Source organism: Mytilus galloprovincialis, chromosome 13, assembly GCF_965363235.1.
Source record: "Mytilus galloprovincialis chromosome 13, xbMytGall1.hap1.1, whole genome shotgun sequence".
In the NCBI taxonomy this organism is placed as follows: Eukaryota; Metazoa; Mollusca; class Bivalvia; order Mytilida; family Mytilidae; genus Mytilus; species Mytilus galloprovincialis.
This window is the reverse complement of record NC_134850.1, coordinates 56,833,235-56,905,323: the sequence shown is the minus strand read 5'-3', so window position 1 is coordinate 56,905,323 and position 72,089 is coordinate 56,833,235. Positions and strand designations below refer to the sequence as shown.

The window sequence follows — 72,089 nt, the reverse complement described above, 5'->3', positions numbered from 1 at the left end:
ATTTAAATTCGCGGTTTATAATTGGGTAGTAAGGAGTGTTTTCATGGGTTGAATTATGCTTATCTCTTTTGTCGTAAAACATGTTCTCAACCAACCCGCATCGTCGATTTTAAGATAAGTGATACAGTAAACTGTATCTGTTGAGTCTTTTTTTTAAATTTCAATGGAAAATACGAGTCCAACATTGTCACAAATTTGGCACTATTTACTGAGATGACATCATCTATATAGTGGAAAGTGAAGTTTCATGATAATGGTAGCTTTTTTCAGTCGTCATCAGAACCTCTTGCATGAAGTCATCCTCGTATGAAAAATGAACTCGCCATTTAAGCTATTCAGGAAGTATAGTTGTAACAAGAATCGTTGCGTATTAACGGATTTTTATCTTCCAAATTATTCTTGTTTGATGAATTAATGCATTTAAACAATGAACAACGCAATTTAAGCAATCAAGAAGTCAAGTTATATAATGTGTTTAATGGCTTTTTAATTCTTTGAAATTTCATTTTTCATCAATTTATTTTTTTAGTTATTTTTGTCTAAATTTTCACTTTCTTTTTTACCAGACACAAGTTGTTTCCTTTTTCCTTTTTCTTTTTTCGATATTCAAATTTTGAAAAGTGAAAAAAAAATTTGAGGGAAAAAAAAAATTCAGTTTGGACTTGTAATATTTTTCAAAATTTGAATATCGAAAAAGGAAAAAGGAAAAAGGAAACAACTTGTGTCTGGTTTCTTTTTTTATGGTTCACCTCTAAATGAATAAAAGGTCTTTTCACCACATCAACATTCATAATGAAGCTACACATTAAACAAATAGAAAAGTCGAAAGATGTTTATTTCAGTCTGGTAGTTACTATGCAGATTGCAATCTCTTAGTTTCGCCCCCTTTATTTCAAGCAATAGTATGATTCGCGCACATATTTTTTTACTTTAAATTTTTCAGATTCTTTAGAATTTGTTTATTAAATGTTATATTGATCACGTACAATGTTTAAATAAGAGGAAATGCTTAAAAGCTGTTTTTTCCGCAGATTGCGGTATTTTGGGCAACTGTATGAGTTGTTATGATTTGCTCTATGATTAGAAGTAAGCATAATTTTGAGGAAATTTATGATGTCAAAAACTTCTTTGATAGTTATAATAGGGTTTTACTTAGTTTTAAAGGGAAATCACACTATTGTTTATACGCATCGTTCTCGGCGCCGCTATAGTGCCGTAACTGTATTATGACGTCGCCGTTTTTGGGGTGTCGTAAAGGTTGCTAATTTATAAAATAGCGAGCCGCTCGAAGGGACGTTCCACTGAGGCAGTAGAAATGATAATGAACATACCATATTTTTTACAACTGTTATAATTAGATTAAAAATACGTGTCCATAAAAGAGGGTCCGATGGTATTGGGGTTTACTGAATACAGAATAATGGGCAAATACTGCAGAATAAAAGGCAAAAAAAAAAGGATTAGAGAAAGATGAGTTGCTTAAATATAAAGAATAAAAAATATTGATAATACAAATTAATATTCAAGAATGAATGCCCCTCTATCCAGACCCTTATGACAAAAAGAACATATCAATTCAAAACACATAATCATCATGCATAATCAACACTAAGAACGTTGAAAATTCATAGCATATTCACATATTCAATATAATTTAGTACCCTCTCGGACCATTTTCTGGAAAACAATGTCGGTGACATATACTTTTCTTTGGCAGCGTATCGTCGCGATGCGGTATGTACGGTTCAGGGTATATTTTCGGGGGGATACTTATAGATCAAGTGTAACAGCATTTTAGTATACAGCTTCCGGAATCTGTAGTTTTCTGTCCAACAGAGGTTTGTAAATAAGAATAATGAGTTTCGACTTTCAGTTTTCTCATATCACATGCATGAAACGTCATAACTATAGTCTTCTATACTACATGTATAAATAATTCATCAAAAATCTCATTTCATATTTGTATTTACCCGGCTCAGCCTGTAGGGTAAATACAAAGCAGGGTCAAAATTAATATGTTCTAGTTCCGAATATGCATTAAACTTGCCACTGGACGTAAATTATGTGTGAAGTGCTATTTGAAATCGTTATTTATTTCACATGTGACGACTGAAATTATACAAGTGTCGTCTTTCTTTTCCAAATGTTCCCTTGACATCTAACGACTCTCAAATTTTTTTTAGGGGGGGGGGGGGTAGGGGGCATGAAAACGAGTAATCATATTTATTGAAATATTAAACGTTAATAGAATAACGCTAGTTGAAAATCGTCCAAAATTTTACATCGGTTGCTGGCTGTCAAACTCAAAGAAAATATAGCACCGTATTATAATGTACGTGTTGCCAGTCAACCTTTCTTTAATGCTTTGTTCAGACTAACATCATTTGGGCACAAAAAAACAAATAGTTTGTAGTATTTCTTCAAACTGTCGTTATCGAACTGGAGGACCAGCAAGTTAAAAATAAGGCCGCTGGACCTCAAATAATCTGGGAATTATCAAACACTATGCCTATAAAAAAAAGAAGATGTGGTATGATTGCCAATGAGAAAACACTCCACAAGAGACCAAAATAACGCAGCAATTAACAACTATAGGTCAACGTACGACCTTCAACAATGAGCCTGCAAAGCCCATACCGCATAGTCAGCTTTAAAAGGCCCTGAAATGACAATGTAAAACAATTCAAATGAAAACTGGAAAATCCCCCATTTTTAAATGAATAAAACCCCATATCTCGGAAACGTAAAATCGAAAATTTATAAAATTGTAAAGGGAGCTAAATTCAATAGATATGAACAATTCACCAAAGTTTCATGAGGACTGCTGAAAGCATTATTGAGTTATTGTCCGAAAACTGTAAAAAAAAATAAAAAACACTTTTTTTAAATGAATAAAACCCTATAACTCGGAAACATAAAATCTAAAATTCATAAAAAACGAAAGGGAGCTCACGTCAATAGATATTAACAATTCACCAAAATACCAATTGGTTAAAGCGTCTGGCATGTTGACGACGGACGGACAGACGGACAGACGGATAACGATATACCATTATACGTCATGTAAAAGAGCGCATAAAAATTTAGCACGTACTATACAATTGGCTTTAAAAGTCTCCATCAAGAGAAATATTTAACACACACACACACACACACATGTATTTATTTAGAGTTACATGTCTAACAGAGTACTGCTAAATAGTAACCAACACATTAATGGTCCAACTCGTGAAAGAAAATTCCACTCATATAGACAAATGTTTTGTAATGATGTTCATGTAATATTTGCCACTGAAAGTTTTGCAAAATTCAAGAAAACAATGGGAAAAAGACCCCAAAATAGTAATAATAGTTCAGATGTAGGTTCGTGTTCAGATCACCCAATGTGCTCTCTTGCCTGTCGACAGTGATACAGTGAGATTGCCGGATTCCGACCATGACTGATAAGGACAACCAGTTTTTAATACAAAGGTAGCTGATTGATTCTTTGATTCTTTTTTTTTTAAAAGGCCAATATGATATCGCAGAGAGTGCTTAAATTGGCACACAGATTCAATCAGTTATTTTTAAATTAACTATTATTAACCAGTATTGACAAAAAAGTACATATACCGTAATGAAAGATAAATGTGATAAAAGAATAAACATTTAAAGAAAAAGAGTTGCACCAACAGAAAATAGAAATTGCAACCTTACTCTTAATTTCATCGAATCTCAAAATTTAAACTCTTACCAGAATTTTTAATCTATCTTACAGTATAACTCGGGAGTTTCTAAGTGTAACTCGAGCTTTAACAAGAACTCTTACTTGAATAAATGTTCGAAATCAAAATAGAACTCGAAAAACTGTAAGTCGAACTTAATTTGGTTCGATTATGGAGCGTTGTGTAATTACGGAAATGTTAACCAATTTTAAATTTCGTCCGAAAATGGTGTCATTAAGGGCTCTTTTTAAAGTGCCGAGTTTGTGGCTTTTTGAACACGGTATTTCAGGTTTTATCTTCCCGGTGCAGACAAGTTAGTGAATTTATTCTTTTTGCAGTCTAAATGGAACGTGTTACTTTTCAGCCCGGATACCCTCAGTCTTACGAAATAGAAGATTCTTAATCTGCAAGCCGTAAATAATTTCTTTAATACGACATGAGGCAGACATACGTTTTCCCTATACGACAAATGCAATTAAAAAATTAAGATGACTTCAACTTTGACAATTTCTTTATAATAAACTGTTACTGTATGTAATGTTTATTATGGAGCGTTGTGTAATTACGGAAATGTTAACCAATTCTAAATTTCTTCCGAAAATGGTGTCATTAAGGGCTCTTTTTAAAGTGCCGAGTTTGTGGCTTTTTGAACACGGCATTTCAGGTTTTATCTTCCCGGTGCTGACAAGTTAGTGAATTTATTCTTTTTGTAGTCTAAATGGAGCGTGTTACTTTTCAGCCCGGATACCCTCAATCTTACGAAATAGAAGATTCTTAATTTCTTTAATACGGCATGAGGCAGACATTCGTTTTCCCTATATGACAAATGCAATTAAAAAATTAAGATGACTTCAACTTTGACAATTTCTTTATAATAAACTGTTACTCAATGTATGTAATGTTTAAAAATTTCGATAGTTTGATAAAAATATCAATGAATAATCGAAATACCTTGAATGTTTTTATTATAATTTGTAGTGAAAGGGTTTAATTCAACCCAATAGTTCCAAGCATTGCAAGAAATGCTCCTATGCTAGCAACGTCGTTCTATATAGTTAGACAAGTTATAGTTCCCGCCAAAATTCGATAATAAGATTATTTCCGTTTTAGCGGATTTAAAACATCGGTGACCCCCCTTTTTTATTTATGCATTTAAAATCTCCCCTGAAGCTGCAACTTATGTAGAAGTTTGAAAGGGAAAACATTAGTAGATTTTTTTTATTTCAAGAATTATCTATTATAAATAGAAATTAAAAATGGCGGGAAACGTTCAAAGGCCTTTTAAAAAAAATAAGGAAACTGAGAAAAATAAATATGTATAAGGTAAAAGTTACAATTGACTGTTCCATTTATACCAGTTAAACATCGTTTTTCAATAATTTTGTCTTAAAATAGCAACTTAAAGCGCTATTTGTATATTTCGGCATAACTAGATTCTTTACTTTTTGATGACGTCATATCTTGAAAAATATCCCAATTTTTTTTTCGCCTAAAATATTGAAAAAAGTATGTACTTTCTACATGCAAAATTTCAATAAATTATTATTAGTAGTATAAATAGTGTGATTTCCCTTTAAGTGATTAGTAGTTGTATCAGAAAAAAAAAATGGGTTTTCTCACATTTTGTTAACTTTTACGCGAATTGCAGAAAACATGTGCTGTCTATCAAAAATAGTCTTTAAATATTTAAAAATACATTTAATTAATGACTGTTAATTTCTCTGCTAAAATTTTAAATTGTTTGCATATGTTTATTTAGTATATATATCTTGATTTGACGGAATTTGCACCGTACCATTTTTTTGCGACCGAACAGAAATATATTTTATTTCGTTTGAAATTGGTGTTTTCCCGTTTGCTATTAGTGATAATTATTTATAGATGGGAACTAGTATAACTAGTTCAGCAACAGTATGTATTATTTATAGAGTTTGATGTCGGGTGTATAATGCACGAGGAAAGTTTTGACAGTTTCTACGGGTGGGATTTAATGGTACTATATAAAGTTTGGCATTTAAATGTAATAGTATCGAAGGTGCTCGCAGTTGCGTCGAATTGAAGTTGGTCACATTGGTAAATTGACAGTTGCTGCTATGTTTATTACATACGTACAGGCGTTGGAGGTATTAACCGAGGAAAAAGAAAAGATGCAAATGAGAAACAATGTTATATGTCATGGATTTATATGTCAGTGGTTTGAATCGAAGAAATATGTAGAAGAAAGTAAAATAAAATATTGTATCCCAAGAGAAAATTATATGTTACTGTGAGCAACTAATCCTATATCTGTGTTTGTTTTGTTTATAGCCTATTGAATTTAGAGAATAAATACTTTAAATTCGGACGAGCAGGGCGAGGGAGAATTAAACAGATAGTACAGATGTGTAGCTTTCAAATGATATATAATTTAGCTATGTGTTAGGTGGGTGTTTAAATATTTAACTTTATGGTTAAAGTCACTCGCCTATAAGGAATCAAGGTTGATAACTTTTTATGTCAGACCCGCTTCTCGTATACAAAAGACCTATAAGAGATTTAGAAAGTCTTGCTTGTTTTATTTATAGAATTAACACAAAAGAATCCAAATCTAATACATATGACAAATTTATAGAAAATGATCAACATAAGACCAAAACTATTGTTAACTGTAAACAAAAAGAACGATGTTGCAGGTACAAGTTAATGAAATAGATATGCAATATGTATCGTATTTTTGGACAATTAAAAGAATTCTTACCTCTTAGAAATAATATTAGATACATTTTCTTTTGCACGCAACACACAGTAATAGCCATCAATAATAAACGTTAAATGGCATAATGATCATCGTTAACCATGTGTAATTTGCGTATTATTGTTTTCCCTTTTTTTCATATACAGTGTACCTTATTTCCGCACGTTAAACTGTACATAGTAATTTATATTATATAAATATAAAACACAACATCATGCCAATCAAGGAAACTCAGCAATTGTACACATCAGGAAATCATATACTACATAGAATATTTAATGACAAAATGTACAATATTATATTTTGTTTTCAGACTAGGAATGTTATACAAAAGTGGAAGGCGACGATTAAGAGGGGCACACTTACATATATAAACATGAACACATTATTGCGCTTATTTGTTTTTAATTTAATTTCAAATTACCATTTCAACATTGTCAAATGATTATATGTTGATATGAAAGTCAAACCTCTTGTCTTTTCTTTCATCATAATTTTCGAAATATGGAATTTAATAAGAAAATTGTTTTTTTAAAGTGATTTGTACCAATTTTCTCTATCCTTCCATGTATTCAGTAAAATATAATTGTTTTGGTATCATTTATATTCAAAACCCTACATAAAATTTGGTAATGCAACATGACTCCTTATGTAACAGTTCCTACAATAATTCTCTTTTATACCTTATACATTTTTTTATACTTTGCATTTTGTTCAAATATTAAATCATTTTGAACAATGTCTTTCTTCATTCTATTGGTGAAAAAACTAGCTTTTGATGAATTTCACCAAACACAGTTCAATTTAATTATATATACAACCGACAATCGAACTTCCTCAGCTTGAATTTATATTTAAATAAGTGTTTCAATCCGGTAATAATACATCAATGACGGATACACAATAGTGCCTGAGGAGGTCACACATGGTGTCAAGTGCGTTGAACGTTCGTACAATTTTTAATTTGAGTACGTCGTTATTAGATAAATTTTCGTAAAATATTTGTTTGTCATTTGTTTTAGCGTATATATTTCTGTTTTTGAGAAAACTTAAATCGGTTAAATACACACATTTTTGGACTTCTGATAAAAGTTTTGATAACTCTAATGCCAAATGGTTGTATATAAAAATAGAAGATGTGGTATGATTGCCAATGAGACAACTGTCCACAAGAGACCAAAATGGCACAGAAATTAACAACTATAGGTCACCGTACGGCCTTATGTCTATTCGGTATGAACTGCTCAATCCGTATATACCCGTCTCTTTGTGATTCTCATTAAACGTGAACATGGCTTTCAATAGTATAGATTTTAAACATAATTAGATGCTCTAGAGTCGGGACAAGCGCAAACATATAAAATGTTGCTGATTAAACATGTTAGCGAAATCCCAAACCTCCCCTAACATGGGACAGAGGTGTAACAGTATAACATACATTAATTTATGGAAACTAGTTGCAAAAGAGTAGACGGGTACTTGTACATACCAATACCAAAAACGTTTACACCCAGTTATCTTTTCTTTGATACCGTGGTACTCTGAATTCTGTATACACCCTGGTATAGTTATACCTCGGATATAAAGGGAAGATCAAGGTATATGTGTTTGGCCCGTGAAGTTTGTGGTTTTGTTTAGTAACTCTCCGGACGATGTTTGTATGACCAACATACTAGTTAAATAAAATCAACTTATATCAACTTTAATATGCATTAATCAATACATGTATATTTTTCAAGAATTTAACAGTGTTAAAATCCAATGCTATGACTTGTTTTAGAATTTCTTTTTATGAAGGATTAGTTGCCACAAGCTGTGGTTTTGTCTCTATTGTCTGACCATTTAAAGAGTTTTTGTAGATTAATACCAAGATATTTAGCAAAAAAGACGATTTCGAGTTTGTGATCATAGGGAATATAATAGAAGTCATGTCTGAATTTTTTTTATCCCGGGGTGTGCGCATGGACCTTGCTGTGGATTGCTATAGTTTAATTCAATTGCAAAAATTGGTTGGAACTGTGTGTTTAGATTGTCTGCCTTTTACTTTGTGTCTGTTATCTGTCCTTTCTTCAGAGGAGCGACACTTTTCTTATCCGTGCGCAGTGTCACTCTGTTGGTTTGGTTTTACATATTAGAAACTTGTGTGGGGTTATTATTTCCAGTCATTTTGTAAGATTTACTATAAACGGTTTGGACGAATACTTTGCATTTATTTAGTCATGCTGATGGTTTGTTTTTTTGATAGATCTTACATGATTTTTCTTCAGTAGGCTTTGGTATATTTTAGTACTTTTCTTTGTTATTTTCTGAACCTCCTAATCCATATGTCAGATTCTTCGCAGACGAGTCGCGTTTGTAGCTATGATAGATGGATTATTGTCAAGTACAAAGTCTAAGATTCTTTCTTTTTGTGTTGTTATGCTCACTATTTGGCGTAGAATAGGATCATATAATACTAGAGTAGAGTTATATTCTTCTTAATACAACTTCTGTTAATTTGGCCAAGATTAAGGTCACCACCACCGATTTAACTGATGTATAAATAAGTTTACTTAATGAAAGTTCTATGTGTTTGCGTCACCTGATGTCTATAACTAGCAGCTTCATTTTTGTGCTCAAAAGATTTCACAACCCCTTTTTAGTGCTAAGATTTCTGTACCAACGAATTATGTTGTGCCTGCAGTTTAATACGAGCAAGCTTTGGTTGGTTTTACTAGGTAGTCTTTTACATCTTTATATGTTATAGAGACCAAACGAAGATGAGTTGTTGTCAAGCCAGGATTCGGTAAAAAGTATGATATCTAGCTGGTTTTGCAAAGTCTATAAATTGTAAGAGTTCACCATTTTTCTCGGATGGACTGGAAATGAATGTTTCGAACCTAAAAAATGGTGGTGATGTGGCTTTTAGGACACCTCGGCTCGCCAATACATCAATCTTTCAATGAGTCATATAAATTAGTTGTTTCATTAGTCGAGTGGTTAAACAGACTAGTAGAAAATGGCGGCATGCCACAGTGTATGGATTCCAAGCTGATATTACTGGACTTTGAAATGCTGTAGATTTTAAGTTACAAAAACAATATTACAGCTGTCACAACAAGGTGCTTTATATTTCAATATAACCGTTTTTTGACGTATTCCACATAGCCATTTTTGGATCATACGACTTTAATTTGTTTCTGTGTCAAAGGCATATGCGATTACCAATATGGATAATAATATGTTACGACGGGGCTGTTGATTTCAAAGCGTGCAATAACTGATCTGAATTTGGCTTAGTCAAGCTACTAATCTGGAGTGCAAATCAACTTATGATAGGTGAGTGGTTTAGTTGATCTTAAAATAATATGCTATAAGATTAAACAGAAGGTCTTGATAATGGAGTTATGTTGCATATTGTCTTTGTGCCAAGAATATATAATATTGAGAATAAGACAGGTAGTATGAATATATAGTATTTCAATATATTGATTGACCGTGTTTGGTAAACTGTAAATAAGGTTTGCATTGTTAATGATTAATGACGAAAAGATACCTGTGCTCGACTTCAGAAGTGTGGAGAAAAGATACATCACAGTGGGATAATACAGTTAAAAAATAAATAAGAAATTAACAAATCTATTATTTTGTTCTAAATATGATCAATTTAATATGTATTTTCTTCCCCTGAATTCTTTTCTTGATGAATATTGTTGTTTCACAAGTTGTTGCTCGTCAGATAAATGGTATGCAATATCGAACAGTGTATACACTTTGGAACTGACATCGCTTAACCGAATACTTTTCATTTTAAGATGTATCTCCCAACACACTGTGTGCACTCCACGCCAGTAACAGAAACCGACAAATTTATTTCACTAAATTACGCATTATCTCCTGAGAGTTATATCTCCTTATGCATTTGATATATGCGATATGTATTTGAAACTGGTAAACCAAAAGTGATAGAGACCTACGGTCTTGTCAAATCACTTCTTTTTAAAACCATATAAGATTCTGAAAAACATATGTTTACTTGATATATATAGTTTCTATATGTGGAAACAAATTGGTTGAAAGGATACGTTTTTTTGTACATTTAATTGGATATAAAATGACGTGTATGATATTATAACTCATTAGTTATTAATGATAAAGACCTCGGTTCTTTTGATTGAGATTGCTTCTTTATAACCTTGAAATTAAAGTCAAGATCAAAGCTTGAATTAATGTTCTAGATTTTGACCTTTTTACTTCTTATTGGTACACAAAGGCATAGGGTCTTTTACAATTGGTTGCAGACATATATAAACCGGAAGTAGTAATTTTTGCATAATTTCAAGTAATAGGTACTTGCTGCTCACAAGGAAGCTATCAAACCAAGAGTTCCAAATGGTGAAGTTGAGATCATCCCTAGACACCATCACGAGTTGGACGACCGTTATGGAATAAATGTTACCGTTTCGCAGATGATATCGGATATGTTCCGTATGTCGTCACTACAATCTACTTCCTTTTTCAACACAAATGTGGCCTACCGAATTAAAATATTTACCGGGTTTGAAATAACATGAGCAACACGACGGGAGCCACATGTGGAGCAGGATCTGCTTACTCTGCCGGATCATCTGAGACCAGTGTTTTGTGGTAGGGTTCGTGTTGCTTAGTCTTAAGTTTTCAATGTTGTGTCTTGTATACTATTATTTGTCTGTTTGTCTTTTTATTTTTTAGCCCTGGCGTTATCAGTTTATCTCGATCTATGAGTTTGATTGTCCCTCTGGCATTTTTCTTTTTTCTCTTTTAATATATTTTTTGTTGTTGGAATCAGTCTGAAGTCATGTTTAAATGAAACAAGATCTAAAGACATTTTTTAAAGTTGAAGTACCTCAAATGTATTTATCTACCTTATTTTCAGCAGACGTATATGAAAATCAAATATTTTTAAATTCAGTGTAATATATTCTTTTATAATGCACCATTAAATCATACTACGTCACATCCTGTTGCTGGCGAATAAGGTAGAAAAAAAATGTTGCTTGAACTTGACAGTTGTCAGAAATTATTCCTACATTGCATTGCTGTTCTGTGTCCTAAACATATATAAAACAGGACTAAACCATGTAATGATGATTTTTTCTGACTTTTTCTCCTTTTTTATATGCTTTGCTATAATAAGAAACATTATTTCTTTTTATTCCTTTAATAAATTTATATTAAATTTTATAAATGTTATTATTTTTGGAGCAGTAACACAGAAATATTCACTAAAAGGGACGCTTTTTCTGGAACGTTAGGACTTGGTGAAACCTCCATTGAGTCTGTAATCTTTTATATGGATAGTTCAGTCAGCTTAAATACTTCAATTCCTCATTTATAACCACATCTTTATCATAAATGAGAGAAATCTACACCAAAAATTGGATTCATTGGCCTAAAACGCGGCGGGTGAAATCAAGATTTGATCGTTTATTGGTCCACACTTTATTCTATTATGATACGGCTTATTTTGAATTTTAAGACGAGATTGTGCTCGAATCGCTGTAAATAATCATATCGTCTTACTTTATACTACATTTTTCTCAAACTATTGAACTAATAATGATAAAATTTGACAGTAATGCTTGAAATAATCAGTATATCATAAACACAAAATCACAATCAGTTTATTCAGTGAGAAAGGTGTAAGTGAATATTTTCCTATCATTATGTGTGCAATTCAGGTGAAAACCTCAGTCAATTTTTTTCTGAGCAAATCGATTTTGATTTTGTAAATTAATTTCCTTTCTAGCCAATTCTTTAGATTGAAAAAAGGATTGAATTTTGAAACTAATACTGTCTGATTATTCATTAGTTGGGACATGGTCAACAAAGGGGTTTAAAGTCTTGTCTATTAAACAAGGCATGTACAATTTGATTTTTGTAAATTGAACTGTCCCCAATTGTATAAAGTAATGTACATTGCTTGTTAAAAAAAGACTATCAGATGACATAGTTGAAATTGGTGTAATTCATAACAATGACGCATTCATATACTAAAGAGGTTTTTAAACCTATTGAAAATATTGAATTCCAAAGTTTAAGTGTACAGTGGTGACGCGTTTGTTTAACCTTAAGGTAAGTTCCTTTAATATATAAGCTTGATTTAACAGAAATATCAAAATATGTGATATGCTAATCAGATTGCTAATGCAGCACTGTGTCTAAACTACCCCAGCAAAAATGTTTGGACTCAATAGTATCTAATATCCGGTACGGTGACGGACCATTAACGGACAGTGAATATATATCTGTGGGTTTTGTTTGCTATATTTATGATTTTGAAGATTAGAAATACACGCATAACTATTTTTCGATTGTCAGATGGTATTTCTTTCTACAACCATTCTAGATTAACGGAGAAATTAGTAAAAAGGCAAGATCATGAATTGATGAACCTTGTGTCGAACTTAATAAACTTTATTAATTCTTCATCAAATTGACCACAGTTAACTTCGTACAGACACATACAAAATGTGACGAGTTTATCTATTTTTAACAACAAAATATATAATAATTTGTCATAATTTATCATTTCAAGTTTGATCATTTAAAAACGTATAAATCTATACGCCTTACAAAAACAAACAATTTAAACAATGATCTTATTATGTCCAGTTCAAAAATACGGAAGCTTGAAAAATCTGTCACGTGACATCCGTCATAGCCTATTGACGATTTCTAAGGCACGCTATACTCAATAGCTGCAAATTAAAAACAAAGTTTCAGAACAGACGAAGTGCGTGTCTTTAGATTAATTTTATTATTATCTGTGTATCTCTTTTCAAGTATAAGGACAAATATCATTCAAATTGACATGGTAGTTTTAACGTCAATAAGTATCAGGCTACAATTGCAACATAAAAAATTTTAAACTTTAAATAACGCAGACGATGCAATTACTTCGATTGCAACTGACAATGTCCATATAACTAATCTGTCCGTTTTTCCAATTAAAAATTTGTATCGTATGTCTCTCCAGTATTATTGATAATGATTGCACAGAACAAAATGAGTAGATATTTAAAAAAAAAAAACAAATAAATGTATCAATGTTTCCTATTTAATTCAAATTTTTCGTATTTATTTTTTATTACTCTTCAATGTAAAAATATGGATAATATTAATGTTTCTTTATTGTTAAGATGATTTCAACATATTCTGAAGCATGTTCGAAGTTCAAAAATAATTTACAGAGTAAACTCCATCTTCTTTCACATGTTTCAACTGCTTCGTATTAAATTGTTAGGTTCTTTACATTTCATTGGGTTGCAGACTTATGAAATTGAAGTAGGTTCAAACGCAAGTTAACTTTGTAAAAAGAAAGCAGTCATTACTGCATTATTTTCATGTAAAAGATACTAATAGTTATCAAACGTACCAGTATTATTGTCATTCGCGTCGGCGAATGACTATATAAAGATAGACAAGACTTTACTTTGAAAATATAATCTTTAAAACGTTTAAAGTGACGAATTTCTGTTTAGACGCTTGATTTTGTCTCCTGTCAGGGACGTTGAAGTGTTGGTGATAAAAACAAAAATGTTAATATGATGACAAATTGGCACAAGATAAGGAAGTGGAAACAAACTTTTGTATAAACAAGTATAATTGATAAATATAAATTATATTTTATGTGAAAAAGTATCTCATTAGTTACATTTTATTTCGAAGTTGCATGTGTTGACATTGATGTAAATATACACTTTATGTTGAGTTATGATCTATTAATAAAAGAAAAGACGGGGAAGTGTTGATGATAAAGAATACTTTATACAAAAACGGTAATATGATGACAATTTGGCATACGATATGGAAATGTAAAAAAACTTTTATATAAACAAGTTATAATTGATAAATATAAATTATATTTTATGTGAAATACTGAATCATTAGTTACGTTTTATTTCGAAGTAGCATGTGTTGACATTGATGTAAATATACACTTTACGTTGTCTCATGACCTACTAATGAAAGAAAATATGGGTATTCTGTTTCTGAGCTTCTAGAAACAAATTTGTTTTAAAATGTAAAAAATGCGTTGAATTTACGACATATTTTTATGAATAAGAATCTTTTTATCTAATCAACCTGTTTTCGCTATGAAAAGATTGTTTTTGCCAAGATTGTTCTTTCACTTTCGTGCAATTTATTTTGATTTTGAGATGGTCCCTATAAAGCTTTAATCATACCTGGGGTTTACATTTGCACAATCACGGTTGTTTTCTCCTTTTAATATTGCATTGTGGGATCGCGCACAGCTATCAATTTACCTGTTTACCGACATTAGCGTTTTAAATCGAGTGGTGTCCTTGACATCAGGTTACATGTCAAACCAACTGAAACGTATCAGTACCTCCCAATTACAAGTGCACATCCTAAACATACTTTTAGAAGTATTATTACAGGTGAAACAATTCGTCACATAAGAAACAATAGCAACGAAACTGATCTCAACAAACATCTTCTGACTTTGGAGAATAAACTTATAGATAGAGGCTATGATAAGTTGGAAACGGCAAAAAACATTAAAGATTTAAACGATGCAGTACTCTGTCAGATAATTTTAGACAAAGGGAAATTCCACTTACACTAGTAACTAAATATAACCCTACACTTATAAATCTTAACAGAGCTATTAAGAAGCATTGGCAAATTTTGCAAAGAGATGGCTATCATTGCGTATAAACGCAGTAAAAATTTAAAAGAGCACCTAGCAAAAACTAGACTTTTGAATAGGGAGACTTTTGAGAAGGGACCCTTGCTAAAATAAAACTTAGCTAAAAAATCCCGAAACATCGTTAATTAATTAGGTCTTTCCACTTTTCTGTGGAAAGACCTATTGTTTTTCTTCTGATTATTTTTTTTTTTCTTCCGCCTAATTTTGTTCTTGCGATAAACATTTGTTTCGCAATATGTCGCTTTGATATTTGGTATATGATATCGAACAGTTTATGCGCTTTTGAAATTTACCCTGTGTAAACAAATACTTTTCTTTGTAGGAGTTATCTCCCCAAACACTGTTTTCCTTGTTAGCGCATCTCCTTCGCAACCGTAAAAGATTATGACAAATTTATTTTACAAAATTGCTCGTTATATCCTTCGCATGATTTGTCCTATTTTGACCGAAGCGATATGACCGCTCCATATGAGAGTTATTTCCCCTTATGCATCTGATATAAGTGATATGAATTTCTATCTTATAAACCATAAGTGATAGAGACCTAGGATCTTTTGATTTGAGGTCCTTGGTCCCAAAAAATGAAAATTAGGTCAAGGTCAAAGGTCAAGGTCATATTTTAATATTTGAATTTGGCTTATTTTCACTTATATCCAAAGACTGTATAAGATATCAACAAATTATTTTTACTAAATTGTTAGTTGCGACATGTCGTAAGATGTAAATTTTGATTGCAAGCGTACGTTGAATGTGAAAGGGAGTTTTCTCCCCTCTTGTATTAAAAAATACGCGTTTGGTGATATAACTCATTAACTAAATATAATTAAGACCTATGGTCTTTTGATTTGAGGTCCTTGGTTGATGAACTTGAAATTGATCTCAAGGTCATAGCTTAATTTGACGTTCTATATTTTGACCTTTGCTTTTATTCTATATGTATACATGATAAAGATATACAACTTTTAGAAAAAGGTATCAAGCCATTTAACCTTGAAAAAAAACAACCAGAAGTGACCTTTTGTAAACCGGAAGTAGCTATTTTTTGTACTTTATTAAGATAAAAGTATATAGAACCAGATATTTTTGGAATCGGTTTCAAGTAAATATTTAAATATAATCGTAAGTAACATTTTTCAAACCGGAAGTAACAAATTATCTCCCTTATTTAAAAAAAAATGTATGGAAACAATATATTTTTGGAATCAGCTTACTAGGAGCTATCATTTGACAATTGAAATGACATTTTAAACTTAGTTTCACAACTTTTCATATCAAAAAGGATGGAAAGACCTTCAATTGTTCTCTGAATTTTTTTTTTTTTTTCTTCCGCCTAATTTTGTTCTTGCGATAAACATTTGTTTTGCAATATGTCGCTTAGATATTTGGTATATGATATCGAACAATTGATGCGCTTTTGAAATTTACCCTGCGTAACCGAAAACTTTTCTTTGTAGGAGTAATCTCCCCAAACACTGTTTTCCTTGTGAGCGCAACTCCTTCGCAAACGTAAAATATTATGACAAATTTATTTTACAAAATTGCTCGTTATATCCTTTGCATGATTTGTCCTATTTTGACCGAAGTGATATGAATGCTCCATACGAGAGTTATTTCCCCTTATTCATTTGATATAAGTGAATTGCATTTCTAACTGGTAAACCATAATTGATAGAGACCTAGGATCTTTTGATTTGAGGTCCTTGGTCCAAAAAAATGAAAATTAGGTCAAGGTCAAAGGTCAAGGTCATATTCTAATTTTTGAATATGGCTCATTTCCACTCATTTCCAAAAAACGTTTAAGATATCGACCAATTATTTTTTCTAAATCGTTTGTTGTGACATGTCGTAACACGTAAATTTTGATTGCAAGGGTACGTTGAATGTGAAAGGGAGTTTTCTCCCCTTTGGTATTTAAAAATACGCGTATGGTGATATAACTCATTAACTAAACATAATTAAGACCTATGGTCTTTTGATTTGAGGTTCTTGGTTAATGACCTTGAAATTGATCTCAAGGTCATATCTTAATTTGACGTTCTAGATTTTGACCTTTGCTTTTACCCCATCTGTATACATAATAAAGTCATGAGACTTTTTGACAAACGGTATCAAACCATTTAAACTTAAAAAAACAACCGGAAGTGACCTTGTGTAAACCGGAAGTAGCTATTTATTGTACTTTATTACATAAAAGTATAAAAAACAAGATATTTTTGGAATCAGTGTCAAGTAAATAGTCAAATATTATCGGAAATAGAGTTTTTCAAACCGGAAGTAAGAAATTATCTCCCTTATCTAAAAAAATATTGTTTAGAAACCATATATTTTTGGAATCAGCGTACAATAAGCTATCATTTGACGATTGAAATGACATTTTAAACCTATTTTTACACCTTTCATATTAAAATACATTGTTTTGGTGGAAAGACCTTCAATTGTTCTCTGAACAATTGGTTTTTAATTATATATATATTTCTAGTAAAAAAAAGGCAATTAGTCATTACGACTCTATAAAAACGGTGTCAAGTCTTGAGGTTTAATAATGTATGTTGGTGATGGGAATCTTTGCATTTGTGGAAAGTTTACCCAAATGTTTGTTAATTTGATTTAAAGGTCATAGGTCAAGGTGATATGAAGGTATCAATGGTGTTTGACACACCATCTCAATTTAATACACCTACCAAATATGATAAGTCAATGTCAAAGGATAGATTTATACCCTGGACAAAGTTGTATGAGAAGAAGAAAAACTACTAAAACAGTATGACTCCCTTCATCTGAAGGGAAGACATTATAACAATGCAAAACATTGAGAAATGACAAAAAATAATAGAACAAAAATTACAAAACAATGCAATAACCATTGAAGGTCCAACATTTACTCTCAGAAAAACAAATATAACATTGGGTGGGCTGGAAGGGTAAACATGTGAAGATGACAACTTAAAAACTTTTTTAAAAAACATTTCTAAAACACATATTTTTAAAATAATTATCATTCGTTTATTCACAAAATGCCAATCGAATGACCTCAGCTTTTTTAAAAAGCTAATCTTGTAATATAATACGCCAGACGCACGTTTCGTCTACATAAGACTTGTCAGAGACGCTCAGATCAAAATAGTTATATAGCCAAACAAGTACAATAAAAATAACCATTTAATTGATATTCATGTCAACACCGATGTGCTGACTACTGGGCTGGTGATACCATTTGGGACGAAACGTCCACCAGCAGTGGCATCAACCCAGTGGTGTAAATAGTTATTAAAGGTACCAGGAGTATAATTTTCAAAATACGCCAGACGCGCGTTTCGTCTACATAAGACTTTAAAAGTGAGTATATACTTATCGCCCTTATTATAGCAAAACAATTCTTAAACCATGTATTCCGTTTAAAGTGTCACCTCACGTTAAAATGACATTTTAAACCGAAATTGAATATTTTTCTATCAAAATATTTTAATTTGATGCGGAAAGACCTTGTTAGAGAACAGTTAATTTTTACTTGTAAATGTCGATCTGATTGGTTAGGACCTTTCTCAAATATTTTTACATTTGTTTTTATTATTTCTTATATACTACTCTGTCCCAGTATAGGGGAAGGGTTAAGCCAACAGTAACATTTTCACTGTTGGTATCGTCGTCATGAAGAGAAGGATTTAGTAAAATTAAGTAAAGCTTTTTTATCATTATTTGATGCAGTGGGTCAAACTTTGGATAACGAAAAACAAACAAAAACAAAATTGGATTTTATCTTTTAAAAAAAGGTGGATAGATGATTCTTTCCCTGGTAAATCGCCCTATTAAGCAAAGTTGATGTGGTATGATTGCCATTAAGACAAGTCTCCTTCAAGATACAAAATGACGCACATATATAAAACAGTACTGTCTTCGACAATGGGCAAAACTGATGCCGCATAGCAAGCAAAAAGTGGTCCCAAAATGGAATATGTTTAACAATTTAAAGAGAAATCTAAAGCTGTATACAAAACATAAACGATATTATAAATGCTATTTCTAAAACTAACGACAATAACTAATTTACAGGCTTCTAATTGGGCCAAGCACAGTCATGCTTGATGTATATTCCTTGATTTTATGTTTGTAAATGGAAATTTTGTATTTCATTAATTATAATAGGAAACATATAAGTAAACACTTGCGTACACCATTTAAACGAGTTAGTATTTCTTCAATCATAAATAATGGTGCATTGTTATAATAATAACGTATTGCTTTTAAATATTCAGCACTATTGCAAATAATTTAACTTTTAGTAAAATGTTCTTGTGAATTTATTTTCATTTCTGAGACACCTTACTTGTACATGAAGATCGATTTTTCTCGATTAGAAAAAAACTGAGAAAAAGGATGATCTAGCAATAAGAAGGAGTGGTATGAATGAACGACACAACTATAGATAAAGGCCTTTCATACTGAATGTGAACTGATGTTTAAGGGAAACAAAATATATTGGAAGAGGTGACCCACTTGCTTTTCTAGGAACAGCACGATTTAACACAGAAATATCCAAATTACTGTGAGTCAATCTTATGTTATCAACTAAGTTCTGATTTCCACGACCTCTCATAAAGCCTAGACATATTTTTTTGTTTTGTTGATTGTTCCGTAATGTTACAGCACTGTTTTATTTAGTTCCGTCTTGCTGCTGATTTTTCAGTCGTATAATATAAATCATTCAGTTCTAAATATTCATCAAGCATATCCGTAACTTTAAACAGGGATAATTTTAGGCGACACAAAGCTCCTTTAATGGCAACACACACGAGTCATGCCTTGATTTGTGTTAACCATTTCTGTGCCATGGACCACAATTGGGCCATTTTTCTGACTTCGTTGGTTATTCAGTGTGCACCACATTTTTTATGTAATTTATTCATAGACAGAAAAAAAAAATTACAGTCATTCCTTCAATGATTTCATTTTAATTGTAAATATTGTGATAAAACGAGATTTGACAGGTATCTTAAAAATATCAAAAGTAAAAACCGGTGTCATTGACCGGCTTTAACTTGTAGTAAAGTGAGCTTTTGTTGCTCAATATTGAATACCTTGTTGTGTCTTTGAGATAAAGAATTAAGAACCACAACAAATGCTATGTTAATCAAATTGGAAAAGTAAATTAACATGGCCCTAAAAGGCTTCTGTACTGATCCTTTTTGATATGCTATGTATTTACTGATTTTGTGACTTGAATGGATACTCTAATATCTCCTTCAATTCTGTTTTACTAGTACAAATCAAGTTTCATATAACGTTTTTTAAAAAAACAATAACCAACAAACAGCTGAAAGGTATCGGTTGATCTACAAGATGGACAATAATGGTTTCCTTTTATCTAAATTCATAAATTTTTACTTGGATCGAGAGTTGTGTCATTTGCACTCACACCACATCTTTATATATATTAATACTTCACAAACAGAAAACACTATAGTAGTATTGAATTAGTGCAATACTCATTTAAGATTGTAAAAAAAAAAGAAGAAAATAAAAATAAAATCTCATTGGAAATTTACCAAAGAGCTCTATAATTAATCAAAGAATATTTTTTCACAGGTCATTGATGGCGAAATGCAAATAATCAAATTTCTGATCAATGTTTCAATGTTGATATTAATATTGTTTACCAATGGTTTCAAATGTAAAGGTATGTACATTCTATATCTACTCTTTTTTTTTGATTTTTTGTATCGTACTATCTTCATCTGTATTTACAATTTACGAAGGTAAATTATATTTAAATGCATTAAATGAAATCAAAATCCACCTTCTAAAACTTAATTTTATTTATAGATACATGTATGATGTATAAAAGATTACGAAGTAAATAAGGAAATATTCCGCTAGTACAAAAATGCACATATTTTCAAGAGTACTTACTGGTTATTGAAAAAAATCAACCATGCAATCTTGCGTTTAACTTAACTCTATGATAAAAAAAAAATAAAATACAAGGCTTATACGTTATACTGACTATAAATATGATAAATCATTTGGGTACAAAAAAAAAAACAGATACAGTAAAAAGAAACGAAATAAAGGCAACTGTAGTATACCGCTGTTCAAAACTCGTAAATCTATAAACAAAAAACAAAATTCGGGTAACAATCTAAAACTGAGGGAAACGCATTAAATATAAGAGGAGAACAACGACACAACATTAAAATAAAACACACACAGAAACGGACTAAGCATTAGATAAATCCGATGAAAATAACAAATATAACATCAAAACCAATTACATGAATTTGGGATAGAAAAGTACCGTGACACGTCTTATAGCAATGTGAATTCACACTCAAATATAAGAGAAAACAAACGACACAACGGAAACACAACGTTAAAATGTTACACACACAAAAACGGTCCAGTTTTGTCCTCAATAATACAAATATCTTTTTTTAAATCTCTGAAAGGTTTCAAAAGATATGTATAATATTTCAAATTGTAAACATCCAATCCTTAAAAAGAAATGTGAACAAAAAATGGTCCTCCATTCTTAATACAAACTACAGTTTGAAAAACAAATCTTTATATAGCTCTTTCATATAACCACACATTCAAAACTATCGTGGTTTTTATAAAGACAAATGCACTTTTTACAATAAATGAATGTAATTTTGGGTGTGTAGGGGTCGAATCAATAGAACATATATTCTTGACCTTGTCCGTATAAATAGACAATAACTATGTGGTGTCGTTGAATATCACCTGTATTTGTACGATTAGAAACAGGTATAATGCGAGCTTTATCGAGTTAACGGTCACTTAGCCCGACATAAACATAAACATAGATTTAAATAGGTGGCGACCTCGTGACTTGAATTTTTCTAAATCTGTTTGATTTCATGTTATAGAATTAAAAAACAAGTTTATCATCGTGTGTGTATAAGAAAGTTTTTTGTTGATCGAAACAGTCAACGAAATGGTTCACATTTGTTCCACTTTCAATGTTGAGATTCTTTTCTTTTAAACGGCTGCACACGAATAATGCATACGCTAACAATCTCTAAAAAAGGGGTTAAACTGAAGGTCATATTAATACAGATTCAATGAGGTCTAATTATTAACTTGTCAATGAATAATATATCACTGATTTTTCTTAACTATTTTTTGGCAGAGTTGGATGCTTAAAGCGAATTAATATTTCACTATTTTACTTTCATTAATAATTGAACAAACAACAACAACATTTCGTATCTAATAACTCTATAAGAAGATAAATTCTTAAGTCTAAAATTGATCGTATATAATAAGTCAAACAAGCATTAGTTTAGCAACATTATAAGCTAGAAATATTGATACATTATGGAGCTCCTTTTTAAGATGTTCATATTTTTTTTTATATAAATGTCGGGGATAAGGTGACTCGGATTGATACCTTTTATTTCAATTGGTTTTATGTTGATCTTCAATTGAAAGAAAAGAAATCAAGTATCTGTTTAATGGAAAGGAAAACATGGGTGTTATGTGGTAAATTAATTTACCCTGTAGCGTAGGAAAAAAACAAGAAGTAAAAATATTTAACAAACTCATAAACCTAACCTAAGTTTGTCCGTTAGCTAATGCGGCTGTTAAATTTTGCTTACGTGTCGATAATCCTGTTGTTCATCTCATAGTTAGTTTTAATGATCTGTTCTGTTGTTTTTAATTTGAGTAAATTTTAACGCTGGTATACGTAAGAGTAAAAGAGGGACGAAAGATACCAGAGCGACGGTCAAATTCATAGATCGAAAATAAACTGACAACGCCATACTAAAACAAATGACAAACAGACAAATAATACTACAGAAGACACAACTTAGAAAACTAAAGACAAAGCAACACGAACCCCATCAAACACTGGGGTGATATCAAGTGCTCTGGAAGGGTTAGCAGATCCTGCTCCACATGTGACATCCGCCTTGTGGCTTATGTTATTACAAACCCGATTAATCGTCTAATTCGGTCGGTCAACCAACTCGCGATCGTGATCGCGTCTGTAAAATTTACGAAGGGATGATTTCAACTTCACCATTTGGAACTCTTTGGAATAAGAGCTTCCTTGTGAGCGACAACCCTCTATCAAGGAAATCATCTGTATGACAGTCCAACCAATAATTATGGCATACGATTTATAAAACTTAAAAATATGATTTTTGGTTTTCAGATGAACTTCATTGGAGGGTACTGCAGAAAGTGTCAAAATTTGGTGAGGATTTATCACTTATATGCCTAGTTGAAAATTGTTGTGATAAACGCGCAGGATGGGGGAAATGGATACCAAATTTCAAAACAATATTTATTGATGTTAAAGATTTAACCAGGTCAAAAAAATCAAAATACACTGGCTGGGAAAGGAGGAACGGGTTTTTGTTGATAATCAGACGTTTAAATGAAAGCGATTTGAATATCCAATATTCCTGTACATATGGATTTGAAGTCAGCAGGAAACAGGTTCTATTGAGGAATATGACAATCGCAGGTATGGTAACCATAATTATAGTATCATTTGGCATGTAATACCTCTTTCGATTGGATAAAGTTTGACAAGTGTGTGAAGGTTATGTTTGAAGTTTGTTTGATCTTTATTATAGGAAAGAGTTCAATAGGAATAACGATTTCTGTCGTCTGAATCTATCATATTAAATGCTTTGCTACAACGACAGACAGAAATCACCTACAAAATATGTTTTTGTCTCAGTTCACCAAGAGGGTACGCGTACGGTCCAAATACTCATATGGTCTGGAATATATATATGATGGTCCAGGGACATATAGTTTTCATCCTTTTATTTTTGCTGTTCATAACGTGAACAATTGGGAAGCTATCAAACTAACTTACAGACGCCCTTAAACAAAAATATATTCATATCTTGAGTTAGATCAGATAGACTCTTCTATAATTTTGAAATAATCTTTTCCCAAAAGTATTACACTACGCCTAACAATCATTTTTGGATATATATATATCGCAGGTGAGATTTTTCTAATTTGCGCTTTTTATCTAGAAGAAATGCACTACAAGATAACTGTGTGCCTGATTTTTAAAACTGAATAACTATTAATGAAAAACACAAAAACAATAGTCTTGCATAAAACTTGATTCGGGCTATCCTAAAACAGATTTAATTTACAATGAAAAACGTATCATAGGATTGATCTATGGCATTCATAAATCCGTCATAAAAGATATATTAAGACATGCTTTAGTGTATTTCAAATAATTAACAAAAATACCTGTATTTACCCATGAATTACATAAAAATTTTGTTTCTTTTTTTTTCTCAGATAAAGATAATCATGGAGGAGTCAATTTATTTGTATCGAAACTGCTTGATTTTATTTTATATGCGTAAGTAGAAAATATTTCAAGCAGACATATTGTATATGTAGTAACATTTTTATTTAAATTTCACCCTTAAAGTATTAAACTATTTCGGCATTATACAGGTCCACTCCGGTTCACTACCTTAACTATTATATAGCATGTTTATCTATTGTCATCAAAATTCATAATATCAAATAAATAACTAGATATGGGTAACTAAATCTTTATAATTCATTTCAATTGAAAATTGTTTTAACGTTAAGTAAGCTCAACATCGTTTGCTGTCCCCTCTTTGTGATAAATTTTAGATATCTTTTCCCAACGTTTCATCATACATGTAATCGGGAGATAATTCTCATATATAGTCTTTTGCATAAAAGTTCAAATACTTTATAAAGTTTCTAATCATAACTTCTCACTAAAGTAGTTGACATAAGCTTGTAAATTTTGGAAGAAAGTGGTGGTAATGATGTTCTGATTTTGAGTTTGTGCGTATGTGTATCTAGTGTGAGTTTGTGTTAGATGTGTCACATCATGCATGTTGTTGTATTTTGGGAATCAAGTAATTTAATTATATTTAGGCAATTTGTCTGCTTCAATTTAATTCAGTTTTGTTGTTCACTTGAATGCGCTACCTCATATTATAATTCGACTGTAACCTGGATCTGTCTGAGAGCAAATTGCATCACTAAGCAAAGTATCTTGTGAGTAAGGAATTTAAGACGACCGTAATTTCCTGTGCTATATGAAAAGAAGATGTGTATTTTTGCCAAAGTGACAACTCTCCATAAGAGACCAAATGACAAAGACATTAACAACTATAGGTCATCGTAGTACTACGGTCTTCAACAATGAGCAAAGCCTTTACCGCATATTCAGATATAAACAGCCCCAAAAATGACAAATCTGTTTTATGATATCACGAATCAAGTTTTATGCAAGACTGCATTGTTTTTGTGTTTTTCATTAATAGTTATTCAAACAAAGAAAACTAACGGCCTAATATGTGTACAAAACAATGAAAGAAAAACAAATATGTAACACATCAACAAACGACAACCACTGAATAACAGGCTCCTGACATGGGACAGGCATATACAAACGGAATGTTCAGGGTTAAACATGATAGCGGGATCCAAACAATTCCCTAACCTGGGACACTAATGTAACAGTACACCGTAAGCACGAACTATAAACGTTAGTTGACAAATCTTACGGTGTTTATATTTCACAGCTCGTTCGCTATGCCCATGTCTGTTGTGACGTGATTGAGTTTAACGAACGTAATCCATGTATTACTGGCACATTTTAAAAATTCAGGGATGTCGTTACTATAAATTACTTAAAACATTTACTAAATTCTATCATAGATATAAAGATTTGGTTTTGAATTTTGGTTCTACCTGTAGAAAACTTAATTCAAACGGGAGAGTACATCATCATTTTTACGGAAATTTTAATGTTGTTTACCGTGCCCGAAAATTAAATAACGATCCTGGTAAACATATCGATCTTTTAAATAAACTTATTCTAGAAGGTAACAAAGTATATACTGTAATTAGATCATTGACTATTGTTTTTATTGGTATTTATATTGATTTTGATGTCAGTTAATTAAAAGAAAACTAAATAATATTGTAATATACATATACACGTTCATCGATCTACAATATGTCAACATTGTACAAGGTCACGTTTTTCTTTAATTATTTATGGCGTCTTTACACTAAATCCTAAACGAATGTTTGATGTGCACTGATAGATAATTCAGTCTTATATGCATGATTTGTGCTATTAGTTGTTAATGGCTTAAAAAAGTATCCGGACAAAACATACATCTAAGACCTATTCATCAATAAGAACACATCCAACATCCATTGGATTTAGTTACGATTTCATAAACATTCCGAGACAAACATGACTAGGTGCAATGCATAGATACAGGCATCGACATGTTGTAGATCCATGAATGTGTATATGTTTATAACAAATAAAATTATGTTATGTCTTGCATGGGCGGTGTTTTAACTTTTTGGAATTTTGTATCCTCAATGCTCTTCAACTTTGTACTTGTTTGTTTTGATATGAGCGTCACTGATGAGCCTTGTGTAGACGAAACGCGCGTCTGGCGTACTTTATTATAATCCTGGTACCTTTGATAACTATTAATTCGCTATTTGTTTATGAATGATATTTTAAAAAAACATGAAAGGTTCCTCATTTTGGATGTATGATAATTTTAATAGTTTCAAAAGAAATGATTGAAATTATATTTATACATCAATGTTTTAAAAAAAAGCAATAGCAAAAACTGAAATGTATCGAATTCATAAAGTTTGAAATTTCTTAAAATTAAATCAAATGACTGTACGTGAATATAAAATTATACAACTGTTCAAGAGAGACAATACTCCAATAGCTTGGATTGAATTTTTCGAATTGGAATATAGCACAATGGAATGCTCCACTTGCATACACATAACACATTAATAGAATTAATTAGCACTGCATTTGTGCTCCACCTTGTATGAAGATTCTAAATTATCAATAGAACAAAGAGGATTGTGTCGACAAATGAATGCTTACCCACTGTAATAAATATTTGTTTGAAATTTTGTAAAACTTGACCAGACAAATGCTTGAACTATTTCATTTTCATAGCTCAAAACTAACGTTTTCACACAGTAATATAATAAGATAAGATAAGATAATTTTATTAACCAATCATGGTGTCCAAAATTTGAGCTATACAATCAAATGAATTACAAAATAAAGCACAGAAAATGATTAGAATGATTAAAGTACATTTAAACAAAAAAAAACACATGAATACACATTTACACTAATTAACCTGATATAAACCAAGTTATTGACAAAACATAGTTGTTATGGGTGCCACTGTGACCTGGAGAAATTACATAAATCTTTAGGATAGTTCTAGGTCTATGGGAGACAACTCCTGATCAATTTTAATTTCTATATATATATAGTAGTTAAGGATTATTTGTCTCTAATAGCTTAATTCACAAAACAGAGGATATTAAGCTTGCATCAACCTACCCAAATACAGATTTATTTAAACCAGAACCTAAACAAAATATTAGTTATGACCATGAACTATTGATAAGGGTCAACTTGGCCACTTGTTACTTAATAACTTATTCGAAATTCGTTACCACGAGCTATATTTTTTTCTAAAGCATAGAATAACCCAAATAAGCTTTCATAGTACAATGAAGTATACACTCAAGTTTGTCTCTTATGTTTCATTGTTTTAATAATTCCAATAAGGAACATGCTTTCCATAATTGTAGTATTTAACCAATTTCTAAGACGTTTCGGCCATTGGCCTTCTTCAGTTGCTTCATTTTTTTCACAGTCCTGAATGTACATTTATTTTTACTCTATTCCTGTTGCGTAATGTTGTCGGTTTAGCGTTATTTGTAACATTTCCGAAGCTAGAGGTTTGGCTAGCCATACAACCAAATTCAATCCACCATTATTTTTAAAATGTCCTGTACCAAGTCAGGAATATGAAAGTCTCTTTGTATGTTAGCGTTTATTTTTGTTGCTTGTCAATGTTTCTGTTGTTCTATTCGTTGGTTCATGATGTGCTTCCGTCGGTGTTAGTCTGAAACTCGGGTTCGGTTTCGCTAAATCTATTTGTGACTATTGAACAACTACTGTTGCTTTTATTTTACATTAATGTATTACGACAGATAGCATTGTTAGTGTGAATAATGTTTTCACTCGTCTATAATTTTTTATTTGCAGATTGGTTACAGGGATCGTTGTTTTATTGGTATGCGCAGGATGCTACAAAAATAAAAGGTGCAGATCAATCATGAAACAATGTCGGAATAAATGTAAGATATATTTTTGAACCTTTAAAAGAAAACACACGTTTTTCAACGAGGTTTTTAATCAATGTACATATATGTATTTACTGATTTTTAAAATGATTAATTCATATGAATTTGAAGATACATACAAAAAGAAAGAAAGAATACACGTTAGATTTCTTTTTTTGTTTGTAGAAAAACTTGGGATACAAACAGCAAGGGATCGAATTCAAATTTGTCTTTCATCATTTTCTGATCAGTTTAGAATATGATGGGTAGTTTAGATAACAAAAGAATAAAAGATTCAAGTTTTTGAAAATTTAATAACTTTCTTAAACTATCCTGGATTTCTACAAACTTGAACAGAAGCTTGTTTATGATCATAAAATAGTATCCAGAAGTAAATTTTGTAAAAAAAAACCCAGTTTATCCGTATTTTACCTGTAAATGGACTTTCTAACCATCTCTTGTATACGTATTCCTCTGTATATTCTTATTATTATAAGTTTATTGTACTTTTGTATATGCTTTGTATTGTAACTTGTTTAATTCAAATTAGGTTGTTGCAGAGAAAATATCGAAGATACTGGATTTAGAGCTGATTTACAAGTGACCGGGAACCGACGTGACCAGTCGCAATTTGGATTAGGTAGGACTTATGGAAATTGTTTTAAAATTGATAAAAATGTATTTGTGTAAACTAAACAAAATTGATAATCTATTTTAAAAAATGCAAATAATGTACACATATCAGCTCATTTTTAAACTCTTGATAAAGCTTTCCAAATCTTGAGGAGAACTGTTCTGAGCATTGAAAACAAACCTAAAATAGAACAGTAAAATCCCCTCTAGAGCAGAAGTTTTTAAAGGTGTTCTATAACAGATCTATGGCTGCCAGAAGCTATTCTAGGGTTAAAATATCAAAATATGTTCCAGGGTAAAACAGGGAATAGCAGTTGTTGATGGTAATAGCAAGCATCTATGTTATTTCTTATTGTTTATCATCTGTTTTTGATGGAACTATGCTTATGTAAATACATGTCATGAATGTGGTATAATTGTAATTTGCATTTTGGTATATATAAACTAAAACTAATAACAACCTGCGCCACAATGAATAATAATAAAAATTTTAAAAAAATAAGCCTTATACATTTGAACCTGTCTTTCAAATATACTTGTCATTTGTGTCTGCTGTACTTTACCATTGTGTGTTTCACAGTGTAAAAAAAATGTTTTGTGGAAGTCTTTGTTTTAGTTTTAATCAATTACTTTGGTGTTTTCTTTCAAGCGACGACTGATGATGAAGAAGAATCAATATTATGAAAATGTACTCGACAACCAGACAAGCGAGTCAATTTCAGTCATTACAGTCAATTCCAAAAGACATAGAAAATATCATAGTTTCCACTCACCCACGCCGAGAGGAAAAAACAAAAGGAGTAATACGTCATGATTAAGGCTTTAGTTTAAGCATATTTATTCATCATCAATACAAATATATAATCATACAAAATACACAGTAATAACAGGATTCGGAAACAAGCTACATGTATATATAGCTTATATTTATCCGTTTCCTTGAAATACTAACTCCAGTTAACTATTACATAAAAAAGCATGCAATATTACAATGATATGGCACAAGAATAAATAAGTAACTATATGACTGAAAAAGAAAGGAGAAAAAAAACTCAATTTTAGAATAATCAAATAAATACAACAAAAGAAAGAAAAAAAAGAAAAAAGAAAACAACACTGAAAAAATATACACATGTTTAGATGAAATGCAACTTAGTGAAAATAGTGAATAACAATTTATCTTGTAAATCTCTTGCACTTTAGTAAGAATTATTGTACTTTTCCAAAAATATCTTTATTTTGGTCTAAATTTAGAGCTTGTGATCCAAATAAAAGTAAATTTGTATTTAGTGTGACTGGATAATTAATTGAGAAAAAAATGTCATTATGCAATTCGTCATATTTTTTACAATGCAATAACAAATGAGCTGTAGACTCGATCAAGCCACACGAGCAGTTCGGAGAATCTACAAGATTTCGTTTGAACAAATGTTCATTTAGAGAACTACTATTCATCCTTAACCTGGCATGTAATACTTGACCCATTCTTGTTCCAGTGTAGTAATAATTAGGGCATTTATTATTTGGGTTTTTTATGCGACTTTTAAAAATGCTTAAAGACGTAGAATTTCTTGTTTGGTCTGGTAACTTATTCCACAATTTAATAGACGAAGGAAGGAAATAATCGGAATAAAGATTAGTTCTTGTACGAATTTCCGAAGTATTTTGAGTCTGTCGAGTAAAATGGTTATGTAAATTAACTATCTGATTTGGTACCAAGTTTTGTAAGTAATCTGGAGTTTCCTTATTTACCATTTTATAAAACATAGTGAGCTTGTGTTTCCCCTTCTTTCTGAAAGTGTTTCCCAACCCGTTTCCGCATAAAGCTTCTGGATCGAAGTTAATTTATTCCCACCTGTTACAATTCTCATAGCTTCAATTTGAACATTTTCCACTTTATTAATCAAGTATTGTGTTTGATTATGCCAAATGACATCCCCGTACTCTAATATTGGTCGAATATATGAAAAATACATTTTTTTTCTAAAGTGAACCTATTTAGTATAAAACACTTCTTCCTAAGGATATTTATTCTATTATTTGCACGTTTAACTATATATTCAATATGAATATTCAATAACCCATTATTTGAAAAAATAATACCTAAATGTTTATGAGTAGAAACTTGTTGAAGATCAGTATGATTCATTTTTAAGATCGGATGACTTGGTTTTATTGATTTCCTTGAAACAATCATGGTTTCTGTTTTTTGTGAGTTAAAGTTTACAAGCCACTTAGAGGACCACATATGGATTTTATTCAGATCTCCATTAAGAATTTCAGCAGTATTTTCAGGAGTGTCTACTGTCAAATAAATACTAGTGTCGTCTGCAAATAATTTGATAGTAGCTCTAATATCAGTTACTATATCGTTAATAAAGATAAGCAAAAGTAGCGGACCTAAAATTGAGCCCTGTTGGACACCTGCATTTATCTGTCTCCATGTTGAATTGCTTCCATTTACGACCACCCGTTGACTCCTCTCAGATAGATGATCACAAAACCAATTTATTAAATTTCCAGAAATTCCATATTGTTTAAGTTTTGATAATAGCCCTTTATGCCAAACCCGATCAAAAGCTTTGCTGATGTCACAAAAAACACCCTAATCTCTTTTCCGTTATCTAAAGCCTAACTTAAGTAGTTAGAAATATCAATAAGTTGATTTATGGCAGAGTCGCCTTTTGTAAAACCCGATTGATTAGGGGAGATTATCATATTTTCAATTAGAAAGTTGTGTACATGTTTATAGATACATCGCTCCATGCACTTTGATAATATACTTAACAACGAGATTGGACCTCATTACAATTGTTACTCTTAAAAACAGGAGTTACATTTGCTTTTTTCCAATCTGCCGGAAATATGGCTTTAGATAAAGATAAATTAAATAGTTTACAAAGAGGGAATTTTAGCTGTGATACAGCCTCTTTTAATAATATTGGACTTATCAAGTCTGGACCCGAGGCCTTGTTTGGATTTAAAATCTTTAGAACATCTTCTACCTCACTATATTTAAGTGTAATGTCACTAAGTGTATAGTCTTGAACGGTTAAGTCAGAAATAACAGCCTCGGTATCATCTGTTTGTCTGCATCGCACAAAAGTTATTAGATTCATTCGCTTTAAGCAGGGGAGGAATACCCGAGTGCGTAGGTTTAATACCAGAACTTTGGTTACAAGTTTTCCACCAAGTTCTTGCCGATAAGTTACTTTTTGACAATTTTTGTATAAGATTATTTTAATATTGTTCGCGAGCTTGTCTTATTGAAGAGGTCACTCTATTTTGTCTAAATTTATTCCAATCGGCGGGTCGGTTTCACCGTTTAGCTGTTGAATGTAAACGGGTTTTCTTTCTTATGAGTTTCCTTAAATCGTTATTTAACAAAGCAGGGTCAGTTTTCCGAATAGTTACGATTCTATTGGGTATGGAACTTTCAGCTGCATCAAGGATACGATTTGAAGTTTCTGAAATAATTTTATTAACATCATTTAAAGCAAATATTCTATCCCAGTTTGGTCAATATGCGTCTATATTCATCAAAATCACCTTGCTTATATAACCATATTTTTACTTTAAAAGACAAACAAGCAGGCTTTTGTTCATTAATGAACCCCATTACTGGACAGTGGTATCTTATTTGGTCTAAAAGTGGTGGCCCGACTCCACAATACGGTACAAAATCGGAATTATCAGTTATAATTAAGTCAATTAGCGACGACGACTGTTTCGAAAAATGAGTTGGATCTTCATTAATAGTTATCAAAGGTACCAGGATTATAATTTAGTACGCCAGACACGCGTTTCGTCTACATAAGACTCATCAGTGACGCTCATATCAAAATATTTATAAAGCCAAACAAGTACAAAGTTGAAGAGCATTGAGGATCCAAAATTCCAAAAAGTTGTGCCAAATACATCTATGACAATGCGGAGATCTACAATGATTTCTCATATAGGTCAAACTATCAATCAGACTAGACGATGTAGACGTAAGTATCTTTTTAAATACTACACAGTCTTCCAAAGTGGATAACCCGTACCGTATAGTACTTTATAAAAAATACGGATTGATAAGCAGTTTCTGCTCCGCTTGTGGCACCCTTTATGTTGCTTATGTTTTTACAAACCAGGTTAATAGTTTAATTCGGTAGGTCATATTCGTAAAAAAGGTAACGGGATTGTAGAAACGACGTGAGAAACATATCCGATATCATCTGTGAAAAAGATAGTTCGTAACGGTTAACCATCATCAACTCGTAATGGCGTCCGTAAATAATGATTCAAGAAAAAAAATAAAATCACATAAAATACTGAATTCCGAAGAAAATTCAAAACGGAAATTCCCTAATCAAATGATAAAACACATCAAACGAATGGACAACAACTGTCATATTCCTGACTTGGTACAGGCATTTTCAAATGTAGAAAATGGTGAATTGAAGCTGGTTTTATAGCGCTAAACCTCTCACTTGTATGACAGTCGCATCAAATTTCGTTATTTTTACAACGATGCGGAAACAAAACAGACAGAATCGATAAAATAGTCAAAATATGGTTACAGCAGTCATCACTGTGTTACCATCTCAAAACAAACAAACATTTACGTCACTTAGGAAGAAATTTTGTTGTTCAATGTATATTCAAAACAATTATAATTTCACATGGGGAATGTTGGTATGCAGGGTTAAAAATCAAAAGTTATGTATAAATTACAGCAACAGACCGAGATTAAAATCTATATCCAGAAGTTATTTAGAATTTTTAAGAAACACTATATAATTAATATAATTAATACCACTACGCGAGTGAAATAATTTTGGCATTTGTCGTTCAAAGTATAACAAATTTATAATAGAAAAATAACATGACATATAATAGAAAAATAACATAATGACGAGATCTTTAAAAGTAGAGAGTCACGTTATAAGAACCAAAGAAACACAAAATGTCCCTTATACAAAACACAACAGCTAAATGAAAGATAATACAAACACATTGACGGGATGTATAAGTACCGAGCCACGTCAAATGGATATCACATAAAACAGACCAAACAGTAAAAGTTATAGTAATAATTGAACAAAGGCAATTAAAAGGACAATGTAACACGTAATTAAGATGATAAACAACGTCAGTATGCAGAATCTATGCATCAAGACCATTAGGTATTATTTGTGAAGTTGATACGGAATATTTATCAACAAGGTATTGGTACCTTCCGATGAACTTCTTTTAGAAATAAAGACGAGATGTTCTTTGACATACCCCTGGTGCATCAACTTTCTGCTCAGACACTGGTGACGTTAGCATTTTTTTATTTTTAGAAATAAGTCGTTTGTGAAAGTAAAATGATAGTAGACGTAATAGCTACAATATCCTTTACAAGGAGAGTGAACTCTATGTTGTGTAGAACTTTATCGAAAAGTTATAGAATACATGCGATCTACCCCGTAAACCAATTTGAAATTCAATAAATTAGTGACCAGATATTTGTACAGCAAAACGAAAAGTGAAGAGATCATTACAGCTTCTTTTTATTCTTTTTGAGAGGGATCACTGCATCTTTCAAAGAATAAGCAAACGATACAAGGATGAGTTGAAGTAGGGTTGTTTTTGAAGGGATGTAAACTGTCAATTGAAAGCATGTCAATTGAAGATAATAAATATGTTGTCAATAAATAATCTGATCTGTCAGTTTGGAGGAATTTTTTGTAAAACAATGTGTTTTAAAGATGGATTATTTACTTCATAAAAATAAAATAAATCTAACTAACTTTACCATTAAGGAAAAGATAAGATACGATTATATTTTTTCAACCTGTCGCTTAGTTCCAAAAGTCAAGATCTGTGTAACTATGTTCATTAACTTAATAAATGCTCAAACAAAGTAACTTATATTGCTTGTACTTAAAACAATCTCTTTGGTGTTTTTTGGTATCAACATTTAAATCATACCAACTCCCGACTCCATAAGTATCAAAAGCCCTGAATAGCTGAGTATTGTTTCTAGTACGTAAACAGATCGTTGTCATTCAGACAGGAAGGACACATATCCGTAGAACAATGAAGGTCATGATTTCCATTGTATAACCGGACGTTTTCATTGACTTTTGTGACCAATTAGTATCTATTTTTTATTTCAAATATTTTTTTACTAATTGCTCTTATTTTTATTTATGTATTCACCAAGACTATAATTAACAATTCTGGACATCAACTCCAATTCAATATGTAGGTCACAAGTTGATGTCTATTAGCGAAATGCAAATGTGAAATATACAAAAATCCTGTACAATATGCAGATGATAATGGATTGGTGTGAAACGTCGATGGCAATTATCAAAGGAATACCATGACATATATGCTCTTTACTGACAAATTAATCCAGATTAAACAAAATATTTCACAAGATAACCGCCTAAAGTGGGTCATGTCACTCTTTTCGGACACGTCTTTCTGACTCTTAAAAAGATCTGTAATTGCTCCTACTTTAAAAGAAAATAGAGAGTTAAGTTGAGAAGGGAGAAAAACAATATTACGGGTCTTTGTTTTACCCCGGTTGAACCAACAACCTACTCACGAGATAGGCGAAATAAAATCAAAGGTATATGGATACATGTATATCTAAATAGACTACTAGTATGTTCATCTTACTGATTTTGACTCAAAGAATATATTTTTTCGAAAAATGATTTACTATGTGGTACGACATGATGGTATCCGATCACGAAAGGGTAACTATTAGAAGGGAATACAAGCTTAAGATCTAAGTACTTTCTGGAAAAGGCAACTGCTTTCATATGATATATCGTGTATAGAAAACATAAAACAGCTTATTTCACCTTTGAACGCACCGAATATAGCATGGTTTCAATTTTGCAGTTGCTCTTTTACTTGAACTTATATCATAATGTTCTACTATATAATCGTAAAACTGTCGTAATGGAATCGTAGAGGAATTTTATTAGGATCATGACGTGTTCGAGGTCTAGTGTGATGGGGACTTTAGGTCTGCCGTCTGTCTCTTTGCCGTTTTGTTTACAGTTAAAATTAGTTACTTGTCTCGGTGATTTATATACAAGAATAAGATCAGAACTACACATCGATTGTACCGTTTAGTAGAACATTATGATATAAGTTCAAGTAAAAGAGCAACTCTAGTTTATCAATCTAAAAAATTCAACAAATACTCCTCAAATTCAATCTTGTATGATAAGATTCTAAACAAAGCACAAAATTGTCGACACTCACCGCAAAAACTAACAAAACTGATGAACAGACTTATTAAGAGGGGATATAGTTATGATACTGTTGTCAGGTAATTTAAGATGTCATATTTTGGTAGAAATATCGATTCACTCATAGGGTCTTTTATCGAAAGTAAACACATTTATTCTAAAACCAGTTGTTGGCATGATACAGATTATTTCATCTCATATATTTTTTGGTTTGTATGAAACTAAACCCCTTACGGGATGGATTGTGCTTGATTTTCATATAATACAGACATCATCTGGAGCTGGAGCTGGCATGTCAGCCACTGTTAGTAGTCCTTTAATTTTTATTGGTCATTAAAGATGTCATATTTTGGTATAAATATTGATTCACTCATAGGGTCTTTTATCGAAAGTAAACACATTTATTCTAAAACCAGTTGTTGGCATGATACAGATTATTTCATCTCATATATTTTTTGGTTTGTATGAAACTAAACCCCTTACGGGATGGATTGTGCTTGATTTTCATATAATACAGACATCATCTGGAGCTGGAGCTGACATGTCAGCCACTGTTAGTAGTCCTTTAATTTTTATTGGTATAAAATTGTTGACTCTTTTATCAGTAAATTAAAAATATTACTGCTATACACATATACACATTCTCGGTACTATATACTCTATCGTCACCTATATTTTGGCAGTCAACAAGGTCACGTTGTTTTCTCTTACTATTTATAACACATTTACACTTAATTATTTGGATGTTGAATGGGAACTGCTTGAAATTTTAGTGTAGGTACATGATTTTTATAAGTAATTATTTGCAATGAAAACGGTGTCAACTACTGCAACTACTCTCAGATCTGTATCTTGTGTATTGATGTTGGAAGAGATGGGAATTCTCTGTACCGTTCGGTCTGTGTTTTTGTTACATAATTCTCACGATCTGTTACCTTACTGTTCAAGGTTAAGGAGAGCTATTGTGCTTTCAATTACGTTAAATCCTAACACGTTCTTCATCAATTGAAGAGTCTGTCGTTGGTGGCTGTCGTTTTTATATGTCTGCAACTTTTGTTTTGGTAAATTTTGTTAGTTTTCTCAATTGAACATTTTCATATTGTTCATGTCGGGGCTTTTAACACATACTACGCGGTATGGGTTTTCTCATTGTTGAAAGCCGTAAGGTTGCTTATAGTTTCTTTCATCCAACTCAACCGAACGTTAGTTAATATTTGTCTTTTTGGCAATCATGCATCTCCTTGTTGATATATGTAATGTCCCTACTGAACAATAGACAAACAATAATGCACATGAAAAACACGATAAACACTGTATGCCTAATGCTAAGCCCTTTTTTGCCGTTGATGCTTCTTCCTAAGACTTGCGTTTTGTCATAATAATTCTCAGCAATGTCATTCGGATAAATAAGTTAAAATACAAAATCATTTATTGGACAAAGATTGTGCTAGAACTGACACACTCAAATATCACATAAACATGAGTCTTTAAAAAAAAAAGATTAATGTTCAAGGATAAGAATTTCTTTTCATCTTTTCGTAACATGTTTTTTCCCTTTGAATCACAATTTCTGTATCATGTTTAACAGCTGTATAAAAGTTTTGATAGTTTTGCATTTCACTTGTTTTCAAAGTCGAATAAGGGTTTACAAATTCTCTTTTCTTTGTTGAATTGACTTTTCTGGTTATATCTTTGTTAACACTGTTAATGTCTATATGATTTGAACTATTTGCTGATACGAACATGTCAGTTTCATTAAACTGTTTTGATAATATAGAGTGATATGAGGCAACTTCAGCATCTATATTGTCTGCAAATATTTCCTTCGGTTTAAACGTGTTCTTTTTATTATTTGTCATAGAAGATGATTCAACTGTTATCTCTTTTGAGGCAAAATAATCATCATCCCCTATAACTTCAAGATATGATTGGTTAAATACCAGTGATGATGTTCTGTTAAATGTTTGACTTTGTATCTTGTGTTCAAAATTAGGCATTGTCATATTATTTTCATTTATGGTCTCATATTTAGATGAAACGTGACTTATCGCACCAGCTGAATCTGATTCCTGAATAGTTTCGTCAAAAGATTGCGGATTTTGAATCTTCATTTGTTGTGCCATCGCCATCTGCATTGCTCTTTGTTTGTAGTTACTAATGCATATATTACACCCAATAGATATTAGTAACACAACGATAAATCCGGCCGAAAATAAAACGTAGGTTGTATAATTATCTTTCACTGAAATCATAATAAATAGAAAAACAGATGAGATGTGGTATGATTGCCTATTAGACAACTAACCACCGGAGATAAAATGAAGTGTAAGTAGTAAAATAGTTTACGTGCAAAAAAACCCGCCCCAAATGGTTTGAACCCGATTGCCATTTTTTCATGCATATTATCCATTTAATCTTTTTTATCTAAAAAACAAAATTCAAGTGTATATGCAGTAGCTGTGATAATATCTGAGTCAGCCTAAACAGTTAAGAAAAAGATGTGATTTTGTCGGGAAAAATGTGAGTTCAAATTTCGTGAGAGAAGTAAATTATTCAAAGCTATAGTTTAAGTTCTTTGAATTCGTCCTAAAAGAAGAAGAAGAATATTTATATTATCCTGACCTATTATTTCTTTGTCAGGAAAAGTGGTCTGGATGTTTTCAGTAACTACTACTTTAACAGATGATGTGGTTTCTGAATAAAAAAAAACATATTCCACATTTGAATTGATAAATGTATATGAATAAATATTGCTTTACATCAATTATCATAAAAAAACAAGATTTTTTCTGCAATAATTGTAATTATTTTGGGTTCGTTTTATAACAATTATCAACTTATATTTCAATGTCTACCTCTCACAAAGAAAAGATTTTTAGGCTTGCTTAACGTAACTGTGAGCATAACGTGTTCTGATTTAATTCAGGATTGTCTAACTTTTAAAAAAGACTCATGTAATATAATCCTGAAATAATCGTATAGAAGTTATTTGTTCTTTAAAAAGTTGATATTTAGTATTCGTGATTCATTTGTTGTAATTAATTATATATCAGAGTCAGCCTTAACAACTGGGGTAGCACAAGTGAATTGTATAAGGACTTTTATTCTAAGTGAGTTTTACTTTGGTGAGAAAAATAGCAAAATAATTATGCTGTAAGTATAGATCTTTAGGTTGGTCACTATCGAAATGTTATCTGGATACTTAAAGAAGTTGAAACATAAGCCACTAGCGTTGATTCTGCATAAAATATAACACATGTATTTCCACACAATTACATAATAAAATATAGCAATAACTTGATGTCCAATATCATAAAATAAGACATACACATGTAATAGATCGTCTTGTCCTGCGAAGCATATGACATATGCGCAAGTAGGCATTAATATCTCAACAAGATGGGGACTTTAAATGAGTAAATTAATTTTCATCATTCATTGTTTAGATTCACTTAGAATGGTCCATTTTCCTCTTCACCTAAATTCATCGATACATGTATATGAAACGACATTAATGAAACGGAAAATACTCTCCTTACCAACAAATTCTGAGACAGAGAGCGTTGCTTTGCTACTTCCAGCTATCGATACATCATATGATAATGTTGTTTCTTCTAACATGTTAGAATAAATGAAAGATTATAAAGTTAAGCATAAATATTTTATTCTATATCAATAAAACAATTTAGCTTTGACACAAAGACAGATTATGAACATGTTGATCTAGCAACGTATATATTTATTATGAGTTTACATTGACGACAAACAAAACTAACAGAATCAATAGCAAAACCATTTTTTTAAGTTACGATACAAACAAATATAACGAAATGAAGCAAACGTACATATACAAAGTGTTATTTTTATATGCAGTGTTGACATTTCGGAGTACATACAAGACTACAATGTATGTACTTGGAGAAGTGTAAGGCATGACTGTAAGTAGTATGCATTATGCTTTTCATAATTCTTAGATATTTCTTTATCAAGTCTTCAAATGTAACATGATATGTTCCATTCAGTTACATATTGTTGTTATACATGTTACATCAGTCAACATAGTTCATTTCCATTATTAAAATTCGGAACTTCTCAAACATCTATAAAAATTTAGTCCAGGATGTGAATGTATTAAAATTTGTTGATGTGTGTCCATATTCGTTTAACACTTGATACTAATGCACAGGTAACTCTGCACTAAGAATACATTTTGAGGTGTTAACTAAACAATTTTCACATCTTTAAAATATATATATCTGCATTAAGGAACTCTTCATTTTAAATGTGATATACAGATGTTACTTAAGTCTTGTTGTATCGTTTGTCTAGCTCTGTTCATTTTATAATTACTTAAATGCAACTATTTGGGAGTTACATAAATGTACATGTACGATTTGGAAAACCAAACTGGATACGTTTTTGCATCCGAGTAGCTTATATTAATATGTTTGAGTTAAAGGATTCCCGGATTTTCTAATGTTATTAGAACTTATGTATAAAAGTGCATACAAAAAAGATTTGTTAACAAACGCAAAAGATAATAATAAATGAAGAAACAATTTTCTTACTCAGGGACAACAAGTACTGTTGATATGATTATTTCAGTTTGAACCATGTGTTTTCCTGAAATGCTTGCTTCCTTTTGTTATTTTTTTATATTTGAACTTTTGATGTGTTTATAATTTCTTCATTTATACTCTTAAACGTAAGTAAACATAAAACAAAGGTAGAAGGAAATAGAATAAGATCATTGTATAAAGGAAATTAGATATCGTAACAAAGAAATAAAAAAAATCAGTACAATTATCAAATACAGTTTTGTTATCCTTATGCACACTTCGATATTCATGCGGTCAAAATATGTTTGATAAGATCAAAATCAAGTTGAGAATTGGAAAATTCTAATTCAAAATAATTAGCCGTTGTTTCGGGATGAAAGATAAAAGTCACGTTCACTTCAGCCTAAATAACTTTTAAAATCAATGTACTACAACTTTATTGATAAAATCACAATCATATATTGCTAATAAGTTACCTCTATATTCAAGTGTTACTATTTGCCTTGACATTTCTTTACTTATTTGCATTTCGCATAGATAAAGTCCAAAATCAGCTGCCGTAACATTGGCAATTAGAAGGTTGTATTGGCTTTTGTTTGTTTTAATGTCTATCTTTGATTTTCTTAACCAAGGAATTTCTTTGTTTATCTTCTGTCCATCAGTCAAAATAAAGTTATTTCGGCGCCATCTTAAATCTTCTGCCCCTTTCATTACTTTACATTTTAATACAACAGTGTCATCTATATTTGCGTATTGGATTGTCCCCCTACTTTCTGCTATGACGCATACTGCTGTAATTAAAAATAGATAGTTATTCATATGCAAAATGCATGTACAACCGTAATTTCATTATTTAACGAGCTTTTAACATTTGGTTTTTGAGATATCAGGTTCCCTATAGCGAATAATCTTTTCTTTTGTGTGTTCGGACCTTGAAACTATTCAAAACGGCTAAAAGACAAAATAACAGACGTGAACATACATACATGTAGCTGCACTATTGAAAGAATTAACAACCAATTGTTCAAAAATCTGTTGCCTTTAATTGTTAACATCCACTTTGTTTGAACTTTGATGAATTTTTGTTTCGTCGTAAATAATTTGACAGAAGCAATACATATTGACAAACACTGTTTTATTAATATAAGATTAAGAAGATGAGGTATGATTGCCAATGAGACAACTATCCATCAAAGTTTAGATCTAATTTGTTTATTGAAAAACAGCAATAGTTTACTCCCTGATTTACAGATGCCCATGGTATTTTTCTTTCTCTCGAAATGTACAGGTGTTTTCTGCATGTTCATAGCAAGAGATGTTAATCTGGTCAACGTACAACCATATTTCAAATAGATGTACGGTTTGTTTTGATCATCGGTAAACCACTTCGTATGTTTGTTTGTTTGTTTGTTTTTGTGTGAGTGTTTTGTTCGACCAATAAATTGTTTTAATCCAATGATGTGTTTTTCCATTTTGCTTGCATTTTATAATGTATAATATTGTACTCTTGATAATATACACAATCAGAATCAGTATTTTTTAAAGCTGGGCTGTTTTTGAATAATAGTATTTCATATTTGGAATAAGCGTCGCTTACCTTGGATAACAAAAGCTCTAAATTCCATGATATTTACTGGAAAAAAAGATGCCATTAATCATTTCGTTTTTGGTGTCAATAGCAGTTTTTTCAGCTTTCACAAAGGGATTGTGCTTGATTGACGATTTTTTTAAGGGGATTTGCTCTAATTTCAGGCCTCAGAGTTGATATGATATTCTCATTTAATACATCGATTTAAAAAACGTAGCTATAGCTAGCTTGTTTTATTTCAAGTAGTTGGATAGTTAATCCAGCAAATGCCTTGCAATCCTACTTATCTTATGTAAAAGAGGCTCGAAAAGAATTATTGAATTTTATCGTAACTTCAAAAATGATCTTATGAGACTCTATTAAGCAGACATTAAAGAAATTAGTTCAAGGAACATAAATGTTATATGGTGAAAATGAAAAGCCTAATTTCATTGCATATGACTGTGTTTCAAAACAAAAATATGTTATACGGACTTTTGTAATCGACAATACTTGACATTAAAGATAATACAGATACAACAAGGACTGCTTCATTCCTTGATCTTTTCCTCAATATTAACACAGATGGACGATATCACACTAAAATCTTTGACAAACGGGATGAGTCTAACTTCCTAATTATCAATTTCCTATGAATCAGCAGTTATTATATAACTGTGCATGTTCACACTAAACTGACTCCGAAAACAGGGGTTTGCTAATACATTCCGTAATTGTGTTATTGTGTCATGATAAATGTTTGTTTGCGCACCTGTTTGTTTTTATAGTGATTCAGATATACAATAACACCACGATGACTGCTGTGTCTCTATTTTTGACTTTTTTATCTATTACATGTAAGTCTGCGTTTTTTGTTCACATATCGTTTTCAATATAATGGAATTTTATGCAACTATCATACAAATGGAAGATTTAACTAGCTATAAAACTAGGTTAAATTTATCATTTTATACATATGAAAATGCGTGTTCCAGTCAGAAATATAACAGTTCTTGTCCCATTCAATTGATGTGTTTGAGCTCTTGATATTACAATTTGATTAGGGTCTTTTCGTTTTGAATTTTACACAGAATTCAGTATTTTTGTAATTTAACTTCCATCTCCTTACGAGGAAACTGCGACAACAAAGTAGTTATAAGACGGGATGATTAAAAATGTCTCTCCGCAAATTGTAAGGACACCATCACGATTTCGAAGTTGAAAATCTATACGATGTGTCAGTGTCTAGACTAACTTATTACCTTTTTATTACGTGTTAAGTTGTGTTTTAACATCCTTGTTGTAGGTATGCTTGGCATCGAAGTGACATTTTCCCGAATTTAAATGGTGAATTGAGTGGGAATTTGCATTTCTATACCATGTCTCTCTGTACTTTGTACATTCAACATTCATATACTACTTTTATTTTTGATAATTCTGTTATGGTTTCGTTTGAATAATGTGTTGTGTCTTATCGTTTGATGTCCAACTGATTATAAATTGCCTTTCAACATCAATATTGTCATAATAAGTATTTATAATGGAGTGTGATGCGACTGTTATGCAAGTGAGAGGTTTAGTGCTATAAAACCAGGTTCAATCCACCATTTTCTACATTTGAAAATGCCTGTCAGAAATATGACAGTTGTTGCTTATTTTTTTTATTTGTTTGAGCGTTTGATTTGGGCATAAGATTAGCGACTTAAAATTGAATTGTCCTTGGAGTTCAGTATGTTTGTGTTTTTAATTTTTATGAACCCTTGAACATACTACAATTCCCGAACCTCAGCTTTTTGACTTATGAAAGGTGCAAAGAAATACAGCGAATCTTAACGTTTAATAGGAACCAACCTTCACCCTTTCCGGAAACAATCGTGTAACATCACATCCTAGAAAAAGTCACTATAAAATATCAATTGAAACCGCTAAAAGATAAAATAACAGAAATGAACATACATAGGGTCGTTAGTTTTCTCGTTTAAATTGTTTAACATTTTCATTTCGGGGCCTTTTATAGTTGACTATGCAGTATTGGATTTGCACATTGTTGAAAGCCGTACGGTGACCTATCATTGTTAATTTCTGTGTTAATTTGGTCTCTTTTGGAGAGTTGTCTCATTGGCAATCATACAATATTTTTTAAATACACTGAACGAAAAAATTGATCTTTGGCACAATCTAAATGTTAGTTTCAATATATATAATAACAAGGAATCGCAGACTGCACACTACAAAAAAAATGAATATTTCTATAAAAAAAAATATTACAATTCGAATTCATTTTAGCTCGCACTCTGGCAAAATAGCTTATACATTTTTTTACAGACGTCTAGGGGTTTCAAAATTGTAAGTCATATATACGTTAACAATTTTGAAGTACTGATTTCTGTAATATTATGAAATATACCGTCATTCAGAGTGACACATCTAAATAAAATTACTCAAGTAAAATTATCTATATACTTTTTCATTAATGCATGTCGTTCTTCAACTTCATTTAATCATCTATAAGACACCCTAGTTACCTTAACCATTATATGTCAAAAGGAAACTCGAATTGCAACCAGTAAAATGCACCAGTCACATACAAGACCGATTCTAAATACTTACGCATTGACTTATGTGACATATATTCTTTTTCTTGTATAATGTTTTCTTATTAAAGTTTTGCTTCGTTAAATATAAAAGAGGTTTATTCTAAAGTAAATAAAGGATAAATTACTTTAGAATAAACTCCATTTGTATAGTTCTATGTCAGGACGACAAAGATTGAATCTTTCTTAAATCGTTCACCTGTTAATCAGGTCATCGATTTTTCGTGAACACGTCACATCACTACCTGTACCCTATAATATCATTTTAATATTTTGAAATTTAATATATAATATTTGGTTTTGTCCTTTTAAAGATCCACGATAATTCCCTGTGACATAGGGTAGTAAACACCTGATTACAAACATATAAAAATAGAAGTTCAAGGCCACCTAGTAGACATTTTATTAATGAAGGGATTTAGATTGATTATTCGTTATTCAAAAGAATTGGGATATAGATCCAAATTTTCTCAAGTGGAGACTAGACTTTTTGAAATTTCTACCATCGAATGTTATCAGCGTTTGAAAAGAGTTAAGAGTTAAGAGTTCTCAAGGTAACATTTTTGCTTTTCTAATGCCTCATCGCTATAACTGTTTTAACAGCGTAGTTTTGTTAGCATTTATAGTATGTTGCGGCTTAAACATGACCTTCTATTATACATATAAATAGTAGTTAAGAATAAACCCCTCCCTCCTAATTGTGTCTGCAAATTTACCGTTTGATGAACTCCTCTTTGAAATTAAATTAAATTGAAATAAACAGATGTTATTTACTTTCACTTCACCTGATACAATATGTCAAAACAATCTTTTTTAGTTTCAGAATATTTACTACTTAACGTTAATTTTGGAATGAAAGACTTTATTTAAGTGCTGAAAACGTTAAAAGAGGGACGAAAGATACCAAAGGGACAGTCAAACTCATGAATCTAAAACAAACTGACAACGCCATGGCTAAAAATGAAAAAGACAAACAGAAAAACAATAGTACACATGACACAACATAGTTAAATTGTTCGCACCAATGTAATTTTGCTTATTCGAATTTAGCTTAGAATGTGCAAAACAGACATCCCCTAAATATCAAACATGCTTTTCTAAAACCATATTTGATAATGTGTCCACACATCGTTATCAATAGCGGTATAATCCCACCAAATCATGGTATGTCACATTCGGCTGCATACGAAAATAAGTCGAAAAAACATATTCCCTTGAATTTGACTAAAGCTTGTACACCGATTAAATAAGGAGGAAAATTTGATTGGTAATTAAGTTCCAGTGATGTTTTTTTTTCTTGTATGCAACGAAATGTTATGTGAAACTTTTTATGTAGTACTAGACAGGATAAAACGTTACACCTGCCAAGTATTTCTTTATTTGAAACAAAGATAAATTCTGCACAATTTTTTGAAAAAGTGCAAATTTAACAAATACTAATAGGGGAAAATCAATGGCGGTATTAATCCTATAATGGAACTTTATGCGACTGTCACACAAGTAAGAGATATAACTAGCTATAAAATCCGGTTTCATCCAACAATTTCAACATAGGATAATGCCTATACTAAGTCAGGAATATGACAGTTGTTATCAATTCGTATGATGAATTTTGGATTTAGATTTTTCCATTTGATTACGGACTTCCCGTTTTGAATTTTCCTCCTTGTTTGGTATTTTTTGTGATTTTAATTTTTTAAGCATTTTATATTGCACGAACTTACAAGTGCAATATATGTTCTACGAGGGACAATATTCCCCAATATTCATGCAATAACCCTTTTATTGTATAGCAATTTAGTATTTTAAAGTAAGAATTGGTTTAATCAAAGATTTTGTCGTTGATGACGTCATGAATTTCAATAATTATTGCAATATTAGAATTTATTGCACGCTAACTTTTGGTTACTTTCTGTGGGAAATATATTATATTGCTATGCAATAATAACTGTTAATCATTATATCCGCGAAATAAAGAACACAGCTGGGGAATATCAAAGCATAAATTATATTTAGACAATGAGGCACCGAAAGATAAATGTTCTTGTTCCTTTTAGGTAATTTAGAAATAATTTTCTTTTGTGTGCATGAAAAATAAACATTCAGTATTTATACTTTTGTTATTTCTTTCAGTTTCAATTGATAGTCTTTAAAAACTGCAATAAACGTGACTAATTACACTTTCAAAGAGGATTCCAAGAAACTTCACGATCCTTTTGTTTACATCCCGGTCCAGAAATTATTGACGATAACAGTAACTTATAATTTGATTTTGGATGTAATATGTCTTCTGATTGGCTGACGTTTTTTTGTTATCATCACATAGACATATTTTAATCATGTGACCGTGACGTCATCAACGTTTTTTCATGGTTTTCTACAGTTTAAAATGGAATTTAGAATTAAATTATAAAAAATGACTGTAATATGTTTTCTGTCTATTTGAAATAACATAAACAAAATGTGGTGCACACTGTTAAATAACCCTCTACGCGCGTTATTCAGTGTGCACCAAATGTTTTATGTTATTACTTTATAGACAGAAAAAATATTACAGTCATTCCTTAAATAACTCAAATTTGACATACGTAGTCATCTCAGTGCCAGAATCTATGACAAATCAGATGATTTTAATTTTGAAATTATCAAGTCCCCAACCTTGGTAGCAATACTCCAACTTAACCTGATCGTGGCATATGCATTTCACAACGGTATGAAAAAGCTTGCAACTGCTGCTTAAACTTTGTAAAACGTCATCAGTGCCTGGGCAGTTGATGAATCAGGGGTATGTGAAAGAACGTGTCGTCTCTTTCTAAACAAATGTTCATTCAAAAGTATCATGACCGTGTTAATAAATAATACCGTTTAACTTCACAAATAATATACGTGTTACAGTATTCTTTTATTTGTCTTTTGAATATTACTTTTACTATTTGATCTAATTCTTGTATTATTCATTTGACGTGGTTCGGTACTTAAACAGCTCGTCTTTGTGTAATTACGCTACGGTAATTTTTGTATTCTTGTCTTTCATTTGTGCTTACAACAAATCCAGAAAAATCCTTAATGACTATATTATAGCATGCAGAAAACTGTTATGAGTCAAATCTAACACCCGTTCATGTGCCACCTTCTGCTTGATTTGTACAAATTGATCAAGATAAGAAACAAATGCTAACTTAAAAGTTTTTGTGATAAGAAACAAATGCTAACTTAAAAGTTTTTGTGCTACAACGTGGGTAGCATCTGATTGCTATGCAGCATCTTTTAAAGATACAATGTTGTTTAAAATTAAAAAGCAGTTTTAGAGTTTTGTTTTGTATATATATTAGCACATTATTCTCAATTCTGTTAGTCTCATCTCGTTAATGTACTTTTACATATACGTTAACGTCTGAACTGCATTAAAAGAAAACCTATGAATTTTTACACGTCTTGTAGGTATTAGTTTAGAAATAATTCTTAAAACTTGTTACGGTCCGTTACGTTACATGTTAAAATTGATTTGAAAAAGAACATAATAATCATTTTGAGCGAATGTGTATCAAAGCTTAACGAATAAATTACAAATTCATTGTGTATTTTGCAACATTTAACTAGCCTTTCATTCAAAACCTATGCGATTGAAAAAGATCATAATAAATATATATCGGCTATCCATACTCTAAAAGAAAAAAAAAGAAAACGTTTCATATAATCACAGGACATCAGTAAGCGAAAGTGTGCACCTTATATTAAAACAATACCATTTACTAATTTGAACATACCTGACTGAAAACGGATTATGTTGCGTTGTATACATAATGTTAAAATGTCCGTGTACATACTTACACAAAATCAAATGTTTTAAAGCACTATTTCCTGTAATACTTCACTCTCAGGGAAACATAAAATGTTATAAAAAACATTTTTAATTTTATTTTGAATATTTCATGATCAGGTTTGTACTACTTGACAATTAGGTTACAGTAAAAACTCATCAATATTACCAGATCTACAAGTTTGTACGCTAGATGAACATTTTGTCATTATTAGTTTAATTATTGGAAGTCGAGTTAATCAGTTTGAAGCAACAAAAACAAAAGACAAAAATTGCTGTTTATATTTGATTTGCAAATAAGTAACTTTTCTTCGGGTAATCTTCTCAATATGATCTAGAAAATTATTATTATTATTTAAGCAAAAGTAACATACCCGTGGTGATTGTAAAAAATTTTAAGGTTGAATAAACATTACAACACACAAAAAGTCTGAAATAGCCTATATCTGAACTCGACTGTACCGATTTTTCCTCGACTTTTCCTCGTAGAATGAGCCATGTTATAGGTGTCTAAACTTCTCTCGATCAAGACTGTAAGACCTATTCTGATCTAAACTCGACCTAGTCTGAAACTCATTCGACCTAGTAGGAACTATAATCGATTATATATCAAACAAAACAGCTATTTTTATAACACTCATCTGCGTTTTTAAAATACAATAAGATCATGAAATATTGATTTTTATTGATATTGATAATGATTTTGTAATCAGTAAATTAGAATAAATGCTAAACACATGTATTAATGCTTTAGTGTAGAGATTTTCGTTGATTCAGGTCTTGTTTTATAGATAGTTTTGTTATAACTTAAGAAGTTAGTTTTTACAATTAAATTGTTTCATATTACTGATATCATGTCGGGACCTTTTAGTATGCGTAGTCTTTAGATTTCTATGTTATGTCTTGTGTACTATTATTTGTATGAAAAGCTGAAATGAAACTAATCCTTCCCCTCCCCACACACACAAACACATTTACCCCAATTAATGTTATTTTACCTTTAGAAATAAAAAAGGAGACAAATAAATGTTCGGCTTTTTGAAATTCACGACCCCGCCGCTTAGTATCAATATAAGAATCTTCGGCTTTTTTAAATACACGACCCATGTCGATAATTATAAAATCTTCGGCTTGAATCGAGAGCCCGCCGATTATCTTTAATAAAAAATTCTTCGGCTTTTAATAATCACGATCCGCCGATTATTTTAATAAAAAATACAAACCAAAATATAATCTGCGGGACAATCTTCGGGACAATTATGAGACCTGCCGATTATTATTATAACATTCAATCCAAAACTAATCTGCTGGATCCCCTGATTATTATCATCATTTTAATCAAATCTGAAACGACATTAATCTTCAGCCTTGTCAATTTAGTTCAGTCATTTGCACCAAATTTAGAGTAGGCACATGTAGAGTATGGTGAGGTTACACCTGATTATGAGTGTGTATGCTCAAGTTAATTTATCCTGATTGATATTTGTTACCTTTAGCTGTATACACTTATACTGTATATTACGTATGTATTATATTTTTTTGTTACATATGTTACATATATAGTGTATGTGTATTGCATATGTTATTTAATGATAATAAAGGAAAAATTAAAATGTTCGGGGGGTACAATGCGGCTCTCCATATATTTGTCTGTTTGTCTTTTTTTTTAGCCATCGCGTTGTTAGTATATATTCTATCTATGCATTTGAATGTTCCTTTGTAATCTTTCTCTCCTTCTTTGAATGAAAGGTCACAATAGTGCCTGTAATTGCTTACATCTACTTCTTTGGAACTTTGATTGAAAGGCGTCTCATTAACCAACTTGTGACGTCTCCTTATTATCATAATACTTTTAATGTTAAAAATGTCGGTTTCTTATGTTTTTCGTTGCTTTTGTCCTGTAAATATTAACCAGAGTTTAAAATTACGTTTTATTACTTAAGCGTATCAAAGACTGATTTAAGTTTAACACATACCATACACTTAACTGCTATTTTTTTTTCAGATATCATTTAAACAGTACACTAATGAAGATACCGTTTACAAACCTTATGGTGGTGATATGTTTATGCAAAACTAATGAATGTAAGTTATCTAACTCTCATTAGAAGATATCGTCCATTTACCGAAATCAAACAAAAATAAGTGAAACGATCTGTATTAGGTGTAATACTACCATTGATTTCCCCTATTAGTCTTTGTTAAATTTGCACTTTTCAAAAAAATGTGCACTTATTATTTTTGTTTCAAATAAAGAAATACTTGGCATGAGTAAAGTATTAGCCTGTCCAGTACTATAGAAAAACATTTCACATAACATGTCATTGCATATAAGAAAATAACCATCATTGGAAGTTTACAAATCAAATTTGTCCCCTTATTTTATCTGTGTACAAGGTTTCGTCACCATGAAACCTCAAGTTTACAAAATATTCTATGGAAATCCCAAATAAAAACATAATGGTGTTTTGAAATATCCAAGACATATGTTTATTACACAGAAATGTTTTACTGCAATAAAATGTAGGATTAATAACCTACAACTTTCAAATTCAATGGAATATTTTTTCGACCTACTTTCGTATACAACCGGATGTGACGTACCATGATTTGGTGGTATTACACCTCTGAGTGGTTGTCGTTTACATATTAAATTATACATGTTTTTTCTATCTCTTTGATATTCTTTGAAGTATATAAACAATATGTACGCTTGTAGTACACATTATAATGCTGAAAAAAATATAATGAAATTTGTATACACTAAAATTACACGCAGAAAAACACTTTGAGAAAAAAATGTAGGTCTGTAAGTTGACAAAACAAAGACAACACACAAGATTAAAGATATTAAATTAAATTAATAAACAGCAGTATATAAAACAATACACAAAGGGAGAATTCTGCAAACTTAAAATATGAAAACCGGACTGTTCTTTAAGAAAGCAGTGCTGATGTTAATGTGGTTACAAAAAACTGATTGGTCATATCAAGTGCTTATTCAAAAAGTTATTGGTAATTGCATCTTGATTAAATCAAAATCTATAATGACGATCAAAAGCACGATGTTTTGAAACTCTATCAAACTTACTTCTACCAAATGTTTAGTAAATTTGGCTTTCAGAATCCTATGTTTAGAGCGTACTTTATATATATAAAAGAAATGGCAACTGTTCTGATAATTAGAAAAGAAACAGTGCTTCCTCAATGATAGTAAATAAACATTTGATGTTGGTTGCTGTTCATACTAATATGTATTCATAGTTATGGTTTTTGGAAGTAACACATATATGTTAACAATTCATCCTGGTTGTCTATTGCTTATATTGTTTTATTGGACATTTTATAGCATATGGGAATGCATTTCATCCTATTAAGTCATTAAAATATAGTTCAAACAAAGCTTGTCACTACATGTTATTAAATACGAAACGATAATAAATTATCCTCTCAAACTTAAATTTTGTTTTGATTTTAAACATATGCTGTTTACGGGATCTATCGTACTGTTATTTATAAATTGTAGTTGGAATCGACAAGTAAATATCAATTAAAGTTTTTCTTTGATAATTAACTGTTAAAGTCTTATTGTACTTGTGGAGCTTTGTGTGTACAGGATTGGTTCATTTCAAGATATAGTGTATATGTTGTTACATTTTTTCATATTTGTGTAATCCTTCGTTATTGTCTATATTCAGGTTGCTTTTACCCGTCTAATTTTTTGTCGCGAGTTTTTTTTTTAATCTTGTTTTGCATACATGTACGTGTTTTTACATATTATATTTATCGTTCATCAACAACAACTGGTTTAAGTTTTATTTTTAGATATCTAACATATAAGGACCGGACATGATAATGTTGTTTTATATCTATACGACTTAGAGTTTTGACTAAAGTTGTTTCATCCTAGAACAGCTGTTGAATTATCAAAACACATTTCTGAACAACACTACCTTTAAAATATTTTGAATATGTTTGCCTCAGATCCTATTCCGAAATTACTAACCTTGAAAAAATATAGAAAATTGAACCCTAGGATAAATCCAGAGAGTACTACTAAGTACCCTTAAACGAAATTAGACAGTTCTATCTTGGACAAATTTTGACAGTTCTACCCTAGATCTGCGTCTGACAACTATATCTTAGAACTGTTTCGACAGTTCTTTCCTAGAATGAATCCTGACCCGTCTATATTTGGAACAGCTATGAATAGTTTTATCTTCTTCTATAGTAATTATTTCAATTTTTCTATTCTTTGATAGTGGTTGTTTTATTAATCTTACTGTTTCAATTTATTAATTCATTTTATTATAACTCTTTCATTATTCTATTTCATTTTATTTATAAATATCTTTTTTTTCATTTAATCGTCTATTTATTCTGTTATCAATCAACTATATCAAACAAAATATTCTTATATCGTTGATTCAAATGCATTGATATCCTATGCTTTTTCAACTTCATAATCGATTTTGCCGTCTAATATTATTCATTCTAACACCACGTTTATGTTAACAAACGCGCACTTTCCCGTATTGGTACGTGGTGTCGTTGATGAGTAATTGCCTTTAATTAACATATACAAAAATTGTCTGAAATAGGTTCTCTTTGACCGTGTGTCTCTAAAGAGAATTTGTTACTTGTCAAGTTTGTTACAATAATTAATGATTTGTTAACTTGTCACAAGTACTTTTCCTCACTACATTATCACATGTAAATGAAAATATATTTGATTAAGAATAAATAATAAAAATTGAAAAATTACAAAACATAAACAAATTTTTACTGTTGTTTACTTAAATACTGTATAACACCCTTCCGCAGAACATTTTTTGGGTGTTCTTGATTTTCAGTCTTTGATTTCTATGTAGTTTTTCATCTTTGTATCAATGTTTGTTTTTTGCCATAGCATGGTAAGTTTGTGTTTTTATCTATAGGATGTTACTTAACATCTCTCACCTGTCATTAAATGTTAATTTAAATGCAGATCACTGTCTATGTTCTAAAGTACGATCAGTGATGTCATAAGAGCTGTTCTACGTCAGGGAAGATTGTAAATGTTTTAGCGTAGAACCGTTTTATGAGTTTTAAAGGGTTGATTTATCCCAGCCGTTTTCATTAGGAATTAAAGCATTATCTTTTTATAGGTATGTAGCCATTGCTTATATGTATTTTTTAGTTATAATTTCATCATTTCAGAAGCCATATACTGAATACAAAATGCATAATACTAAAACCTCAACTAAATAGTTATCAAAGGTACCAGGATTATAATTTAGTACGCCAGACGTGCGTTTCGTCTTCATAAGACTCATCAGTGACGCTCATGTCAAAATTTTTATAAAGCCAAACAAGTACAAAGTTGAAGACCATTGAAAACGTTTTCGTACGAGGTTATGATATAAACTATTTGTCTATATCTAAAATCTAATTAGATAATTGTAAGTATCAAAATTTGTTTAAAAATGAGTTACACACACATTTTTATTACAAATGATTATGAATGTTAGAGCTATATAATTTCAAATTGTAGGTGATCTTTCCTGGAAGATCGGAAAGAAAGTATCGCAGTACGGGGATGATTTATCCCTTTTTTGCCCAGTAAATAAATGTTGTCCTGAATCCGCTGGATGGGTGAAATGGACTTCAGAAGATGACTATACTACATTATTTATTGACGTAAAGGATTTAGATGATCGTGCAGGCCCAAAATACAATGGCGAAACAAATAGAACAGGCATTATTTTAATAATACGTAATGTTACAAGAGATGACTTGAACACATCGTATTCGTGTACTTACGGATTTCAAGTAGGGATAAAAAAAATACTACTAGATAGTGATGCGTTTTATGGTAAGTATGGATCCACATGTTTCCATTTCTTCAATAGTCTCTTAATCTATAGATATAGTGACAACACCTCCTGTACTGTGCTGATATTTAAAGTAATTTTGAATACACAATGTGTTTTCAGCCGTATAACACATTCATTGGTGTTCCATGGGATGAATTTGTCGTAGAACCATCACTTGTTTAGACGTACTTATAAAAATATAAGTGACTGCATCTTATGATCCTTTACCAGTTGGCTAATTGGCAACTTATTACATCATCATTCCCAGTATACCATAAATTGTATTACAACTCTAGACTCTACTGCAAAGATTATGTAACTCTAGGCCACCGAAAGCTTAATTGTGCCGGGTGGTCTGGAGGGAGGGACAAAGTGCACGGTGTTGTCTCAATATCTCAATAGCATGAGTTGGAATCCCGGTGAGGTTTGCTTTCGCTAATTTGCAGATTTAATATTGTTGTGCAGACATTTAGCATGTTTAGAGTAATTTTGAATATATATAGAATGTGCGTTCAGCCGTAGTTTTCCAATAGATGAATTTGTCGTAGAATTTTTACTTGTTTAGACGTAATTACATAGAAATAAATATATAATATTCTATCTTCAAGCCCTATATGCCATGCACTGTGTTACGATGATAGATAAAAATTGACAAGGAAAGGTAACATCCGACCACCGAAATTCTAATATTTGTCGAGTCTAGGTGGTCCAATGGTCAAGCACACCGAGCATAGTGCACTACGATTTTGTGCCACGATAAGTCAGTAGCATGAGTTCGACGCCCGGCCAGGGAAGAAAGAAATGCTTCCTGAAATACATTCTTGGGCTGTTTTTTAGACGAATTATTGAGATACGTTTATCAATTTGAACGTCCATACTATTTAATATTAAGTGACAGTAAATTGATTCACATATATTTTTTTGATACCGTCCGCTTTCCACCAGTGTGACCTACCTTATTAGACTTATCAACTGGCATGTACAAACAAGGGCAGCCCTACAAGTGCCACGTTTAGAGTAGGAACTACTTAGCCTCGTGTGGCACCTGTGAACACACCTGGTTTCGGTAGAGTTCGTGCACTCAGTCTTTCGTTTTCTATTGTTTGTTTTGCGTACGTTTATTTGTCTTTTTGTCTTTTGGCATTTGTCAGTTTATTTCCCACTTAAAAGTTTGAAAATCCCTTTGATATCTTTTGCATATATTTTTCGTGGATGATTTTAAAATGTACCACAACGGTCCATCTATGATCCAATTCTCTGTCATGTCTTCATGACTGACGTATTTTTTTTTATTCAACAACACACAATTTATAATTAAGCAGATGATGGTATTGTACAATATAGAGATTATGGTAAGGAAACAGTGATAATTATGACAGACTCCAGGCAATTGCCATCTGAAACAAAAATCCACATAATAAATTCATTTTAAACGGATACAAAAAATAGAATTTTGAAGATAATGTTAAACGTTCTGGAGAAACTATGGATTTGGGCTTTTAACTATTTATCTGAAGTATGTAAAATTCTACATGACAATAAGTTAATAAACCGAATAGGAACATTTTAAAATACGATATGCATGTTTACATCATACCCTAGCACTATAAAAACCGGTTCAATCCACCATGTTTTAAATTTAAAATGCCTCTACCAAGTCAGGAATATGACAGTTGTTGTCCATTCGTTTGATGTGTTTTTATCATTTGATTTGCCATTTGATTAGGGACTTTCCGTTTTGAATTTTCTTCAGAGTTCAGTATTTTTGTGAATTTACTTTTCATTCATTGTAACAAATGTCAACTGTCATGTAATTGTAAACCGAATATGCACATTTTTAAATAAGATATGTATATCAAGAGCATATATTCATTCATTGTATCAAATGTCAACTGTTGTTCAGTAATATTGCATTACTGTAGGAAAATTATTACTCTAAAAATTGAAAAATTCCAATTATCTAAGAAGACAATGACAGTTCAAATAATAAACTACTGGACACAAATGCCGTTTTTAGAAAGAAAAGGGCAATACATACTATTAAAACAGAAATAGAAAATCAATCATAAACAAATAGAAAATTATTCATAAAACAAAGTCCAAGTTATGTACATGATTTAATTGATATCAATATTCAGAATTATATTTTTAGTTAAAGTGAAAAAGCAGTACTGTAGAGAGTCAGAGCTACCAGGTATGGTTTGAAATTGTTTGGCTTTAATGCTTTACAAATCTGGAATGAGCTGCCTTACATTCGTTGCTTATTTCATGTTATGTTGCGTTCCAAATAGAATTTCATGCCAGTGTATTGTGTGCATATGAAGCTTGGATAAGTGTGCTTTTCTATATTTCTATTTTTGTTCGACGGCTTGATTTGTATAGCGATTTAGATGATTTTATCTATGGCGCTTTATATTCTCATTTATAATATGCTTAAATACATTTTATTTTAAAATTGAGAACGGAAAAAAAGAGAATTTGTCAAAGAGACAAGAAGACGACCAAAGGCAAGAAAACAGCCGAAGGCCCCAAATTGGTAGTCAATACAGCAAGGAAATCTTCAGCTGACCTCTTTATAAAATGTGTACTAGTTCAGTAGAAATGGACGTCACATTGAACTCCAAATCATATAAATGAACTTAAATTAAAAAAAAAAAGCATATAAGACTATCAACGACCTGATGCTCCAGGCATGCGCAGAAATGCGGCTATTGAAACATGTTTAGTTATATTTGAATCCTACTTCTATACTTGTAGCTAATGTAGAAAAAACAAACACACAGCAATAAGCACAATCAAACTCAGTTCGAAAGCAATCTCAGAGTAAGCTACAAAAGAAACTTAAAAATTTGTCAATGATACATTTAAAAGAAGGACTAATATCAGGTATTGATATGCCAGCTCCAAACCTGAATTAAACTGAATGAACGATAATGGCTTCACGATAAAAAAAGAAATAAAGCACAATCTATTTCGTTAGGAGTTTAGTATCATACCATCATAAGACATTTGAGAAGAACATTACCCGTATAGGAAACAAATGTTTTTTTGAAAACAATGTGTTTATTTCCGATGCAAAGACCCTGTGAATCAATAATAATACCAAAATATGCCTCTTTAATGAACTGACAACATTATTGTAACTATACTCCTCGTGAATATGCCTGTTTGAAGGTTTGGTTCACGCGGGGTGAATGCCGCCATTTTTGTGCTTTGTATAAAATTCTGCAACAAAAGATTTGAGATGAAATACCTGAGTCTGCATGTTGAAACATATTTACAGACGATGTCTTTGTACCGATGATAAACGTTGTGATATCAAAACCCTGATGTGATAATTTTTCAGTAATATAGAGATTTCTTTCGTTAAAATCAAATACGTTGACACATACACGATCGAATCGAACAAGTTAATATATAATCCCAATAAGATGATGAAAAGGGAACATCTCATGATATATTTGAGCTATGCTTTTAACATTCATCACTGCCTCACCATGCACTTTAATAGCTGACTAAACGGTATGTTCTTTGTCATTCATGAAGGCATATAATTGCTTACATGTACTTATTATGACTTCGGGTCGACAGTTGTCTCATCAGCAATCATACCACATCTTCTTTATTTGCTTTATGTTATAATAATGTTGTTTTCATGACTTTTGTATGTATGTATATATTTCTTTAGTCATTCAGTCGAGTAGAGCGTGCATTCAGGTATCGACTTTGAATAAAATGTTGATCGCATCTCATTGAACTGTGGATTCCATGGATTTCACAGATTTTTCAAATTAACATATGAACATTGTTTAATTTGAACTCAATCATTTGTCAAATGGCTTTCCATATAAAGTTTGCAAACATCGGTATACAAAGACAAAAATGAATCCAGGGTATATGCAATAGATAATAGCAAACTTTATATTTTCACCTTAAATGCGATTTAGAATATCAAAATACTTTTTAAAAGTAATAGGCTCAAATCCGTGACGCAAAATTGATATGTTTATATTAGTATTTAGGTGGTGGCATGCTTTAGCTGTACCACATTAAGTTCAGAGTTTGGAACCTTGTTTATTTTCACTTCCGTTTCTGTTGCATTTTGAGCAGATTAATGCGATCGTCGATTTACTACTTTTATACTCCAAGTACATCGCGATATGTAACTTGGATGTGTCCTGAATGAAATGAAAACCAACAAGACAACTATTTAACGGTGCAATTAACTGACTGCTTTGTATAATCCAATTTTCATAGGCTAGAAATCAACTAGACATACGTTCATGTAACCTTTTGTCTTCTCAGTTTTGGATAGTTGAAAGATGATTAAAAGAGAAACCAATTTAATAACAGTATTTAACAAGTTAAACATCTGTTTTATTTAGCATAACTATCTTCTACTGTGTAAGTGTATTCTTTTGAAGAACAAACAGAAAATGATAGCAGTCAAAACAGTAAACAAGTAATTCCTACAGAATACGCAATAGCGTAAGTAATTTATCATGCATAACAGTATATTTACCGATTCTTAAATACCTGATTTCCATGCTTGACCCTCGACACTTATTCTTTCCAAATAATACTACTGTTTATACCAAAAACAAAATGTTTACAAAATAATCGAAATCAAAGGGACGGTCATACTGACATTACAAACACTCGAGAGGATCAACCAACACAACGCATGACAACGACTTTCTGAAGTAAAATGCGAGTTAATATGGTTGTACAACCGACTACATCTCCTGCTTTTATCTCAGTGGATTTTAGTTCCATTATAATAACAACAAATGTGAAAAAATGAAAAATTGTAATTTGTGTCCAGCAGCTTATGTTGTGTAAACCATCATATTAGATATGAAACACAACTGATTTAGAAAATAAATCAATACAAGAGACAAATACAAATCTGACAATGACACAACCAAACATACTTTTTCTAGTTGATAGTAAAGTAAAGTATAAGAGAAATAATGATACATAAAATTATCCAGATATAATACAAAAAAAGTAAAATCACAAAAAATACTGAACTCCGAGGTAAATTCAAAACGAAAATTCACCAGTTAAATGGCAAAATCAGGAGATCAAACATATCAAACGCATGGATAACATGGATAACATCTGTCATTATTCGGACTTGGTACAGACATTTCCTTATGTAGAAATTGGTGTAAAATTTACCTATTACATACGTACCTTGGAATACAATTTTTTAAAGTCCACCGAGGCTATGAGCAGACTTTCGCGACTAACACACACTTTTCGGGTCAACTGTGTTAAAAATTGTTTCAATTATGTTTTGACAATGTATTTACATTGACCCTTTAACAAAAAAAATAAAAATTTCTAAAATATTGAACATACCGTTTTGTCAGAAAAAATACACTGGTTATATAGCAGTTTGACAAAAACCAATTTTGATCATTTAGAAGCTTGATATTTCCTTTACAACACAACGTAATTAAAACATTCAGCTGACTTTACAGAGGTATCTCCCTGTAGTGTTATGTACCACCTTAAAATTTGTCAGATAAAAATGCATTCCCGGACTAATAAAAAATTCTAAACAATTTATACATATGAACTAGTTGGAAACAATTTCTAGCAATATTAACTAGAAAGAGTCCATTAAAATTATTTGAATAAGCTTTAAAAAACAGTAAGAGCTTTTGTATTGATTCATTTAAGTTACCATGAATGTTTATCATTTCTGTGCAACCATATTTTATTTTTACCTGTCTGACAAAAACATATATTAATTTTGTGATTCAAAGAGATATACCTCCATTAGGAACTCTCAAACACAGATATTTCAAGCCAAACATACAATTACAATGTTAAGTATATTCCTTAGAATGGATGAATGTAATATTTCTTTTAAAATTTCCAAAAAACTGTTATATTTTCATTTACTAGTGAATTTCATGAAAAAAAATCCAAATTTAGTAAACATAATATAAACAGCCTTGAAAAGATACTTAAAAACAAAAATATTATGTCCCATTCCAAGAATCATGTATTATTTGCTTTGTGTTGATGCCTCACCAAAGGATACATTTTTTTTTCAATTCCTTGAGCAATGTTTTGTTTAACATTTAGTACAAATTCATTTTTCCGTTTTTTTAAATTATCATTCATTTTATAAGACTAAAGCGTTTGTGTAACTGAATATTTGCAACTTCATATAAGTTGTTTATCGTAAAACTAGACATACCCTTTTTAATGATATACTGGTTCCATGTATAGTTGTTTTGAATGCACACCGCAATTCAAATAGTGACATTAGCTTTAGTTTTTCACTCAGTTGAATAGTCGTTGTATTATACATTCTACAGGCATGTAATACCGCAGTCCCACTAGGCAACGATCGCACTACGATCGTTGAAAAAAATGCAAATGTTGATGATCGTAGTACGATCGTGTAGATCGCAGTAAGGTCGTATTATGGTCGTGGTGAAGTCTGTAAGATCATGAGCATGGCCAACTTTGAACTTGTTCAAAACGATAGTGGTGCGGTCGTGGCGAAAACAGATTGCAGTAGAAGCGTAGTGAGAGCGCACTAAGATCGTAGTAAGATCGCAAAGGTCGCTGTACCATCGAAGCGAGAGCGAGAGCGTATCGAAAGCGTGATTCTATTCGGAGAGACTGCGCTACGATCTCACAGCGACGTTATTACGACCTCTCTACGACCATCACGTTCTCACCGCGACCCAACTTCGCTTCCACTACGACTATACCACGCTGTTCATGACCATGGTACGATTCTAGCACGCCCTTGTCGTCCTCATCCCGCTCTTCTTACGACCTGACTACGTTCATACTACGACCATCATTCTCATTGTCATTTTCACATAAAATATATCAAATCTCTCCAGGTTTTGTTTATCTGTATGTAATTAGGACTTCTTGTCAATGTTCTCTATCGGCTCAACCATGCTTCTCAATTTCATATAGATTAGACCGTTGGGTTTCCCGTTTGAATGGTTTTTCACTAGTAATTTTTGGGGCCCTTGCTGTTCGGTGTGAGCCAAGGTTTCCTGTTGAAGGCCGTACCTTGGCCTATAATGGTTTACTTTGATAATTGTTACTTGGATAGAGAGTTGTCTCATTGGTACTCATACCACATCTTCCTATATCTATTGACACATCTGTGTCATCTCTGCTATCGTTCACTAAGATATCGTCATTTGAGCTTTACGAACCGGCATTATGTTGTAATTTAGGTTGGATTGGTCGGTCCGACCTAACCGCTTGATCATGATTCGTTACTATCAGAGCTCCCTCTGCCTCTAAATCAAACCCTAGCACCACACCCACGTGTTCTAGTAGATTTTGGTGGCATGGGTAGTGTTTCCAGGAAATCTGCGTATTAATGAGAAATAGAAGGAATGGAAAGTTCTGTATTGATATGGAACACGATGTTGACCTTATTGCTGAGAACGTATTAAAACCGCGGTAAAAACGTAGTATAATCGTGGTAAGAACGTGCTATAATCGCAGTAGAAGCGTGGTACGATCGTGTTGCAATCGGATAACTCTGTGTATGGTCGTAGTGAGAACTTGATTAGCGTAGAAAGTTCTTGACAAGCGTAGTGAGGTCGCAGATTGAGCGCGGTGAGAACGTGGTAGAATCGTAGCGAGATCGTTGTAGAACCGTAACACTACAAACCATTTTTACTGTTACTTTGAAATACATTTCTTTTTTTAAAAAGGTTATCAAGGATTGCTATGGAAATTCTCTGATCATGATTACATTACATTCTTAGTTTAATAAAACAAAACAATTAAGCTCTCATTTTTTTAAATTTATTAAGTTGTTTTATATACTTTTTTATATATATATTAATAAAAAAAAACATTCACTGCATTATTAATTCAACTCAACTAAATCTTTACTAGGTTTAAGTTAATGGTGAAAATAATCCAGTTACCATAAAATACTTCCGAAGTATTCATAAAATTTTGAATAAATATAGATAATATTAGTCATTTGTTAGTCACAATTCATTTTTTTAGATTATGTGATCAGCTTGTTTTATTTATATTTTAAAAGTTGATATATATTTTTACGTAAGTGTTGATTAATATTGTGTTGACGTTATATTATGATTGATTATTGTGAAATTTTAATTTCAATACTGTATTGAATACATTTTTAATTTCAATTTGTTGTTCAAATTTCATTTTTATTTGTAAAAAATGCTAAATTGATAAAATTCAGTTGATAGATACAAAGAATAGGTCTAGGTTGGTTAAGACTTGGTCGAGTATGGTTCAGACTATGTCGATTATGGTTAAGACTTGGTCGAGTATGGTTCAGACTAGGTCGAGTATGATTCAGACTAGGTCCAGTACGGTTCAGACTAGGTCGAGTACGGTTCAAACTAGGTCGAGTACGGTTCAGACTAGTATAAAATGGTTAAGTACTGGTCAAGTACACATTCAGACTGTTAAGTATGGTTCAGACTACAGTCGAGTATTATCAAGTAAATCTCAGACGAATTCAGACTGGCCGAGTAAAAATCAGTACAGTCGAGTACAGATATATAGCCTAGTCAATATAGCTCTAAAATCACTCAACCTCCAACTAATTGCAACACAAGATTGTTTTAGTGAAAATTGTAATATAGACTTGCACTAACAACATACTAAAACTATACATTGATATGATTTGCGGATAATGTTATTTTGGGTGAAATATGTGGTTTTTAGAGAAAAAATGCTGAAAACTGGAAAAGAAGAAAAATTATTATTTATTGTTGCATTTTTAGACCTAAAGCTTGTGGAAGACAGAAAAGCTTATCTTTATAGACTATACAGTAGTCCATTAGCTATTATTATTCATATTGAAGTAATTTGGGGTGAAATGAGTGATTTTTAGTGAAAAAACGTCGAAAATTGGAAACGCAGAAAATCTCCGTTGTTAATGGTTCATATTTGGGAAATTGATCTATATAGAAAAAAGAACATACTATTTTAAGTTTATTTTGTGAAGTCATTTAGTTATCAGTATTAATATTTGGGTATTTTAGTTGAATACATGTTTTGAGACAGAAAACCCAATAACTGGAATTGAAAAAAATCTTGGTTATTGGTGGTTAAAACTTTCGAAATTGGGATATAAATAGTAAATACTTTCTGATGTTTATCTTAAGAAGTCCTATAGAAGTTAGGATTAAAACAAATATAATTCTTGTGTAAAATATGATGTGTACAGAAAAATTGTGAAAATGGAAATAAAAAGCTCGGTTATTCATGGTTATTCATGGTCAAAACTTTTAATATAGGATCTTTATAGACAGACTTTATTATCTCATGATTGTATGCATATGTATTCCTCTTGTTATCGATATCAATAATGACCAATCTGTTGTGTGAAATATTTTGTTTTACAAACTAATTACAAAATAAGAATGTGTCCATAGTACATGGATGCCCACCGCACTATCATTTTTTATGTTCAGTGGACTGTGAAAGTGGGGTCAAAACTGTAATTTGGCAAAATTAGAAGGATCATATCACAGGGAGTATGTGCACTAGTTGATTGGACTTCAACTTCATCAAAAACTGCCTTGACCAAAAACTTATATAGAAGCAGAGCAGAAGAACGAACGAATGAACGGACGCTCAGACAGAAAAAAATAGTACCCCTAAATGAGGGGCATAACAAATGAAAATTTTAAAATCTTGGTTACTTCCAGCTTGATTTTTAAAAACGTAAAGTTGAGAATGGAAACAGGAAATGGGTCAAAGAGAAAACAAGTCCCCTGTTATCGGTCTTCAACATAGCAAGTAAATCCGGCACACTAAGGTGGGCTTCAGCTGCCCCTCTTAATTATTGTGTACATTACTTCAGCGAAATGGAAACCACTCTTGAAACTCCAATACATACACATGAACCAAAATTATCAACAACAAAAACCATAAATGCAAGACAAACTAAGGCTAGGGGTTCCTGACTTGGGATAAGTGTAATAATGTGGCAGGGAGAAAAACATGTTGTTTGAGAACTCAACCCTCCCATAGTTTCTCTAAACAGACAATGTAGAATAAAAAAACACACAGTAAAACTAAGTTTTAAAGAAGTGCATTTTGTGGAAGTTTGAAATTGTTATCTTATGTAACTGTTATGTATTTTTATTAATTAAATACGTAGCTATACTAAACCCAAAACTTAGATTGTGTTAAAAAATAACTGTGAATCAGTTTGGTTACTGCCTTTGATTTTGTCATGTTAATTGCTGGAAGAGATATTTTTCTAGTGTCATTGCATCGTCATAGATTGTAGTCCTGTTTTGTGTATTTTTTCCATCAGCTACTTTTTCAACATTTGAATTGCATAAAGTCACAGTTAAACACAGACCAATTTTACTTAGCAAGCTCTATCAATAGCCAGGTTTAATTTCAGATATGTAAGCTTTTTATTTTTTTGGAACATTCACTAGTTAACTGAATTAGCATGAAATGTAGAAATAGTTTAAGGCAATTTCAAGAGAAACTTTGTCAATATGATTATAATTTTACCTCAAGAGCTTAAATTTAAATAGCAAAATTGTAACAAAGTTGTCAAATTTTAGATATTGAAAATGAGATAAGCCTACTTTTGAATGAATTGATGGGATCACTTCCTAGAGTGTTAATAGTAAAAGCACATTTGCGGATCCAGGGGGGGGGGGGGTCCGGGTGTTGAAACCCCCCCTTTTTTTTGCCGATCAATGCATTTAAATGGAGACATATAGTTGGAACCCACCTCCCTTTTGTCCTGGGTTGGAAGCCTCCCTTTTTTAAAATGGCTGGATCCGCACCTGCAGCGCCTTTTTTGTGTACCCTGTAAACCTGTATGTGGTTTTCTGAAACATTAATTAAAGGATAATGACAAAGAACTAACATGGGTCGTCTGCTGTATGAAATATCATGGTCAAAGATATGTGTATATAAAGAAAAGCATTACCAAGTTCCTTCTTTAAAATATCTCGTTGAAATAATTTAATAAAGGAAATCAGCTTTAGCATAATAACTGTAAAAATGTGGGCGACTTATGGCCAAAGATAGTCCTGTATAATCTTAAATTTTTGTTAGTAGTTTCAGGTTGCTTTTTAATTGACTTTAAAAACCACAAATCTCTCTTTATTTATAATTATACTATATTACTCATTTGAACGAAACTACAAAAATATTTAAATAAAATACACCTAATGCCTAAAGAACATAAATGTTTAGCTTTTAAGGTCCACTAAACTTTATCAGTGATCTTTTGGTAGTATGTTTAAAACCATGATTTATTGTAAAATTTTCCCATTCTAAAAACATAATGATGTTGTATGATTGGCAATGACAAAAATGTCCACAAGAGATATCAATGAGGAGGGTGTGGATGTTAACAACTAAAATAGCTCTTCGTTAAAATATAAAACTGTTAAGACAATGAATGGAAAAATAAATATGACAGACAGCAAACAATAACCAACATGTACTCAAGAGCCAGTTACTTGTGATAATCATATGCATAGTGTGCAGGGTTAACCATGTTTGCGAGCATGCACTCAGCCCTCCCATAATAAGGAACAGTTGTGAAATAGCAAACAACATAAGTGCAAAATGTAAAACTCAGTTGGGAAGGGCTCAACTCAAAAAGGTCAGCACGAATATATATACTAAACCAATTAACAAAATGACACTGAGATCCAATAGCTAGTTCAAAGTTAATTACAGTTGATGAATAAATACTCTTGGCAACGACTAAAATATAAATCTGTACACATCCGATTAGAAACCAGTGAAAGTGGGTTCAGTGTTATTATTATGTGTTATATTGATGTTTTTGGAGGCGAATTTCCTGGTATGGAACTTGCCCCCTATTGGTTTAATGTTACAATCAAAGCTCTATTTATATGGTGTGTAAATACTGAGATCGTCGCTAATTACATGAGTAGTTTATTATTTGCTTCAGGAGCCTGGAATTTTCATTCTAACATACAATCATTTAACACGCATCATTCTTTTTTTCTTTGAAAAGCATTGTTCGATTCTAAATCTTAACATGTTTGTTCAAGAAGAACTTTTTAATACATGTAAAAGTTGTGTTAAAAAATTAAAATAATAACTTTGAATTTCAAAAATGTTAGTCTTGCAAATATTCAATTTTTAATGGCCAAACACATGTGTTTCGAGAACACCTTCCCCAACTCAAATTAACTTAAACACAGGGATAGATTTCTTTCTAACACCTAGTAAGATTGTGACTATGTTGGTTAATCTAACTCAGAATAGTCTTCTGTTATAGGTTACATACTATTACTATTGTAGAGAATTAGATCTTCTAATTGTAAAATAGCAAAACACAATCTCGGTCTATATCTTTATTTAAATATACAAATTTTGAGACACTTGTAATATTATTCTTTTGAATTGAGATAGTTATGCATTGTATTGTATTACTTGAACTGTTTTAAAAATAAAGAACATTTTGTGGATAAATTTTTTTTTTCAATTTTGGCAAATAAGGGGAAGTCACTCATATTACCTTACTTTTACTACAAAATATTTTCGTGAATTCAACCACTCTCCGCAAAATATATTTTTGTATAGTTTTAGTATGTTGTTCATAGATAGGAACAGACTTGTTTTTCAAAGAAAAACCTTGTGTTGCAATTAGTTGCAGGTTGTTCACTAAATTGACTAGACTAATAGGCCATTTCAGACTTTTAATGGTTTGTAGTGTAATGAAGACGTAGCAGCATCGTGAAAACATCGAAAATTTACATTTTCATGCCGCTCATATCGCGACCTCACCGAGATCTGAATTTGTTTTAGATCGCGGTGAGCGTGGTGCGATCTAGGTATAGTGGGACTGGGGCTTAGGGCCTTTATCAGTTTTAGAAAACTACTGTGTAAACAAAGTTTACGTCGTCCAAGCCCAAGATTGATAATCTGTACACTAAAACAACAAATCTGACCCGATTTTTTTTGTGTGATTACTTTTGTTTCGCCAAAATAAACAGATTTGAGTCTCAAATTACGAATGGTTTAATTCAACCAAAAATATGTCACTGTTTTTACAAAATTCAAACCAAAGGTGATCAATATCATGTTTGTATTCATAATTCTTATGCATATTTAAAAAGGGAATTTTTGGGAAAATGTAGTTTCAATGCACATTATGAATTTTATTGAAAACTTAAACGAATGTTATATACATAAAACAAGTTACTGATACAAATGTCTTTTTTCCTAGATTGCTAGCAGTTTTAGTAGTTGTTGTCATACTCTTAGTAGCTAGATTTGTCTTCTTTAAAAATAAACCTAGTACAGGTAATATTAATGTTATAGCTTGTTATAATAAAGTTCCATGTGTTTAACATACCAAAAAAGGCTACAGTAGTATACCGATGTTCAAAAGTCGTACATCTATTAAGAGAAAAAAAATCCGGGTTACAAACTAAAACCAAGATAAAATCATCAACTATTGGTGGGAAACAACGGAACAATAGAAATAATGAAGTGCAACAAAAAACGACAATGCAAAACACACACAAAAAACAACTGCCATGTTCCTGACTTGATACAGGACATTTTAAAATACAATGGTGGGCTGAAACTGGTTTTGTGGCTAGCCGAACCTTTCGCGTTTATGGCAATGTTAAATATACCACTAAAAATGACAACATTACATTACAGGAATACAGTACAAATGAATGCAAGACCATTCAGGACAGTACTGTAATGTTAAGAGGCAGTTACATATAACGGCTATTTGTGAAATTGTCGACGCATTTTCTTAGAAACTACAAATCAAGACTTTTTGAAATGTGTATTTAAATTGTATACGAGCTAGCTTTACGGTGAATTATGCTTTTATATACATTTTATATATTTCCATATTATCGAATACTAATAATGGTGTTGTTAGCAATAGACAAGGGTTTAATTTGTTTCAACAATGAATACTATGTATTTATGATTGAATATTCACATAGCTCTTATGTTTTTATAGAATGTTTTTAGGCGCAGTGACACATTGTCAATTACATGTATTTCTTTAGCAGTATTTCATTAAGCCCTTCGGCAGTTGATATCTACCAATATTTATCTGATGTCAATATTTTCCCTTTAGAAATGGCCCACAGTGAAGACGCTAGCGAAGGCATCAACAGAAATCTTTTGATCGATGATTGTAAGTTATCAGTTAAAATATTTTTGTCCAGAGCACACATTGAAATCTTATATTTAACAAGTAATGAATGACATTCGTGGTTTTCTGAATAATAAATTGGGAACAGTGCAAACCTCTAGCCATATATTTATATTTTAAGAAAATTTCGAAAACCTGTTCTGCTCTGCAAACGCATAGATATCTTACAAACTGAATATTGTAGACAACACAAGAACGTACCAACAGAACAAATAGTCATGAAGAAAAGAAAATATACATTCAAAAAAGAATAGTTCTTCAAGAAATGTTTTGTCATGAATAAAAGAAAAATATACATTCAGAAAAGAATAGTTATTCAAGAAAAGATTAGTTATGAATATATATGCATTAAAATTGACATAGAAAATAACAATGTTAAGGCCGAAAACGACAGCAATTCACGTTTGGGTAAGATAGAGAAGACTAGTGTATACAATACGTATATGATATATGTATACAAAGCTATATTTAATAAGAAAAATCCATCTTCTATAGATTTTATATGTTGGATGATCAAACATGTTCTTACTTCACAGTTATCTAAACAATCAAACAATTATTTTGTTTTTTCTATTTTTACCACCATTTATGGTTTACATTATTTTTAAGGTCACAATCTAGAATCGCAGTTATCTGACACTGATGAAAAAGCTAGTCCTCCCAAGACGTTTGTGGACCTACGAAGCAGTATAGGTAAATGATAAATCAAGTGTTTAACATATAACTATCTTAACTTGCAGTGGTATAGTATGTATTAATTGATCAAATGTAAAGAGTAAAGTTCATATTAAAATCGCCATTTTAAGCAAAACAAGGATCTAGTAAAGCACTATAAAACCAGCACTGTTGTAACTGACATTCAAAACAGATTTGTATATATATGCACATTGCACAACATCATAAATATAGAAATAATGAAGTGCAACAAAAACGACAATGCAAAACACACACAAAAAACAACTGCCATGTTCCTGACTTGATACAGGACATTTTAAAACACAATGGTGGGCTGAAACTGGTTTTGTGGCTAGCCGAACCTTGCGAGTTTATGGCAATGTTATATAAATAAAAGACAAAATGGCTGATTAATGCAGAAAAAAGTAAAATCACAACAATACTGACCTCCGAGTAATGTTCAATAATAAAATGGCAATATCAAAAAATAAAAAAACATCAAACGAAAGAATAACATATTAATTCCTGACTTGGAGCAGACATTTTCTTTCGTAGAATATTATGGATTCAAACTGATTTTATAGCAAGCTAAACCCCTCACTTTTAAAAAAGCCCGAACACCATGCAATATTTGTTGTATATTCAGTAAACATGCTTTATTTTCAGTATGTAAATTAGTATCAAGATATAAAAGTTATTGCTAGATTTTGTATTTAACAAATAATATAATAAAAAACATATGCTCACGGAAATTTATGTTATATACGCATACGGGGAATACATCTCCCAATTGATACGATATTTCCGTGCTTGCATTTCGTATCATGATTTTCTTGATAGATGGTTGCTGCTCACAAGAGAGCTATTAAACCAAGAGTTCCAAATTAAAAGGTGAAGTTGAAATCATTCTTTCGTAAATATTACGGACGCCATCACAAGTTGGTTGACCGTTATGGAATAACCGTTTCACAAATCCTATCGGATATGTTCCTTACGTCGTAACTACAATCCCCTACCGTTCATGAATGTGACCCACCGAATTAGACTATTTACTGGATTTGTTATTACATAAGCAAAACGACGGGTGCCCCATGTGGAGCAGGATCTGCTTACCCTTCCGGCGCACCCATCTGAGATTACCCCTAGCTTTTGGTGGGGTTGGTGTTGCTTATTCTTTAGTTTCTATGTTGTGGCATGTGTACTATTGTTTGTCTGTTTGTCTTTTTTTTATTTTTAGCCATGGTGTTGTCAGTTTATTTTCGATTTATGAGTTTGACTGTCTCTTTGGTATCCTTCGTCCCTCTTTTAGTTTATTTGGCCTTTTTAACTTTTTGGATTCGAGCGTCACTGATGAGTCTTTTGTAGACGAAACGCGCGTCTGGCGTATATACAAAATTTAGTCCTGGTATCTATGATGAGTTTATTTACAACCACTGGGTCGATGCCACTGCTGGTGGAGATTTATTTCCCCGACGGTATCACCAGCCCAGTAGTCAGCACTTTTTGTGCTGACATAAATTATCATTGATATGGTTAAATTTATAAATTAACTGTTCACAAAGTTTTCAATTTTTGAAATACTTAGGCTTTTCTACCTCAGGCATAGATTGCTTTAGTGTATTTGGCAAAACTTTTAGGTATTTTGGTCCTCAATGCTCTTCAACTTCGTAGTTTATTTGGCCTGTTTTACTTTTTGGATGCGAGCGTCACTGATAAGTCTTTTGTAGACGAAACGCGCGTCTGTCGTATATACAAAATTTAGTCTTGGTATCTATGATGAGTTTATTTATAAGATATAATTTAGAATGGATACGAGGACTGTACAAAGAAACAATAGAAATAGCCACAGACCACTAATAGGTCTTCAAAACATTGAGTTAATAAGTTATTTATACGTAATTGAAACATCATGAAACCATTATACAACGTAAGACTTTTGACATGTCACTACATATATCAAATTGAAGTTATATTGTTGTGATGTGACAGCTACATTTAAATATATATTTGTCGAACAGGATAAGGTTCATGTCACGTCTGAAATTTCAGACCCTTTAAATAATATGCTGTTGATACACAAATTCTTAAGAAACTTAAGAATGTTTAAGAATTTATCGGAGACGTTTTCATTTGCTTTCGACACAACCCTATATCCGGTTCTAGAGTAGAGTATAGTTTGTCGCAAGTAACTACATTTGTTTGTATCTACCGTTTTATTAGAACTAAGAGGGCGTATTAAAATGTCCATGTGATTCCTTTAAATATAAGCACTTAGCCAAAAAGCTAAATCAAAACTCGGTAAGAATATTAAAAAAAAAGCAACAATACTCATGCTGTTTACAGTAGAAAAACTGGACCACGTCAAGTTTACATTCATAATTTGCAATACATTGTATATGAATAGTACCTAGTAAACAATCATATTTATAACGTGTTTTTTTTACGCTTTCAGGTAACAAGTCTAATTACAGTGAAGACAGTTTCAAAAGTTGTTAATTGTCATAAATCGTACGTTACTAAATGTTTTTTAGCCGTTAACACATCTCGTGTTTAGACAATACAGATACAGTTTAGTTAAAGTAACTTACCTCATCGTGTTTTTGTTTAGTGAGGTTAAACGTATAAAAAAA

General features: G+C 31.4%; 1 protein-coding gene and 1 long non-coding RNA gene across 2 annotated transcripts; both read left to right on the top strand.

The window, feature by feature from the left end:
• The first annotated feature begins 23,318 nt into the window (after positions 1-23,318).
• LOC143055876 (uncharacterized) lies at positions 23,319-29,775 on the top strand. Its single transcript, XR_012972155.1, has 5 exons — positions 23,319-23,624; positions 24,431-24,494; positions 28,245-28,336; positions 28,872-28,961; positions 29,604-29,775. It is a non-coding gene; the product is annotated as an uncharacterized LOC143055876 (long non-coding RNA).
• An 8,738-nt stretch (positions 29,776-38,513) lies between these two features.
• Positions 38,514-69,328, top strand: LOC143056160 (uncharacterized). Its single transcript, XM_076229243.1, has 7 exons — positions 38,514-38,520; positions 54,269-54,589; positions 56,743-56,784; positions 59,015-59,078; positions 67,828-67,904; positions 68,707-68,766; positions 69,321-69,328. Exons 1-7 carry the CDS (start codon positions 38,514-38,516, stop codon positions 69,326-69,328), a joined length of 579 nt encoding a protein of 192 aa, XP_076085358.1.
• Positions 69,329-72,089: the final 2,761 nt, after the last annotated feature.

Excerpts from the sequence above, each read along its gene's own strand:
- LOC143056160 (XM_076229243.1), top strand. Across the intron at positions 54,590-56,742 it reads AGATAGTGATGCGTTTTATG|TTAAAGTGAAAAAGCAGTAC; the intron begins GTAAGTATGGAT and ends TTATATTTTTAG. Across the intron at positions 59,079-67,827 it reads CCTACAGAATACGCAATAGC|ATTGCTAGCAGTTTTAGTAG; the intron begins GTAAGTAATTTA and ends CTTTTTTCCTAG.